Raw genomic sequence first — 64,768 nt, forward strand, 5'->3', positions numbered from 1 at the left:
ACATTCTTTTTTTTAATATTCTTTTCCATTATGGTTTATTACAGGATATTAAATATAGTTCCCTGTGCTATACAGTAGGACCTTGTTGTTTATCCATCATATATATAATAGTTTATGTCTGCTAATCGCACACTCCCAGTCCCTCCCTCTCCCAACCCCCTCCCCTTTGGCAACCACAGGTCTGTTCTCTATGTCTGTGATTCTGTTTCTGTTTTGTAGATAGGTTCATTTGTGCCATATTTTAGATTCCACATATAAGTGATATCATATGGTATTTGTCTTTCTCTTTCTGACTTACTTCACTTAGTATGATAATCTCTAGTTGCATCCATGTTGCTGCAAATGGCATTATTTCGTTCTTTATTACGGTTGAGTAGTATTCCATTGTATATATGTACCACAACTTCTTTAGCCATTCATCTGTCGATAGACATTTAGGTTGTTTTCATGTTTTTTCTATTGTGAATAGTCCTGCTATGAACATAGGGAAGCAAGTATCTTTTTGAATTATAGTTTTGTCCAGGTATATGCCCAGGAGTGGGATTGCTGGATCATATGATAATTCTATTTTTAGTTTTCTGAGGAAACTCCACACTGTTTTCCATAGTGGCTGTACCATCTTACATTCCCACCAACAGTGTAAGAGTGTTCCCTTTTTTCCACACCCTCTCCAGTGTTTGTTATTTGTAGACTTTTTAATGATGGCCGTTCTGACTGGTGTGATGTGGTACCTTATTGTAGTTTTGATTTGCATTTCTCTAATAATTAGTGATGTTGAGCATCTTTTCATGTGCCTACTGGCCATCTGTATGTCTTCTTTGGAAAAATGTCTATTAAAGACTTATGCCTATTTTTCGATTGGGTTGTTTGTTTTCTTTGTTGTTGAGTTGTATGAGCTGTTCGTGTATTTTGGAGATTAAGCTCTTGTCTCTCGCATCATTTGCAAATATTTTCTCCCATTACATAGGTTGTCTTTTTGTTTTTTGTTTTTTTATGGCTTTCTTTGCTGAGCAAAACTTGTAAGTTTGATTAGTCCCATTTACTTATTTTTGTTTTTGCTTCTATTGCCTTGGGAGACTGACCTAAGAAAACATAGGTATGATTTATGTCAGAGAATGTTTTGCCTATGCTCTCTTCTAGGAGTTTTATGGTGTCATGTCTTATATTTAAGTCTTTAAGCCATTTTGAGTTTATTGTTGTGCATGGTGTGAGGGTGTATTGTAACTTCAATGATTCACTTGCAGCTGTCCAACTTTCCCAGCACCACTTGCTGAAGAGACTGTCTTTTTCTCATTTTATATTCTTGCCTCCTTTGTCAAAGAGGACTTGACCATAGGTATGTGGGTTTATTTCTGGGTTTTCTACTCTGTTCCATTGACCCGTATGTCTGTTTTTGTACCAATACCACACTGTTTTGTTTACTGTAGCTTTGTAGTATTGTCTGAAGTCTGGGAGAGTTATGCCTCCTGCTTTGTTTTTTTCCCTCAGGATTGCTTTGGCAATTCTGGGTCTGTTATGGTTCCATATAAATTTTTGGATTATTTGTTCTAGTTCTGTGAAAAATGTCTCGGGTATTTTGATAGGGATTGCATTAAATCCGTGGATTGCTTTGGGTAGTATTGCCATGTTAACAGTATTAATTTTTCCAATCCAAGAGCATAGGCTAGCTTTCCATTTCTTTGAAGCCTCTTTAATTTCTTTTAATAATGCTTTGTAGTTTTCAGCATATAAGTCTTTCACCTCCTTGGTCAGGTTTATTCCTAGGTATTTTTTTTTCTAGTGCAATTTTAAAAGGTATTGTTTTTTTTTTACATTCCTTTTCTGATATTTCATTGTTAGTGTTAAGAAGTGCAACCAATTTTTGAATGCTAATCTTGTATCCTGCTACTTTGCTGAATTTATTTATTAGCTCTAGTGGTTTTTGTGTGGAATCCTTAGGGTTTTCTATATATAGTATCATGTCATCTGCATATAGTGACAATTTTTACTTCTTCCCTTCCAATTCATACATTTTATTTATTTTTCTTGACTGATTGCTGTGGCTAGGACTTCCAATACTATGTTGAATAGAAGTGGTGAGAGTGGGCATCCTCGTCTTGTTCCAGATTTTAGTGGGAAGGATTTTATCTTTTCACCATTGAGTATTACACTGGATGTGGGTTTGTCATAAATCTCTTTTATTATGTTGAGGAGATATGTTCCCTCTATTCCCACTTTGGTAAGAGTTTTTATCATGAATGGATGTTGAATTTTGTCAAATGCTTTTTCTGCATCTATTGAGATGATCATGTGGTTTTTTACTTTTCTTTTGCTAATGTGGTGTATTACATTGATTTGCAAATGTCAAACCATCCTTTTGAACTTGGGATGAATCCCACTTGGTTGTGGTTTATGATCTTTTTTATGCCTTGTTGGATTTGGTTTGCTAATATTTTGTTGAGAATTTTTGCATCTATATTCATCAAAGATATTAGCCTGTAATTTTCTTTTTTGTTGGTGTCTTTGGTTTTTGTATCAGGGTGATGATGGCTTCATAAAATGTTTTTGGGAGTGTTCCCTCCTCTTCAATCTTTTGCAAGAATTTGAGATGAATTGCTACAAGGTTTTCACTATAAGTTCTTCTTTGTAGGTTTGGTAGAATTCGCCTGTGAAGCCATCTGGTCCTGGACTTTTGTTTGTAGGGAGGTTTTTTGTTTGTTTGTTTGTTTTTATTACAGGTTCTATTTCACTTCTAGTTCTAGTGATTTGTCTGTTCAAATCATCTATTTCTTCTTGATTCAGTTTTGGTGGGCTGTATGTTTCTAGAAAGTTGTCTATTTCTTCTAGGTTGTCAAATTTGTTGGCATATAATTGTTCATAGTGTTCTCTTATCGTTTTATGTATTTCTGTGGTATCAGTTGAGATTTCTTCTTCTTCATTTCTTATTTTGTTTATTTCGGTTCTCTCTCTTTTCTTCTTGGTGAGCCTGGCTAGAGGTTTGTCGTTTTTCTTTACCCTTTCAAAGAAACAGCTCTGGGTTTTATTGACTTTTTTCTATTGTTTTTTTATCTCTATTTTATTTATTTCCTCCCTGATCTTTATTATTTCGTTCCTTCTGCTGACTTTAGGTTTTGTTTGTTCTTCTTTTTCCAATTCTTTTAAGTGGTAGGTTAGGTTGTTGACTTGAGATTTTTCTTGTTTTTTGATGAAGGGTTGTATCACTATGAACTTCCCTCTAAGAACTGCTTTTGTATGGTTGTGTTTTCATGGTCATTTGTCTCAAGGTATTTTTTAATTTCCCCTTTGATTTCCTTGTTGACCCATTGGTTTTTAGTAGCATGTCGTTTAGTCTCCATGTAGTCATTTTGTTCTCATTTCTTTTCCTCTGGTTGATTTCTAGTTTCATGCCATTGTGGTTGGTGAAGATGCTTGAAATAATTTCTATACTCTTAAATTTGTTGAGGTTAGTTTTGTGCCCCAGTATGTGGTCAATGCTAGAGAATGTTCTGTGTGCACTTGAAAAGAATATGTATTCGTTTTTTTTTTTTTTTGATGTAATGTCCTGAAAATATCAATTAAGTCTAGCTGTTGTATTGTATCATTTAGGATCTCTGTTGCTTTATTGATTCTCTGTCTGGAAGATCTGTCCATTGATGTGAGTTGGGTGTTAAATTCTCCTATTATTATTGTATTCCCATCGATTTCTCCCTTTATGTCTGTTAGTATTTGTTTTATGTATTTGGGTGCCCCTATATTAGGTGCAAATAAGTTGATGAGTGTAATATCCTCTTCTTGTATTGATCCTTTTATCATTGTATACTGTCCTTCTTTATCTTTCTTTATAGTCTTTAAAGTCTATTTTGTCTGATATGAGTATTGCAACTCCTGCTTTCTTGTCATTTCCGTTTGCCTGAAATATCTTTTTCCATCCCCTCACTTTCAATCTATGTGTGTCCTTTGCCCTAAGGTCAGTCTCTTTTAGGCAGCATATTGTAGGCTCTTGTTTTTTTAACCAATCTGCCATTCTATGTCTTTTTATTGGAGCATTCAGTCCATTGACATTTAAGGTAATTATTGATACATATGTATTTATTGCCATTTCAAACCTTGTTTTCCATTGATTCTTTGTTTCTTCTTTGTTCCTTTCTTTTTCTTTTTCTATTTCTTTTTTGTGGTTTGATGATTCTCTTTTATTTTATGCTTGTGTTCTCTTCTTTTTGGTTTTTGTGACTCTATTGTATGTTTTTGATTTGTTGTTACCCTGTTTTTCAAGTATGTTAACGCCTTCCTATATCTGCTTGCTTTAGACTGATAGTTATATAGGCTCCAAGACATTCTAAAAGAAAGAAAAGAAAAATAATGTGCATTGTCTTACTCTCCTTCCCCACATTTTATGATTCTGATGTCCCTTTTTACATCCTCATGTTTATCGTTTTGCTGTTCCTTGTGTTTACCATTGCTTTCACAAATAGTAGTTTTTTTTTTCTTTTTGATCTGTATACTGGCTAGTTTAAGTGATTTACTTATCAACTGTGATTTCCTCCTTCCTATATCTTCTTGCTTCTTTTCTATTTAGAGATGACCTTTCAATATTTCTTTTAGGATAGGTTTAGTATTGCTGTATTCTTTTAGTTTTTGCTTGTCTGAGAAATTATCTCTCCTCCTATTCTAAATGATAATCTTGCTGGGTAGAGCACTGTAGGTTGCAGATTTTTCTCTTTCAAGACTTTGAATATATTTTGCCACTCGCTTCTGACCTGCAGTGTTTCTGTACAGAAATCAGCTAATAGCTTCATGGGGGTTCCCTTGTAATTAACTCTTTGTTTTTCTCTTGGTGCCTTCAGAATCCTCTTTATCTTTAACTTTTGCCATTTTTATCATAGTATGTCTTGGTGTATGTCTGTTTGGGTTCATCTTGTTTAGGACCCTCTGTGCTTCCTGTATCTGGATATCTGTTTCCTTCTTTAGGTTTGGGAAGTTTTCAGCCATAGTTTCTTCAAATACATTTTCAATCCCCTTTTCTCTTTCTTCTCCTTCTGGAATCCCTATTATGCATACATTGGCCTGCTTTATATTATCCCATAGGTCTCTTATATTGCTTTCATTTTTTTTTTCATTTGGCTTTCTTCCTACTGTTTTTTATTGGGTAATTTCCATTATTATATCTTCCATGTCACTTATTCTCTCTTCTGCATTATTCATTCTGCTATTCATTGCCTTGAGCTCAGCTTTCATCTCAGCAAATGAAGTTTCTAATTTTTCTTGGCTCCTCCTTACAGTTTCTAGTTCCTTTTTACAGTAATCTGCATTTCTGTTGATAGCCTTTCTTAATTCCTTCAGTATTTTCATCACCTTCTTTTTGAACTTGGTGTCTATTAGACTGAAGAGATCTGTTTCATTGTTTGTTCCTTCAGGGGAATTCTCCTGGTCTTTTAACTGAGAGTCATTCCTCTGCTTCTTCATTTTGCTTATATTTCTCTTACTCTGTGAGTTTAGGAGAAACAAATATCTACTGTAGTCTTGGAGGGCTATTTATATATGGGAGCATCCCTGCATAGCTTGTGTGGGTTTAATATTTTTTTGGCCTGAGGGCTGTATTTGGTTTGGATGCTTGCTTTCTCTTTCCTCAGTGTGTGCTGGCCATTATCCCCTTGATAATGGGTGTGTGCAGGTGCATGGACCATGTACACACTCCTAGGAAGGTGAGGGCAGCAGTTGGCACTGAGTTGTGGGATCCTCGGTAGTGGCAGCAGGTCACGCATGCCCCCGGGTGGCAGGGGTAGTGGTTCACACTGGGTCATGGGATCCTCTGCAGTGGCAATGGGCCACGTGCACTCCCAGGGAAATCAGGGCAGTGGTTGGTGCTGTTGCAGGACCCTTGTTGGCAGGCCACACATGCTCCTGGAAAGGTGGGGTCAGCAACCTGCACTCACTCACAGGATCCACGGTATCGGCAGTGGTCTGTGCCCGCCTCTGGAGTCCAAGATGGCAGCAGTGGCTCATACCCATCCCTGCAGCTTATGTAGGTGGTGTTCTGCCACCTGAGAGGATGTGACACCTGAAAGAAGCTCGTATGGTAGGCCCGCCCCTCTCCTCACTCATCCCCCAACGATGGCATCTTGCCTCTCTGGTGGGCCCAGGCTTCTTCTCATACTCCCTTGGTTGTGGTGCACCACACCCTAGCCCCCTCAGGCTGTCTTCATGCAGCCAACCTCAGTCCTCTCCCCAGGGTTTGACCTTCAAAGCCCAAGCCACAGCACCCAGCCCCTACCCACCCCAACAGACCAGCATCTCAGGCTGGAGAGTGCCAGTCAGCACCAATCATCTGTGCAGGTTTCTCTCTGCTTTGGCCTCTGAAAACCTGTTGTTGCGCTCTCTTCTGAGGCTCTGAAGCTCCCCCTCTGTCCTGGCTGATGTCCCCAACAGTGAGGGGATTTCCCTGTATGTGGAAAACTTTCTTCTTTCAGAGCTCCCTCCCAGGGATGCAGGTCCCATCCCGATTCCTTTCTCTCTCTCTTATTTTTTCTTTTTTCTTTTGTACTACCCAGTTACGGGGAGATTTTCTTGCCCTTTTGGAGGTCTGAGGTCTTCTGCCAGTGTTCAGTAGATGTTCTGTGAGAGTCGTTCCACTTGTAGATGTATTTTTGATGTATGAGAAGGTGAGTTCCACATCCTACTGCTCCACCATCTTGATATCTGCTTTCCCATAAAGCCTCTTTAAATAGCAGTTTGACAGCATGTACTAAAATCCTTGCATGTGCCTTAGATCAAGCAGTTTTACTTCTGGGATTATATTTCACAGACAACCTTGTAAATGTACATGAAAATATGGTACAAATTATTACAGCGATATTTGTAATAGATTAAAAATTAAAAATAAGGGAAATGTCTAGCAATGGGGAAATTATTTACTAAATTATGGTACATCTAAGCTATGAGATATTATGCCATTTATTGAAATTTTTTCTATGAACTACTATGAGATTAAAAAAATCAAATCACAGAAAATACATATAGGATGACCCCATTCACGTGTATATATATTCATGTGTGTGCATGCACATGTGTGTACATGTGCACACTTGTGGGAGACACTAGCTGCCTTACAAGTATCCAGTTCCCCTAAGGTTCACATGTATTCTCTTTTGGTTTTTTAGGACAACTAATTTTTCAACAGATCTCCTTTATACCTGAACATTTTTTCGTAGATTTCTGTTCCTTACAGGTAAATAATCCCTAAGTCAAACTGAGAGTTTAGGTTGGAGGTAGAGTTTTGTATTGTTTTGTTAGGAAAAGAAGTATTGGGCACAATGTGGAGTAATGAAGAGAATTTAGCAGAGAGGATCCGATTAAAAGTAGGAGAAGGAGATAAACAACACAGGTGAGATCCTTGAAGGCACAGGAAGAAAGTTTAGCCTTGGAAAGATGGAGGGTTACATTTTTTTGGCCAGGAGACGAGGAATATAAATTTAGAACAAATGATCAAAATTGCTCCCTTGTTTGTGTACTACAACATAGTTAAAATACATTGAGAGTACTGGTGTGTCCATAAGTGTAACCATATTTGTTAAACGAGGGAAGGACTATTAACCCTTTAAACTTATTTGAAAAACTGCTGAATGACATGTGCATCTACTCCACTGATATTATAAAGAACTTCTAGATGCAGAAACTGAAACAAGTCCTGAACAATTTAATCACCTCCCTTCCCCTGTCCAATTTATCTTGTGTTCTTTATTGTTACTGTATGGAGAGTATCACTGTCCAACAACAAATGTTTTGATGGGACCAATGTTGGGTGTTGGTTTGGATGAAAATCTATCAGGCCGTAATTGGATGAAAAGTAACTTTGCTGGACCTGTTCTTATCCTGGCATTCCTGCAATGTATGGCTAATGAGAATAAGATTAGAGATTGAAGAGAAGATACATGTTTTAGCATATTGGTAATAATCTCGTAGACCATGTGTGTGGTAAAGAATTTACTAGCCTAAAAGAGATTAGTTTCTCCTTCTCTTGATAGACTCACTATTTTGTGTTTTGACCACACTACTGTCTCCTCTATGCTCTCTTCCCTGTGAAACCAAGTCTTATATTTCTATTAACAGGTTTAGTATTTTTGTGCTATCAAGCAAAGTGAGTTGTTATAGATATAAATCCACATTCTGCCCATCAAAGGCTTTCTTTTTTTTTGTTAGCCATAGGTCAAGGGAAACACGTGCAACAAGGGAAATGACCAAAGAGATCAGTGAGGGGTTCCTCTTCCTGAACTTATGTGAAGGAAGGAGACTAGGTGTCTGTTCCAAGTGGAGAGATGATCATGTACTTGTCCCTTCCATGTGGTCCAAGTGAGGGTAGTTCACTCTCATTTTGCATTTAAAGTATATGCACGCACATGCGCACACCCACCCACCCACCCACACACATATATATATATATGATCGAGAAAAATATATCATTCAGAGTCTCTTCTCTGATAGCTATTTTCTATGACCTCTTTCAAAGTCCTTGTCTTGATGAGTTGGAAATATTTCTTATCATTTGGTACAGGAAAGCTGGTAGTAAGGCTAGTCATTGGGAGACAGAGAGAAATAGACAGGGAAAGAAGACTTACTTGTTCTTCATCCTTGAATTGTTTCATGACAGCTCATTGAGAATCATAAAATAACTTCTACTATGGATGGATCAGATGGGAAAATAAAGTACCCTCTGTTATAAAGTTGCAAGGTAACATAGAATTCTGATAGTAAATAGCCCAAGAGCACCTATAGTTAAATTTAAGTCCATATTTTCTACTCAATGAAAACAAAATTATGGCTATCAAATGTCTCAGTAAAATTTTCTTTCTTTCCCTGGAAATAGTGAACTCAAGCCTACAAGACAGTATCTATTAAACTATAATTCTTTGTAATTTAGTCTGATTTTAGTTATCAGTTGCTTACTTAATTATTTATCTACAGTTATTTTGTAAATAGTTTTATAATAACTAAGAAGAGCTGGCTATGTTATTGTTCAATAGTTTAGCCCCTTGAGGCCGTTGCTGACCAAATGCCATGTATTTTAAAAAGAAAGTCTTAATTATGAAAGCACTGAAGTAAGAAATTCCTTTGTTTAAAATACGATGCAAACCATTTGGTGCATCATTTGCATGTTCATAGTTCCAAATTACTGAGGTTATGATGTGTGTTATAAATTAACTACCATGTACATAGTGAATTAGCCACCTACTGAGTTTTCTAAGTGGGTTTATTTCTTCTGTGACTTGAAATATAAGGTCCATTTTGAATTAATATTGTTATATACAAATTTATTCTCTTAATGCTATTTCATTGACGTCATCCTCATCACTGCCATCCCCTTCACCATCACCCAGTAATGTATATTGAGTTCCTGGGTGTATGTGACTTGTACCATAAAAAATACTAACCCTGAAATATTGACCAACAACCAAGCAACTTGATAATTAAAATGTAGTTTATCCGAAAATGATGCTAAAATAAATCAACTCAAATTTTGCTTTTTAAGCTCAAGAGCATGTAGTAATTTACCCTCTGGATTTGTGCAAGAAAGATAATCTCACTTTAATCCTCTCATTGATTCTCAAGTAATTATTGGTGGCTTGACTAGTTTGCCTTTCCACCACTTTTTCCATATAAAGGAAAGCATCGGAACCTGATTATATGAGTGACTGGAAACTTACAAGAGAACAAAACAAAACAAAACTAGTTCTCATCTTCTAGGATGGTTATGTTGTAGGGTTTAAACTCATGGGGAAGTGTTAACATAGTCCCCCCTCCCCATAATTGAAAGTTTGCCTAGATGAGAATATTGCTATCACCAAGTTAGAATTCTAAAAATATAATTCATTGAATAAATACTTAAATATAAATTGAGAAGACAGTTTTTAAAACTTAAAGTTATTCTAGACTTTTTAATTGTGCTACTGCTTTATTTGACATTATTAGAATATTCCTAAATTATTTTCTGTTATAAACAAAAATGTTATCTGTGAATATGCTTAACCTTGTTTATATATCTAAACAAAGATAATAGCAGTAAAAACATAGTTTCTCAAACTTAGTACTATTCACATTTGGGGCTGGATAATTCTTTGTTGTGAGGGGGCTGTAGTTTAGATTGTAGAATATTTAGTAGCATTCCTGGCCTCTACCTGCTGGTTGTCAGTGGCACGTCTTCCCCCCAACCCCACCCCGTCTCTGTGTCGTCCCCACCCCCGGCCATGTTGTAACAACCAAAATTATCTCCAGATATTGCCAAATATCCCCTGGGGGCAAATTTTCCCCTAGGTGTTAACCAAGGAAATAAAGAAATCTTTGGGTAATTAAGAACTAAAGGCAGTTGTTTTTCCAGTATAGTACAACTGTTAAGATTCTGGACTCTAGACCCAGACTCTTGGAGTTTAATATACTGGCTCCTGACCTTGGGCAACTTAAACTCTGCACCTCATCTTCTTTATCTGTAAAATGTGGATAATAATGTATTGTAGTGTTTAAGAGGGCAGATACTGGAGCCAGACTGCCCAGATTTGAATACTGGTTAGGCAACTCTTGTGAATTTGGGAAAATTATTTTAACTCTGTGAGCCTTAGTTTCCTTATCTTTAAATGGAATAACAATAGTATTTACCTGATAGAATTAGTGAAAATCAAATGCATTAGTTTATATAAAGTGCAAAGATCAGTGTCTGGTACACAGTAAGTTCTGTGTTTGTGTTAGCTAATATCATGTTATTATTAAAATATTTGAAAAATCAGAGCAACTATGAGTCATTTCATAATTTCACAGTCGCTGACACCTTCTGTATGTGTACCTGGCTATGTAAAGAACTAAGAAATAAGACACAGAAAAATTGTAAATTAAAAATTTTTGTCCAAAAGACTACTGAAACAATCAGACTGGTATTACTTATATCACAATACATTTTTAGGTACTTCTTTTGTACTTTATCTTATTTATTTGCAGTATATACACTTTTTATATTTGTATTGGCATGCACAGGCCATTGGTTTCGAGTCAGAAGACTGGTGTTTAGGATGTGCTCTGTTACAAACTTGATGATCCTAGACAAGTCACTGAAAGTTGTCACACTTTCCTCATCTAGCAAAGGGTAATAGTCACTCGACACAATTGATTTCACTGAGAAATTTTGAGGAACATGATAGTGAATGCTTTGGAAAAGTAATATGGGATGGGGGCTTCCCTAGTGGCGCAGTGGTTGAGAATCTGCCTGCCAATGCAGGGGACACGGGTTCGAGCCCTGGTCTGGGAAGATCCCACATGCCGCAGAGCGGCTGGGCCCGTGAGCCACAACTACTGAGCCTGCGCGTCTGGATCCTGTGCTCCACAACAAGAGAGGCCACGATGGTGAGAGGCCTGCACACCGTGATGAAGAGTGGCCCCCGCTTGCCACAACTGGAGAAAGCCCTCGCACAGAAACGAAGACCCAACACAGCCAAAAATAAAAAAATATAAATTAATTAATTAATTAAAAAAAAAAAGTAATATGAGATGATGATGATGATGATGATGCTGATGATGTAGTATCAGCACATGGTACCAAATCCTTAAACTCTAATGAACAAAACTGAATGGCATAATATTTAAAATTATTCTAATTTGATATAGTTCTGTCTATTAAAAATAAGAAAGACAATGTAAACAAATCATTAAATTAATTAGTATAAACCAGCTATTATAAAATTATATCTACTCTAACTCAGTTCATAGGGAAAGTATTTTAATATATATTCTTATATTTAGTCACATTTTACTTTTAATTATGCATTCTGAAAATAAGCATGATGCAGTATTCAGTAAAGTTTTATGCTACCAATTTCAAATGAGAAAACATATGCAAAAAGATTATAATTGTTTTTCAAATTAGGTAATTGTCTACTTACATTAAGCACATCTCTCCCTTTTAAATATTGTAAAAGAATGTAATTTAATAGTGTTCCATTGCACTGAACTTGGAGTCAAGTCCTAGATCTTAAAAAGATTGATGAGATGATTTCTAAAGTCCTTTCTGTCAAAATATGGTACTCAACTAGTGTCAAGATAAATCAGGTCCCAAAGGATTGAGGCCCAGTGCATAGGTAGATGCACTGGACTAAGGCAGGCCACCTGGAGAAGTCCTGTAATTAGTGTTTGGGAAGAATTCAAAACAGATATAAAGGAGGGACCTTCAAGATGGTGGAGGAGTAAGACATGGAGATCACCTTCCTCCCCACAAATACATCAAAAATACATCTACATGTGGAACAACCCCTACAGAACACCTATTGAGCTCTGGCAGAAGACCTCAGACTTCCCAAAAGGCAAGAAACTCCCCCATGTACCTGGGTAGGGCAAAAGAGAGAAGAAGAAAACAGAGACAAAAGAATAGGGATGGGACATGCACTTCTGGGAGGGAGCTGTGAAGGAGAAAAAGTTTCTACACACTAGTAAGCCCCCTCACTGGTGGAGACAGGGGGTGGGCAGGGGGGGGAAGATTTGGAGCCGTGGAGGAGAGTGCAACAACAGTGGTGCAGAGAGATACCCGAACATATGATCAGTGCCGACCAGCACTCACCAGCCTGAGAGGATTTTCTGCTCACCCGCCTGGGCAAGTGGGGGCTGGGAGCTGAGGCTCGGGCTTCGGAGATCAGATCCCAGGGAGAGGACTGGGGTTGGCTGTATGAAGACAGCCTGAAGGGGCTGGTGCACCACAGCTAATCAGGAGGGAGTCCAAGAAAAACTCTGGACCTGCCTAAGAGGCAAAAGACAATTGTTATGGGGCGCGCAAGGAGAGGGGATTCAGAGCACCACCTAAACAAGTTCCAGAGATGGGCGTGAGCCACAACTATCATTGTGGACACCAGACATGGGCATGAGATGCTAAGGCTACTACTGCAGCCACCAAGAAGCTTGTGTGGAAACACAAGTCACTATCCACACCACCCCTCCCAGGAGCCTGTGCAACCCACCACTGCCAGGGTCCCGTGATCCAGGAAAAAATTCCCAGGGAGAATACATGGTGTGCCTCAGGCTGTTGCATTGTCATGTCAGCCTCTGCCATGGCAGGCTTGCCCCGCATTCCGTACCCTTCTTTCCCCAGACCTGAGTGAGCCGGAGGCCCCTAATCAGCTGCTGCTTTAACCCCATCCTGTCTAGGCAGGGAACAGACGCCTTCAGGAAACCTACATTCAGCGGGGGTGGGGCAAATCCAAAGCTGAACCCCAGGAGCCATGTGAACAAAGAAGAGAAAGGGAAATTTCTCCCAGCAGCCTCAGGAGCAGCATATTAAATCTTCACAATCAGCTTGATGTACCCTGCATCTAAGGAATACCTGAATAGATAACAAATCATCCCAAAATTGAAGTGGTGGACTTTGGGAGCAACTTTAGACTTGGGGTTTGCTTTCTGCATCTAATATATTTCTGGTTTTATGTTTATCTTAGTTTAGAATTTAGAGCTTATTATCATTGGTAGATTTGATTATTCATTTGGTTGCTCTCTTCCTTTTATTTTGTTAATATTTTTTTTCCTTTTTCTCTTTTCGTCAGTGTGTATGTATATGCTTCTTTGTGTGATTTTTGTCCGTATAACTTTCTTTTTACATTTTGTCCTATGGTTCTGTCCGGTTTTTTTGTTTGTTTGTTTTTTTCATATACTTTTTAGTGCTTGTTATCATTGGAGGATTTGTTTTTTGATTTGGTTGCTGTCTTCTTTCTTTCTTTCTTTCTTTTAATTACTTCTTTACTTTTAATAATTTTTTTTATTTTAATAATATTTGTTTTATTTCACTTTTTTCTTTCTTTCTTTTTACTTCTCACTTTTCTTCTGAGCCATGTGGCTGATAGGGTCTTTGTGCTCCAGCCGGGTGTCAGGCCTGAGCCTCTGAGGTGAGAGAGCCAAGGTCAGGACATTAGTCCACCAGAGACCTCCCATCCCCACGTAATATCAAACAGAGAAAGCTCTCCCAGAGATCTCCATCTCAAGACTAAGACCCAGCTCCACTCAATGACCACCAAGCTACAGTGCTACACACCCTATGCCAAACAACTAGCAAGACAGGAACACAACACCACCCACTAGCAGAGAGGCTGCCTAAAATCATAATAAGTTCACAGACACGCCAAAAGACACCACCAGATGGGGTCCTACACACCAGAAAGAAATGATCCAGCCTCATGCACCAGAACACAGGCACCAGTCCCCTCCACCAGGAAGCCTACACAACCCACTGAACCAACCTTACGCATTGGGAGCAGACACCAAAAACAATGGGAATTACTAACCTGCAGCCTGCAAAAAGGAGACCCCAAACAAAGTAAGTTAAGCAAAATGAGAAGACAGAGAAATACACAGCAGATGAAGCAGCAAGGTAAAAACACACCAGACCTAACAAATGAAGACGAAATAGGTAGTCTACCTGAAAAGGAATTCAGCACAATGATAGTAGAGATGATCAAAAATCTCAGAAATAGAATGAAGAAAATACAAGAAACGTTTAACAAGGATCTAGAAGAACTAAAGAGCAAACAAACAATGATGAACAACATAATAAATGAAATTAAATATTCTTTAGGAGGAACCAAGGGCAGAATAACTGAGGCAGAAGAACGGATAGTGACCTGGAAGATAAAATGGTGGAAAACTACTGCAGAGCAGAATAAAGAAAAAAGAATGAAAAGAATTGAGGACGTCCTCAGAGACCTTGGGAACAACATTAAATGCACCAACAAATGAATCACAGGAGTCCCAGAAGAGGAAGAGAAAAAAAAAAAAAGGGTCTGAGAAAATATTTCAAGAGATTATACTTGAGAACTTCCCTAACAAGGGAAAGGAAATAATCAAGTCCAGGAAGCACAGAGAGTTCCATACAGGATAAATCCAAGGAGAAACATGCCAAGACACATATTAACCAAACTATAAAAATTAAATACATAGAAAAAATATTAAAAGCAGCAAGTGAAAAGCAACAAAACATACAAGGGACTCCCCAGAGGACTAACAGCTGACCTTTCAGCAGAAACTCTGCAAGCCAGAAGGGAGGGGCAGGACATATTTAAAGTGATGAAAGAGAAAAACCTAAAAGTAAGATTACACTACCTAGCAAGGATCTCACTTAGATTCAATATAAAAATTAAAATATTTAAAGACAAGCAAAAGTTAACAGAATTCAACAAAACCAAACCAGCTTTAAAACAAATGCTAAAGGAAATTCTCTAGTCAGGAAACACAGGAGAATGAAAGACCTACAATAACAAACCCCAAACAATTAAGAAAACAGTAATAGGAACCTACATATAAATAATGACCTTAAATGTAAATGGATTAAATCCTCCAAACAAAAGACATAGATTGGCTGAATGGGCACAAAAAAAAAAAATACCCGTATATATGCTATCTATGAGAGGCCCACTTCAGACCTAGGGACATATACAGACTGAAAGTGAGGGGATAGAAAAAGATATTCCATGCAAATGGAAATGAAGAAAAAAGAGGGAGTAGCAATTCTCATACCAGACAAAATAGACTTTAAAATAAAGACTATTACAAGACACAAAGAAGGACACTACAAAATGATCAAGGGATCAATCCAAGAAGAAGATATAACATTGTAAATATTTATGCACCCAACATAGGAGCACCTCAATACATAAGGCAAATGCTAACATCCATAAAATGGGAAATTGACAGTAACACAAAAATAGAGGGGGATTTTAACACCCTATTACACCAATGGACAGATCATCAAAAATGAAAATAAATAAGGAAACAGAAGCTTTAAATGACACATTAAACAAGATGAACTTAATTGATATTTATAGGACATTCCATTCAAAAACAACAGAATACACTCTCTTCTCAAGTGCTCATGGAACATTCTCCAGGATAGATCATACCTTGGGTCACAAATCAAGCCTTGGTAAGTTTAATAAAATTGAAATCGTATCAAGTATCTTTTCCAACCACAACGCTATGAGACTGGATATCAAATACAGGAAAAAATCTATAAAAAACACAGATACATGGAAGCTAAACAATATGCTATTAAATAACCAAGAGATCACTGAAGAAATCAAAGAGGAAATCAAAATATACCTTGAAACAAATGACAATGAAAACAAGACGACCCAAAACCTATGGGATGCAGCAAAAGGAATTCTCAGAGGGAAGTTTATAGCAGTACAATAATACCTCATGAAACAAGAAAATTCTCAAATAAACAAACTAAACTTACACCTAAAACAATTAGAGAAAGAAGAACAAAAAAAAAACCCCAAAGTTAGCAGAAGGAAAGAAATCATAAAGATCAGGTCAGGAATAAATGGAAAAAAAATGAAGGAAAAAAATAGCAAAGATCAATAAAACTAAAAGCTGGTTCTTTGAGAAGAAAAACAAAATTGATAAGCCGTTACCCAGACTCATCAAGAAAAAAAAGGGAAAAGACTCAAATCAACAGAATTAGAAATGAAAAAGGAGAAATAACAACTGACACTGCAGAAATACAAAGGATCATGAGATATTACTACAAGGAACTATATGCCAATAAAATCGACAACCTGGAAGAAATGGACATGTTCTTAGAAAAGCACTTCCTTCCAAGACTGAACCTGGAAGAAATAGAAAATATAAACAGACCAATCACAAGCAATGAAATTGAAACTGATTAAAAGTCTTCCAACAAACAAAAGCCCAGGACCAGATGGCTTCACAGGCAAATTCTATCAAACATTTAGAGAAGAGCTAACACCTATCCTTCTCAAACTCTTCCAAAATGTAGCAGAGGGAGGAACACTCCTAAACTCATTCTATGAGGCCACCATCACCCTGATAACAAAACCAGACAAAGATGTCACAAAGAAAGAAAACTACAGGCCACTATCACTGATTAACTTAGATGCAAAAATCCTCAACAAAATACTAGCAAACAGAATCCAACAGCACATTACAAGGATCATACACCATGATCAAGTGGGGTTTATCCCAGGAATGCAAGGATTCTTCAATATATGCAAATCAATCAATGTGATACACCATATTAACAAATAGAAGAATAAAAACTATATGATCATATCAATAGATTCAGAAAAAGCTTTCAAAGAAATTCAACACCGATTTATGATAAAAACCTTCCAGAAAGTAGGTATAGCGGGAACTTACTTCAACATAACAAAGGCAATATATGACAAACCCACAGCCAACAGCATTCTCAATGGTGAAAAACTGAAACCATTTCTTCTAAGATCAGGAACAAGACAAGGTTGCCCACTCTCACCACTATTATTCAACATAGTTTTGGAAGTTTTAGCCACAGCAAACAGAAAAGAAAAAGATATAAAATGAATCCAAATTGGAAAAGAGGAAGTAAAAACTGTCACTGTTTGTACATGCCATGACACTATACATAGAGAATTCTAAAGATACTACCAGAAAACTACTAGAGCTAATCAATGAATTGGGGAAAGTAGCAGGATACAAAATTTATGCACAGAAATCTCCTGTATTCCTATACGCTAATGATGAAAAATCTGAAAGGGAAATTAAGGAAACACTCCCATTTATCATTGCGACAAAAAGAATAAAATACCTAGGAATAAACCTACCTATGGGGACAAAAGACCTGTATGCAGAAAACTATAAGACACTGATGAAAGAAATTAAAGATGATACAAACCGATTCAGAGATATACCATGTTCTTGGATTGGAAGAATCAACATTGTGAAAATGACTATACTACCCAAAGCAATCTACAGATTCAATGCAATCCCTATCAAACTACCAATGGCATTTTTCACAGAACTAGAACAAAAAATTTCACAATTTGTACAGAAACAGAAAAGACCCTGAATAGCCAAAGCAATCTTGAGAAAGAAAAACGGAGCTGGAGGAATCAGGCTCCTGGATTTCACACTATACCACAAAGCTACAGTAATCAAGAGTGTATGGTACTGGCAGAAAAACAGAAATATAGATCAATGGAACAGGATAGAGAGCCCAGAGATAAACCCATGCACATATGGTCACCTTAATTTTGATAAAAGAGGCAAGAATATACAATGGAGAAAAGACAGCCTGCTCAATAACTGGTGCTGGGAAAACTGGACAGCTACATGTAAAAGAATGAAATTAGAACACTCCCTAACATCATACATGAAAATAAACTCAAAATGGATTAAAGACCTAAAAGTAAGGCCAGCACTATAAAACTCTTAGAGGAAAACATAGGAAAAACACTCTATAAGTCACAGCAGGATGCTTTTTGACCCACCTCCTAGAGAAATGGAAATAAAAACAAAAATAAACAAATGGGACCTAAGGAAACTTAAAAGCCTTTGCACAGCAAAGGAAACCATAAACAAGATGAAAAGACAACCCTCTAAATGGGAGAAAATATTTTCAAATGAATCAACTGACAAAAGATTAATCTCCCAAATTTACAAGCAGCTCATGCAGCTCAATATCAGAAAAACAAACAACCCAATCCAAAAATGGGGAGAAGACCTAAATAGAGAGTTCTCCAATCCATAAATGGGCAGAAGTCCTAAACAGAGAGTTCTCCAAAGAAGATATACAGATTGCCAACAAACACATGAAAGGATGCTCAACATCACTAATCGTTAGAGAAATGCAAATCAAAACTACAATGAGGTATCACCTCACACCATTCAGAATGGCCATCATCAGAAATCCACAAACAATAAAATGCTGGAGAGGGTGTGAAGAAAAGGGAACCCTCTTGCACCATTGGTGGGAATGTAAATTGATATAGTCACTATGGAGAATAGTATAGAGGTTCCTTAAAAAACTAAAAATAGAACTACCATATGACCCAGCAATCCCACTATTGGGCATATACCCTGAGAAAACCATAATTCAAAAAGAGTCATGTGACCACAATGTTCATTGCAGCTCTATTTACAATAGCCAGGACATAGAAGCAACTTAAGTGTCCATCGACATATGAATGGATAAAGAAAATGTGGCACATATATACAATGGAATATTACTCAGCCATAAAAAGAAATGAAATTAAGTTTTTTGTAGTGAGGTGGATGGACCTAGAATCTGTCATACAGAGTGAAGTAAGTCAGAAAGATGAAAACAAATACCATATGCTAACACATATGTATGGAATCTAAAAAGAATAAATAAAATTGTTCTGAAGAACCTAGGGGCAGGACAGGAATAAAGACGCAGATGTAGAGAATGGACTTGAGGACACGGGGAGGGAGAATGGTAAGCTGGGACAAAGTGCGACAGTGGCATGGACATATATACACTACCAAATGTAAAATAGATAGCTAGTGGAAAGCAGCCACATAGCACATGGAGATCATCTCGGTGCTTTGTGACCACCTAGAGTGGTGAGATAGGGAGGGTGGGAGGGAGGAGGTATGGTGATATATGTATATGTATAGCTTTTTCACTTTGTTATAAAGCAGAAAGTAAAACACCATTGTAAAGTAATTATACTCCAATAAAGATGTTAAAAAAAAAAAAACACCTTTCACATTACAACCCAGAAAAAAAAAAAAAAAAAGAAGGACTGTCAATAAGCTTTGAGGGCCCTGATGAAGTTGGAGGCCATGAATTTGGAGAGGTATCAGTCTTTAGGATTACGGAATTTTATTCACCACCTATAAGCTGTATGCATGCAGAAATGAAGCGTATTATTAAAAAACATTATATTTTCTTGTTAATCTACTGTTCTTTCAGAGTTTTAGGACAGAGCAGGGAGTAATACAAATATTATTTTTTCTTTTTGTTTATTTTTATTGAAATATAGTTGATGTACAATATTTTATAAGTTACAGGTGTACAATAGTGATTCATAATTTTTAAAGGTTATACTCCATTTATAGTTATTATCAAGTATCATTTTAAATGTAGCCCACAGACTGTACTTCAATGTTTATTTTGGACGGCAGAGTGCATATTTTTATGGGAAATCCCCAAATGCCTCCTGCCATTGCCCGTTTTCCTCCTCTTGCCCTGTAAACCAATGTAGAGAAACCTAATGGAAAAGGAAAATCTTCTGTATTGTTTCATTAGTCTTAGGACATATTTGAACCCACATTGAATGACAATGATGTCATTGAGGCAGCTGATGTGCTTTTACAATATGTCAGGATAATATCTGTGTTATTCTCACAGTTTGGAATTTATTTATACTTTTTCAGTAGAAATGTTTATTTTTAATTTCTGACTCTCAGTCTCCACTCTCTCTGTGGGTAAAATTATTTCAAATTGAAATTTGGAATATACTCGGCTCAGCAAGAGTTTTTAAAAGTGGAAATTATCACTTTTCTTTTGAAAATTGAATTTCTAATGAAAGAGTTAGAGATAGGATTTTTTTGGATGGAGGCATTTTTGATAGGTAATGTACTGAAATATCCAGTCTGAGTGTTGGAGCCTAATCTTAGCTTTTAATTTGGATTTAATTTGTATTAAAATAGCCAGTAGATGAGAAAATCATATTAATAAAAATGGACTAATTTTATCCAAGATAATTTGATAATGTTCCTTACATTTCTTCAGCTTTGTGATATCACACATATAAACCTTGACAAAGGCCTTTTAAAAATAATTTTGGTGCTCTCATTTCACTAGATGAATACATTTATAATTCTCAGTGCAATGTTTATTTCAACAGTTTTAGGAGATTTTTTTTAAACCATTTAAAAATTTTTTCATAGTGTAATTTTTTAATGACAAAAGTACTAAATATTCACTGACCCAGATTGTACAGTGTGATCTTGTGCATATTAACCTCTCTGATCTCATCTCCTACTACTCTGCTCCTGATTCAGTTTGTTCCAGCCACACTGGCCTTCTGACTATTCATTAACCACGTTAGATATACATCCATCTCAAGGGCTTTGTACTTGCTTTTCTCTCTGCCTGGAATGCTCTTGCCCAAGAAATCTTCATGGCTCTTTCTCTCATTTCCTTCAGGTGATTTTCAATTATTGCCTTCTCAAGGAGATCTTTGTCCACCTCATTTAAAATAGCAAAATCACTGATCTCCTCCCAGCAATTTCTCTTCCCATTCATGGATATTTTTCTCCATAATATTTATCATCATATGAAGTAGCATGCATTGTAATCATATGTTTAAGTAAATATGGGCCACAAATTATCTGTTTATGTTATTGTTATATTTCCAGCATCTAAAACAGTGTCTAAAATACAAAAGCTGCTCAAGATATACTAGTTTGATAAATGAATAATTGTAGAAAATATGAAAAAATGCAGAAGAACAAAGAGAAGAAAAGAAGACATTCATACTCTCACAACCTGGAAATAATCATAGCTGTCATTTGTGTGCATGCTTATGTGCACCTCCACAAACATACATACACATATGCCTATAATACTAGATATAGTAGTAGTGGTAAATTTAATAGTAAGAGACGTAGTAAGAAAAAAGTGGCATTCAGGCAGGTAACCAGGCATTTGACTCTATAGCTACAGTTTCTGTGAGTAAGGCATTCAGGAATAGCTTAGGTGAATGAGTGATGGCTCAATGTCTCTACTGAGCCTGCAATCAAGATGCCAACCAGCCTGCAGTCATCTGAAGTCTTGACCAAGACTTGAGGTCCCACTTCCAAGATGGCTCACTCACATCTTGGCAAGTTAATGCTGGCTGTTGGCAGGAGGCCTCAGTTCCTTGCCATGTTGACCTCTCCATGAAGCTGGTTCAGTGTTCTTTAAAAAATATCAGTTATTCTTTCCCGGAGTGAGTCACTCAGGAGAGAGAGAAAGGAGGAAGTAACAGTGACTTTTGTTACCTGGTCTCAGAAGTTACACACCATCACTTCTACTTAATTCCATTTATTACAAGTGAGTAACAAAGTACAGCTCACAGTCAAGGGAAGGGAAATTAGGCTCTACCTTTTGAAGGAAAGTGTATCAAATTTGTGGACATCTTTTTAAGCCACCACACTGACCAAAATAAGTTATAAATAAAAGGAACATAGTTAACAGTGAGATTAGGGATCATTCCCAACTCAATAACAAATTGCAAGCAATACTTGCCAAATGTAATACAGATTAAACCAAATTATACTAACCTTCTGGGAATTTAAAAACAGTTGTCATTCCCAAAATAGAGGAGAACTTTTGTGGAAAGTATGTGGAAGGAATTCTGAAGGAAAAAAAAAACATTAACATCATTCTATTTAGAGGAAATTTTGGAATTCTGGATAGATCACAGGGACAATGAAGAATTCCCCCTATAGAGTCCTTGTTCCAACCAGAAGCCTTGTTCATCCAAGGCTATGGAAGTAGTGCTATAGGGAAACTGTAAACATGTCTTTCCTTTCTCTGGTGTTTTATGACAAGTATTCCTAAAAGGATTATAGATTTGCTTTGATATACGTGATAATCCCTAAAGTGAAAGGACAAAGGGGTATAAGAGAAATAAAATAGTTTCATCAGAGATCTTTTCATGGTGAAGGTAAATGGCAGCAAAACAAAGGCAAGTTTTTATGAGGGAAATATGTAGCCATATCAAAAAATGCCCACAAATCAAGGTAAATATATGTAATCCAACTTTTTAAAATGTTGGCCAGCTCATCTAAAAGGGAGGATTCAAAATTAATAACAAAGGATAACTCCAGTGGGGAAAATATCTATTCCTCAAAGTGATAATGCTGGCCCCAGATGCCAGAGTTTCCATAAGCTTGGAAAGAATGCATAAGAGAGTTCCCTGATTACAGACATCCAAAAGACTCAGATCTTGTCAGCTACTACTCCCTTCTACTCCAGACAATTGAATGGCTAAACAGATTATGTAAGCCATCAACTCAGCTCTGCAGTTTAAATATTTAAATGGTCTGTAGATAAACAGGAAGGAGATCAAATAGAAATCAGCAAAACTCATTGGGGGCAAAGGCAGGTAGAAATGTTCCACTCAAAGATGAGTGAAAAAATAGGATCAATAAAAATTTCTGCAACAAAAAAGAAGGAAAGGTATACAACATGCAAACTTGGATGAAGAGCAAACTTTGGAAGAAAATTTGCATGAGGAACTAGAGGCAAATTTAGATAATAATTGAACTGTCAAAGTAAAGAAACATGGATTTCAAATACATAAACAATGAAAGAAGAAAATAAAAATGGATTAAAATAATGGAGTGGTGGGGCTTCTCTGGTGGTGCAGTGGTTAAGAATCCACCTGCTAAGGCAGGGGACATGAGTTCGATCCCTGATCCGGGAAGATCCCACATGCCACAGAGCAACTAAGCCCATGCGCCACAACTACTGAGCCAGCATTCTAGAGCCCACGAGCCACAACTACTGAAGCCTGTGTGCCTAGAGCCCGTGCTCCACGACAAAGAGAAGCCACCACAATGAGAAGCCCGCACACCACAGCAAAGAGTAGCCCCCGCTTGCCGCAACTAGAGAAAGCCCGTGCACAGCAATGAAGACCCAATGCAGCCAAAAATAAATTAATTAATTAATTAATTAAAAAAATAAAATAAAATAATGGAGTGGTCCTAGCTGAGGGACCAAAAAAAAAAAATTAATGAGAAAAAAAATGGCACAGTAAAATTTGAATTTACTTTGAGGAAGCAAGCAAAGAAACATAACTATAGAAAACAGAAGCAAGGACACAGCACATAAACATAAATTGATCATCTAGGATTCAGGAGGGCATAAAAAAGAAAAAAATTCAGTTTTTATTGAATAAACCATCTAAAATTCTCATTTCTTCATCCTGGTGCTGTTTTTGTGCCGTTTTTAATTATTTGGTAATATCCCCAGATTGTATAAAATAAAAAAGAATTAGAAATGAAAAAAAAGAAAAATTAAGGTGGTAAGAAGGAAGGCAACAGAGATGAAAGATAGAAATGACCACTTTAACATATGGTTGATCAGTGTTCTTGTGTGTAAAAGAATAGGATAATGACAGAGAAAAGTTCTAAAAATAAGATATGCTATTGGTTTGAATAACCATCTGATTCTTCAAATAAAGGGTATCATTATATATTTATCATGTATCAGATAAAAATAATAAAAAATAGTTTTACATGTTTGCATGAAATTATTTAAATACAGGATTCAGTTTTAAATGTAAAATTTCACAAAGAAAAATTTGAATATAAAAGGCCAAATCAAAATTAGGAGTTTTGGGATTAACAGATACATACCACTATACATAAAATAGATAAACAACAAGGATTTACTCTGTAGCACAAGGAACTTTATTCAGTATCTTGTAATTACCTCTGATGAAAAAGAATCTGAAATTTTATATATATATATATATATTTAAAACCGAATCACAAAAAATGAAAAGTGGTAGAATAAGGATGTGTGGAGAATAAATAAATAAATAAATAAATAGCCAAAAGAAAATTGAATAAATTCCACAAGAGTAAAATACAATAAAAGTAAAAATCAACAACAAATACACAGACCCATCTCCAATTACCTACTTAGAAATTGAAAAAAATTAATATTCTTTCATTTATTCCATAAATATTTACTGAACACCTAACATATACCAAGCAGTCTTCTAGGCATTAGGAAAACAGCAGTAAACAAAACAGGCAAAAAGGTGAACCTTCAATGAGCTTATATTCAGTTGAAGCAAGGGAGACAATACAAATTTAAATAAGTAAAATATATACTATGTTAAATAATTATGTTTTATAGAGAAAGGTAAAGCAGGGAAGAGCAGGAGGTAACAGCAGTGGGTGTGTGGGGGGAGAAATGAGTATACAATTATAAATAGAGTGGGGAGAGAAGGCCTCCCAGAGATAACTTGAAGGTAAGGGAGAGGGCCATGTGGCTATCTGGGAAAAAAGAACATTTCAAGAAGAAGGAAAAGCTAGAGCAAATGCCCTGAAGTAGGAATGTGCTGGCTTTGCTCAAAAAAAATGGAGGAGGCCAGAAAGGCTGGAACAGAGTGATTCTGACAGAGAGTAGTGGATGAGGTCAGAGAGGTAGTAGGGAGACGGCATCAGATTCATGTAGGGAAGAAATTTTTAGATTTTAAGGACTTTGAATTTTATTCTACATGAGATAAGTCATTGGAAGGATTTGAATAGATGAGTAACATGATTTGACTTACCTTTTTGAAGGATTATTTTGACTGTTGTATTGAGACTGTGATATTCTGCAAGTGAGAAGTAGGGAGAGCTGTTATAAGGGTATTAGAATGATCCAGGCAAGAGGTGATGATGACTTAGACCAGGGTGTGCAATGGAAGTGATGAGAACTGATGAGATTGTGGATATATTTTTAAAGCAGAACCATTTCTCGATTGATTGGTGGAGCAGTGTGAGAAAAAAAGAGAGGAATCAAGATTGATTCCGTTTTTATCAGGAAGAATTTACAGGGATGAACTTGAGATTCACTGAAATGATGAAGATTTTAGCAGGAGCCTTGACTCAGTGAATTTGGAGAATACCAGAAGTTGTTTTGGGTCATGTTAAAGTTTGAGATTTCATTAGACATCCAAGTGAAAATATCAAGAAGTGATTCTTAGAGCTGGACATAGAGCCTTGAATTCAGGAGTAAGGGCCAGATTGGAGGTACCTATTTGAGACCTGTCAATGCATAGATGGCATTTTAAGCCATGCAACTGAATAGGAGTATAGATAGAAAATAGATATTTACAGGTCTTGGAGATGAGGAGGAACCAATAAAAGAGTCAAGGAAGGAATGGCCAGTGAGGTAGAACAACTGGGAGATGGGATTTTAGACACTAATCTAAGTAATGCTTGGATCAAAAATTTATAATTGAGATTATACACTATCTGGAAATGATAAGTATTAAGAACACTCCATATTAAAATTTGAAGAAATGGGTTATAGTAAGAGCTAGAGTAAAATTCAGGCTCTAAGGTTCCCTAATTAGAAAACAGTAAAGAATAAAAATGAATAAACTATATAACTCAGGAATCTATAAAAAAATCCCTTAATAATATAAAATACATGATTAAGAGCTAATGAAATGAAGCAGGACCCACTGGGGTCCTCCTGGGTATAAAGTCTTTCCATGTCCCCAGTTTCTTATTTGTAGGAAAGAGACTTCATTCAGCTTACTTGACCTTCCCTGAGTTCCAAAGAGCAGATTAAGTCAAAGAACAGTAGCTATAAAGATCAGATCAGAAATAAATGAAAAAGAAATGAAGGAAATGATAGCAAATATCAATAAAACTAAAAGCTGGTTCTTTGAGAAGATAAACAAAATTGATAAACCATTAGCCAGACTCATCAAGAAAAAAAGGGAAAGACTCAAATCAATAGAATCAGAAATGAAAAAGGAGAAGTAACCACTGACACTGCAGAAATACAAACGATCATGAGAGATTACTGCAAGCAACTCTATGCCAATAAAATGGACAACCTGGAAGAAATGGACAAATTCTTAGAAATGCACGACCTTCCGAGACTGAACCAGGAAGAAATAGAAAATATGAACAGACCAATCACAAGCACTGAAATTGAAACTGTGATTAAAAATCTTCCAACAAACAAAAGCCCAGGACCAGATGGCTTCACAGGCGAATTCTATCAAACATTTAGAGAAGAGCTAACACATATCCTTCTCAAACTATTCCCAAATATAGCAGAGGGAGGAACACTCCCCAACTCATTCTACAAGGCCACCATCACCCTGATACCAAAACCAGACAAAGATGTCACAAAGAAAGAAAACTACAGGCCACTATCACTGATTAACTTAGATGCAAAAATCCTCAACAAAATACTAGCAAACAGAATCCAACAGCACATTAAAAGGATCATACACCATGATCAAGTGGGGTTTATCCCAGGAATGCAAGGATTCTTCAATATACGTAAATCAATCAATGTGATACACCATATTAACAAATTGAAGGAGAAAAACCATATGATCATCTCAATAGATGCAGAGAAAGCTTTTGACAAAATTCAACACCCATTTATGATAAAAGCCCTGCAGAAAGTAGGCATAGAGGGAACTTTCCTCAACATAATAAAGGCCATATATTACAAACCCACAGCCAACATTGTCCTCAATGGTGAAAAATTGAAACCATTTCCACTAAGATCAGGAACAAGACAAGGTTGCCCACTCTCACCACTATTATTCAACATAGTTTTGGAAGTGTTAGCCACAGCAATCAGAGAAGAAAAAGAAATAAAAGGAATCCAAATTGGAAAAGAAGAAGTAAAGCTGTCACTGTTTGCAGATGACATGATACTATACATAGAGAATCCTAAAGATGCTACCAGAAAACTACTAGAGCTAATCAACGAATTTGGTAAAGTAGCAGGATACAAAATTAATGCACAGAAATCTCTTGCATTCCGAGACACTAATGATGAAAAATCTGAAAGTGAAATTAAGAAAACACTCCCATTTACCATTGCAACAAAAAGAATAAAACATCTAGGAATAAACCTACCTAAGGAGACAAAAGACCTGTATGCAGAAAATTATAAGACACTGATGAAAGAAATTAAAGATGATACAAATGGATGGAGAGATATACCATGTTCTTGGATTGGAAGAATCAACATTGTAAAAAATGACTCTACTACCCAAAGCAATCTACAGATTCAATGCAATCCCTGTCAAACTACCAATGGCATTTTTCACAGAACTAGAACAAAAAATTTCACAATTTGTATGGAAACACAAAAGATCCCGAATAGCCAAAGCAATCTTGAGAACGAAAAATGGAGCTGGAGGAATCAGGCTCCCTGACTTAAAACTATGTTACAAAGCTACAGTAATCAAGACAGTATGGTACTGGCACAAAAACAGAAATATAGATCAAGGGAACTGGATAGAAAGCCCAGAGATAAATCCACACACATATGGTCACCTTATCTTTGATAAAGGAGGCAAGAATATACAGTGGAGAAAAGACAGCCTCTTGAATAAGTGGTCCTGGGAAAACTGGACAGGTACAAGTAAAAGTATAAAATTAGAACACTCCTTAACACCATACACAAAAATAAAGTCAAAATGGATTAAAGACCTAAATGTAAGGCCAGACACTATCAAACTCTTAGAGAAAAACATAGGCGGAACACTCTATGACATAAATCACAGCAAGATCCTTTTTGACTCAGCTCCTAGATTAATGGAAATAAAAACAAAAATAAACAAATGGGACCTAATGAAACTTAAAAGCTTTTGCAAAGCAAAGGAAACCGTAAACAAGACAAAAAGACAACCGTCAGAATGGGAGAAAATATTTGCAAATGAAGCAACTGACATAGGATTAATCTCCAAAATTAACAAGCAGGTCATGCAGCTCAATAAGAAAAAAACAAACAACCCAATCCAAAAATGGGCAGAAGACCTAAATAGACATTTCTCCAAAGAAGATATACAGATTGCCAAGAAACACATGAAAGAATGCTCAACGTCATTAATCATTAGAGAAATGCAAATCAAAACTACAATGAGATATGATCTCACACCGGTCAGAATGGCCATCATCAAAAAATCTAGAAACAATAAATGCTGGAGAGGGTGTGGAGAAAAGGGAACACTCTTGCACTGTTGGTGGGAATGTAAATTGATACAGCCACTATGGAGAACAGTATGGAGGTTCCTTAAAAAACTTAAAATAGAACTACCATACGACCCAGCAATCCCACTACTGGGCATATACCCTGATAAAACCATAATTCAAAAAGAGTCATGTACCAAAATGTTCATTGCAGCTCTATTTACAATAGCCAGGACATGGAAGCAACCTAAGTGTCCATCATCAGATGAATGGATAAAGAAGATGTGGCACATATGTACAATGGAATATTATTCAGCCATAAAAAGAAACGAAATTGAGTTATTTGTAGTGAGGTGGATGGAGTTAGAGTCTGTCATACAGAGTGAAGTAAGTCAGAAAGAGAAAAACAAATACAGTATGTTAACACATATATATGGATTCTAAGGAAAAAAAAAAGGTCATGAAGAACCTAGTGGCAAGACGGGAATAAAGACACAGGCCTACTAGAGAATGGACTTGAGGATATGGGGAGGGGGAAGGGTAAGATGTGACAAAGTGAGAGAGTGGCATGGACATATATACACTACCAAACATAAAATAGATAGCTAGTGGGAAGCAGCTGCATAGCACAGGGAGATCAGCTCGGTGCTTTGTGACCACCTAGAGGGGTGGGATAGGGAGGGTGGGAGGGAGGGAGATGTAAGGGGGAAGAGATATGGGAACATATGTATATGTATAACTGATTCACTTTGTTATAAAGCAGAAACTAACACACCATTGTAAAGCAATTATACTCCAATAAAGATGTTAGAAAAAAAAAGAGAAGCTGCTAATCAGGGAAGGGAGGGGATGCAGAAATAAGGGAGGAGCAGTCAAGAAACAATAGTGCAGCTATTGGTCATGTTCCTTCATCTGGGACATAGTCCTCTGCCTTTTCATTTTGTCTGTCTTTCTGTGACTGTGGTTTTCGTTCCATGGGCTGCAGGATTGTAGTTCTCGCTTCTGCTGTCTGCCCTCTGGTGGATGAGGCTATCTAAGAGGCTTGTGCAAGCTTCCTGATGGGAGGGAGTGGTGGTGGGTAGAGCTCAGTGAAACTTTAATCCAGTTGTCTGCTGATGGGTGGGGCTGTGTTCCCTCCTTGTTGGTTGTTTGGCCTGAGGCGACCCAGCACTGGAGCCTACAGGCTCTTTGGTGGGGCTAATGGTGGACTCTGGGAGGGCTTATGCCAATGAGTACTTCCCATAACTTCTGCTGCTAGTGTCCTTATCCCCGCAGTGTGCCACAGCCACCCCCAGCTCTGCAGGAGACCCTCGGACACTAGCAGGTAGGACTGGTTCAGTTTCCTATGGGGTCACTACTCCTTCCCCCTGAGTCCTGTTGCACACACTACTTTGTGTGTGCCCTCCAAGCGTGGAGTCTCTGTTTCCCCCAGTCCTGGTGAAGTCCTACAATCAATTCCCGCTGGCCTTCAAAGTCCGGTTCTCTGGGGATTTCTCCTCCCGTTGCTGGACCCCCAGGTTGGGAAGCCTGATGTGGGGCTCAGAATCTTCACTGCAGTGGGCAGGCTTCTTTTTTAAAAAAATAATTTTATTTATTTATTTATTTTTGCCTGTGTTGGGTCTTTGTTGCTGCACGCGGGCTTTCTCTAATTGCGGCGAGCAGGGACTACTCTTCGTTGCAGTGCACGGGTTTCTCATCGTGGTAGTTTCTCTTGTTGCGGAGCACAGGCTCTAGGTGCACGGGCTTCAGTAGTTGTGGCTTGCAGGCCCTAGAGTGCAGGCTCAGTAGTTGTGGCGCACAGGCTCAGCTGCTCCACAGCATGTGGGATCTTCGCGGACCAGGGCTCGAACCCGTGTCCCCTGCATTGGCAGGCAGATTCTTAACCACTGTGCCACCAGGGAAGCCCTGCAGTGGGCAGACTTCTGTGGTATAATTGTTCTCCAGTTTGTGAGTCGCCCACCCAGCAGTTATGTGATTTGATTTTATCATGATTGCGCCCCTCCTACTGTCTCATTGTGGCTCCTCCTTTGTCTTTGGATGTGGGATATCTTTTTTGGTGAGTTCCAGTGTCTTTTTGTCGATGATTGTTCAGCAGTTAGTTGTGATTCCGGTGTTCTCACAGGAGGGAGGAGCGCACATCCTTCTACTCCGCTGTCTTGAACCAATCTCCTCCATTGACATTTAAAGTGGTTTTTTGTAGGTATGTACTTATTGCTATTTTGTTATTTGTTTTCTGGTTGTTTTTGTAGTTCTTCTCCATTGCTTTCTTCTTTTAGTGTCTCTCTTGTGGTTTGATGATTTTCTTCAGTGTTATGTTTGTGTTCCTTTCTCTCTAGTTTTGGTATATCTATAGTAGGTCTTTGATTTGTGGTTACCATGGAGTTCATTTATGTTGACCTATATCAATTTGATTTAAACCGATAGTCATTTAAGTTCAAACACATTCTGAAAGCTCTACATTTTTTACTCACCTCCCAACATTTTGTGTTTCTGATGTCATATTTCACATCTTCATGTCCATCATTTAACTGTTTATTGTAGTTAGAGTTGATTTTACGATTTTTGTCTTTTAACCTTTGTACTAGCTTATTTAGCTGGTAAATACCCAGCCTTTATGATGTAGTTGCTTCACCAGTACATTTTCCCCATCCTTTAATTTCGTATTTCCTGTTGTAGCATAGTTTTTTTTTTTTTTTTACTTCAAGAGGACCTTTTAACACTTCTTGTAAAGTTGGTTTAGTATTGATGAACTCTTTTAATTTTTGCTTGTCTGAGAAGCCTTTATCTCTCCTTCCATTCTGAATGATAACCTTGCTGGGTAAAGTATCCTAGGTCTTAGGGTTTTCCCTCTCAGCACTTTAAACCTTATCATGCCACTCCCTTCTGACCTGCAAAGTTTATGCAGAAAAATTAGCTGATAGGCTTCTGAGAGTTCCCTTGTATGTGACTCTTGTTTTTCTCTTGCTAACTTTAGAATTCTCTCTTTAACTTTTGCCCTTTTAATTATACATCTTGATGTGGGTGTGTATGGGTTCATTTTGTTTGGGACTCTCCGTGCTTCCTCTGTGTCTCTTTCTTCAGATTAGGGAAGTTTCAGCCATAATTTCATCAAATACATTTTCAACCCCTTTCTCTCTCTCTTCTCCTCTGGGGCCCCTATAATGCAAATGTGAGTATGCTTGATGTTGTCCCACAGGTCCCTTAAACTATTCTCATTTAAAAAAAAATTTTTTTGCTCTTATGATTGAGTGATTTCCATTATTCTACTTTCCAGACTGCTTATGTGTCCTTCTCTGTCACCTAATCTGCTGTTAATTCCCTCTAGTGTATTTGTAATTTCAGTTATTATATTCGGCTCTGACTGGTCCTTTTTATATTTGCTAGTTCTTTGTTAAAAATTCTCACTGTGTTCATCTATTCTTTTCCCCAGTTCAGTTAGCATTCATATTACTACTGCTTTGAAGTCTTCCTCAGTTAAATTATTTATCAGTTTCCTTAGGGTTTTTTTCAGCATTTTTTCTTGTCTTTAATTTGAAACATGTTCCCCTGTCTACTCATTTTTTAAAAACTTTCTCTGTCTCTATGAAATTAGGTGAGACAGTTATGTATCCCAGTCTTGAGGGTGTGTTCTTGGGTGGGACCATCCCTGTTCAGTCTGCATGTGCCCAGTGGCTCTGGAGGGAGAGCTAGATATGAAGTGAGCATGGGCTGCATCTTCCCCTAGGGTGTGGTGGCAGTCACTGCCTGGGTGGGAAACAGGTCTGGAGTTGAAGGGGCTAGAGCCAGAACAATGTGTGAGCTTGGCCTTCTTCCATGCTCAATGGCCATCACTGCCCTTTCAGGTGTGGGGTTGGGTCCTGAGGGGCTAGAGTAAGAGCCCTGACGAAGTTGGGTTTCTCCCGGCTGTGATGGCAGTCTCCACATTGGTCTGGGATATAGCCGGGTCCTGAGGGCTTGGGGCAGTATTTCTGTGCTGCTTTCACCTTCTCCCCAGTGTGCACACTGTGGTTAGAGGCTGGAGGGAATGGGCTCTGAGCCAGAGGGGTTCAGGCCGGAGGGGTTGGTGCCATACCACTGAGCTGGTCCCACAACCTCCATACTGTGCACTGGGAAGCGAGTTCCTGTGATGGCGGTCTCTTCACTCTCCCCAGAGTGTCTGCAGGGACACATGACCTGGAATGACTGTCTCTACTGGGCAGAGGCAGGTCCAAGGTCTGAGCTAGCTCTGTTTCCTCAAAGTGCACACACACTCATTGGTAATGGCCTCAGTTCAGTGGGGAGCAGTGCCAGAGCAAGAGGGCCTAGATCATAAGCCTGGTACAGGCTGGGGTGGGGGGAACTGGGTACATCCTAGGAATCCAGCCAGAGGCCTGGGCAGCAATCAAGCCCACCTTCTCCAGGGAGGGGTTTGAGTGGAAGGATTCAGTCCCACGAACATTCTTTTCTGACACTGAGGTCTGTGACTGTCCCATCCCACATGTGGTCTATCCAACTGAGCTCATGCCATGAACTCTGGAAGCGAGTCAGGGTGAGAATATGGGGGAAGGGTGGACCCAAGTGCTCCCCATTGTCCAGGTACAGTCACTCCTTACTTCCCATCCTCACTGCGCCCATCCCGCCCCTGTCCCGGGTAGCTCATGTTGGGTGGTCTCATATATGGGTCCCCTGATTCTAAGATGAGCTACTCTGAGGAGCCACCCTTCCCAATCTCATTCCATCCACACCCACAGTAGTCGTCAGACATCACAGGATCACAGAGTAGGATCGAGAGCCTCCTCCAGCGAATCCAAAACTTTGAGCATCCCAACACACTGTCGTGGGGTTTGGTGACTTCTGCATCATCCCCCTCCTATGTTTTGGGAATTTAACGACAACCCTTGAACAAAACAGATCCGACCCTTGATTTTGCTCATTCAATGCCTCACAGAACCTGGACCAGCCTCTACTCCCTTTACTCCCTGAATCACGTCTTTCTCCCTCAAGGGAGATTATCCCTGATTACTTTTATTCACACACAGGGACACACACTCACCAACCTGGAATGTCCTATTTACCATCATACCCCCTTTTGTGTAGTAAAACACCGGTCTTTCGGGAAGGCGGTCAGGCAGAACCACCCTCGCCTCACTCAAACACAAATCTGTCCCTCTGAGTCTCAGGCTGGTACAGCCCTGGGTCCTGGCTGAGGGAAGGAAGTGCTCCCCAACCTCCCCTGAGGGTGAAATCGAACATGGAGTTCGGACTCCATCTCGTGTGTCCTAAAGAGGCAGTCTGGGAGATTGAGCTGGGACATGGAAATATCATTTCCAGGAAAATCTGTGTCATGGGGCTTGTGGAAGAGTATTTGACGGGGACCATGCAAGAACACAGACCTACTAACCACACTTGCCATAGAACCTGACGGGCCAATTTCCACTCAAGGGTATAGAGACGACCAGGCTGGAGGAGGGTGGTCAGCTGGCTAGGGCAGGGAGGATGTGAAAGCTTCCAGATTGGAGCTCTGGAAGGGGGTCATGAGTTCCTGCTGATGGGGAGGGGGAATGGCAGAGATGAATGGGAACCGCCAGACCCCAAAGGAGGAGGGGGGTTTGGAGAGAACTAGAAGAGGGCCTTCGGGGGAAAGGGAGGACGTGCCAATGTGGCCAGGCAGAGCCCACACAGGACCCAGACCTGGGGCACTCCGCTGGCTTGACTGCAGGGATGGTAGCAGAGGCTGGCCCAGAGTCCCCACCACAGGATGCCAGAGATACTGTTCTGGAAAAGGCTCTGACGTGGAGCAGCGCCCCGCCCCGGCCCCCTACCCCTACCCCTACCCCTACCCCTCCAGAGAGAAGGCAGAACACAGAATATGAGAGGCACTTTAATTAGAAAATGCTGTGAAACTGGGGTGGGGTGGGGGCAAAACAAGGGGTAGAGGAAGCCCCAGCTGAGGCAGAACAGGAGGGAACGAGCTTGGCCACAGCTCCCGGGCCCCAAAGGTACCAGCTGCTCCTCTTGCAGGAAGACGCTGGGCTCAACCTGTGAAACAGCGGAGTCACGGAAGAGCCTCAAGCCAGGGCCAGCCCCCAGCCCTGCTCAACAGCCAGGACTGTGGGAAGGGGTACGGTGTGCGTAACACTCACTTCAAAGGGTCTGGAACTTGTCAGCCAGGTACTGCATGGCGGCTGCAACAGGGACAGGCATTAGCAGGCGCTCCAGACAGAGGGATATAGAAGCCCGTCCCCCTATCCCCGTGAGGAACCGCCTAGCCCTGCAACCTGAAACCCCCTCCAGACCCGATGCAAAGAGCTCTGGGCCTGACCACTCCCCACCACCCGAATTGAATGTGGAACTGGTTCCTAAAGGGAAACAAAATGTGCCAGCAGTTCTCAGGCTGTGGCACAACCAGTCAGAACTCGTCACACACACAAACAAACAATCCAACAAGAACGTTAGAAGCCACACCAAGCAGCAGTTCAAGGGAAAAATCAACGAGGCGTCTCTAAAAGTCCTATCAGAAGGAGGTTCCGTAGGACTGGTCTGGTTGGCAAAGTGTGCATGCAGTCCAGACAGTACTTTGCTACTTGTACACACGCCCAGCTGGACATGCACAGCCGGCTCCAGGGCCAGGTCTGGTAGCTTCTCCTCCCCACAGGGATGTTGGTCCCTGCGAGGCCGAATGCACCTGCAGTCCACCCCCACCCCAGCTGCCCACCCGGGTTCTGCACTAAGACACCGCTCTCCGTCCCCGGTTCCTCATACCAAGTTTCTCCTTAAGGTCGTCTATTTCTCTCTGTAGCACGAGACACTAGGCCAGCAGACACAGGAGGAAGAGAAATGATTAGTATACTCTGGCCTCCTCTCTCCTCCACCTTCTCCTCTCCCCCAGGCCCTCCATCCCAGAGCCGGGTGGCTAGACTGGCAAGGGCTCCTCAGTGGAAAGGAGGTGGGCTCCCTCCGTGGAGTACGTCATGGGGGCAGGGGAGGGGGGGCCCCACACATGTCAGTTGAACTTGGACCCAGATCCCACCCTCGAGTTTGGGCCTGCATTTCCAGGAGGCAGAGGAAGCATTACCAGAGGACAGCCCGGTGTTCCCAGTGGCTGCTGCTGTCTTTCTGGTCTTGGGGGATGGTCAAGTGGCTTCCGGTCACCTGAGAGGGAAAGGACACACAATCCAGCTTCCCAGGCTCCCAGTGAGGTGGAAAGGGCCAAGCGGGGTCTAACGTGAGGTGAGGCAGCACCACCCTCCGCTGGCAACAAGCCGCCCCTGCTCTGCCCAGCAGCCCGAACCTTCTCCCTGGGCCTGCCTCCCCTGTTCCCCAGGGGCAGCCATTTCGCCACTGTGGTCCCCAAAGACTGTGGCTCTGGATTCGACCCTCCCAGAGCTGCAGCCACAGCCAGCACGTGGGAGAGCAATGTGGGCGAAAAGGACTTAACAGAAAAGGCTGTTCCCCTGCAAGTCTACACCCGGAGGAGCTGTTTGGGGCACTGCCACCGATCACCCCGGCCGCACAAACCCCACACAGAGGATGATGTGGCTCAAGGCCAGCCCTGCCAGCACCCCGTCTCCTGTGGGAGAAGCTGCCTGGGAGCAAGGCTGTGCCCCCAGCAGAGACAGAGCCAGAGGTTTCTGTCCTCAACCCCTCTCCCCTCCCCTCATATCAAACCCACGACACTCACCTGAGGGGACAGGCCCCCTGGGCATGACTTCTCCCTGGTTCAGGGCCAAGGGCTCTGAGTTTCCTGGATCTTGGGGGCCTCTGGTGTTGAGGTCGTCACTGCAGGCTTTTCCACCATGCATGCGTGGAAAAGATGTGCCTGGCCTGTGAGTTGGCAGCTGAAACAAGAATTTCTCACCGATTAGGACTAAGGATGTGTGTGTGTGTATGTGTTTGTGTATGTGTGTGTGAGAGAGAGAGAGAGAGAGGGAGAGAGAGTTGTGTGATTCGGGGCCGGGGTGAGGCAGGGAATTGGGAAGGGAATTGAAAGGCTGATCTCATTAGCACTTTCTCCCTCAGTCAGCCCCAGGCCAGCAGGCAGAGCTGATCTAGGGACAACACTGGGGCACTGAGAAAGCCCAGGCCCCCTGCAAGGAAGGTCTGGGGAACAGCTAGGAAGTAGGATTCAGGAAGCTGGTGAGTTTAAATACTGAGGCTTTTCGGGGAAACTTTTAAGGGATCCGCGGACTCAATTCAGCTACCAGCCCTCCCTTCCATCCCAGCCCCAGTCTCGCAGAGGAGGGTGGAAACAGGCCAAGGGTGGAGAACTGGGCCCAGCACACCTGAAGTGTTACCTTAATGTTTGTCCCTAGTAAAAGGAGCCCGATCTGGCATCCTAATGACCCAGTGACCGAGGGGCACCCAATGACGACCCCTGAGGGATGGACGGAGGCAGCATGGGTGAAGACGTGTGTCCTGGGGGCGGTTGGAGCAGGGAGGGGGAGAAGAGTGGGGAGAGAGGAGGAGCATGGCCTACTCACTTGGCCCTTTGCGGCTGGGTCTCTATTTGGGTCCTTATCTTCTCCCGCCACCGCCTCAGACTCCCTTGCCCGCCTGGCCACGGATTTCTTCCCAGCGCCGGTGTGCTTGGACTGTTCGGTTCCCGAAGGGACCAAGCCATACCTCTTGGATCTCCCAAGCAGCGGAATACCAGAGATTGGGGGCAAGGTGGCCGGTTCCAGGGGAGTTGCCGAGATTCGCTCTCCCCCGGAAGGGAAGGTTCTCCCCAGGGCAAGTTTGGAGGCTCCCCCGAGGGATTTCTTCTCCTGGGCCCCCTTCTCCCTAGGAGTGACCCGCGGCAGGCCACCTGCAGCAGCAGCAGCAGCTCCCGGGTAGCTGGACCTGCTGCCCCCCTTCCCCCAGAGCACGCTCCGCATTTTCCTAGGGGAAGAGATGCCCTGCTCTCCCACGTCCTGCGTTTCCACAACCGAAGTGAGTCCTTGCGGAGCCGAGGACAGGGAAGAGCCTGGCACGTGAAGGAAATTCTCCCTGACTTGGAAATTCGAGTGTCTGGGAGTGTCCCCGGGATCCTCGGGTCTGCTGGGCTCGGCCTGGCCTCCTCCTCTGGGGTAAGTGCTCACCGTCATCAGCTGTGTCTCACTGAACTCATCTGAGGACTCGGGGTCGGACAGCAGCCAGGCCAGGCCTTCCTCGGGGAGCCGCTGGCGATCCGCAGCCACGTTCAACCTACGCTTAGGGCCTCTCTCAGGGTTCCCCCAGGCCCGGCCCGCTTCGGGCCCACCGAGGTGGAGAGGGCGGGCCGGAGCTGGCGGCGCTTCCCCACAGCTCTGGGCGGGCGCTCCTCGACCGCCGGGACCCGCCTCGAGGCCGGCCCACACGGCGGACACTTCGAAGGCGGCGCAGCTCTCCGGGGACGGCTGTCTGCGGACGCCCAGCACGTCCCGGGCGGCCAGCTGCCGCAGGATGCCCGCCGCAGACTCCTCGGCCAGTTCCATGAGGTCCCTCGTGACGTCAGCCGGGGAGTCAGGTCGGCCTTCGCGGCCCCACAGCACCGGCCCTCCCGCTTCCAGCATCTCCCGCTCCGACTGGAAGCCCTCGGGGTCCGGGAAGCCGCCCCCGCCCCCGCCGCTCCGCGGCTCCCCGGGCTCGGGGCCTGGGTCGGGACCCCGCGGGACTGCGGGGCCGCCTGGGCCGACGCCGGCCCGCTCCCCGCCCTCTGGGCCGAAAACCGTTCCCCACACAGATAGCTTATCGGGGGAGCTCATGTCGCTACCCTGGCGGCGCCGGAACCGGGGCGACGGTCGATGGCCCGAGTCGCGGTCGCGATCACGGCGGGCGAGGCGGGCGGCGCTCAGAGGGCAGCGGCAGCCACCTCAGGCGCCGCACGAGCTCGCCTCAAACGAGACGACGCGCGGCTTCCAGCGCACCTCCCACGCCCGCGCCGCGGCCTCCTCATTGGTCCGGGCCCCGCCAACCAGCGGGCGCCTTGTTCGCCTGCCGCCTCGAGGCCTCACCAATGGGGTCGAGGGCCTCTGGTTTGCCCCCAAGCCTGTGGGCGGTCCGGGCAGTGGGCTGGCGAAGGGGATGGTGGGAGTGCCTCCCTCTGTCAAGCCTCTCGGCCCGCCTCCTCCTGTCCCGCCTCCCCTTTCCGGTTAGAGTCACAGCTGCTCTGAGCCTTCGTCTCCCATCTACACAGGGGGTCGGGGAGTTAGGGCGCTGGGCTCCACGGGTGGTGAGGATGAAACGTCAAGATGGAGGCGCTGGACGCCTAGCACGCGCCGAAAGCATTTGCCAGCCTCCCTTCCACCGCAAGCCTTACGACCCAACAGGAGAATGGGCACAGGAGTCCCGCAGTCAGTGATCAGGGGTCGGCCAGAGAGCAAAGGGATCGTATTTTCGTTCTGTAAGGTCTCTGTCTCAACTGCTCCATCAAATGTGGCTCAGCAAACGTTATTGGCAGGCGGGTTTGGCGCACAGACTGGGGTTGGCGGACAGACTGGGGTTGGCCTCGCTCCATCAGCCCTTCGCCCGCTCTCAGGCAAATTCAAAGAAGAGGAAATCGCAGTGGCCAGTTACACCCCAAAAGATGCTCCCCACCGCTGATCCTGGAGATGTGAACTAAAACCACGAATTGGGTTTCACACACTAGGTTGACAACCTTCAAAGAGCTTAACCATTCCGAGGGTGGGAGAGGTCAGGAGCAAAGCCCTGTGGCGGTGGTGCAAGAGATCCATTTGGGAGGTAATCTGGCAGAATCCATTGAAAGCAGCTTAGTGCCAGCACGGACTCTGTGCCTGGCACTCTTCTAAGCGCTGGGCATAAATAGTAATGCATCCGCGTGACACACCTATAACTATAGTACCAACTATTACTGGCCTCTTACCGGTGAGGAAACAGGCACTGAGAGGTTCAGCCACTGGCCCAAGGTCATTCGGCTCGTGGGGATCAGCGGCAGGATTGAAACCAATCAATCTGACTCCAGAGTCCTTGCTTTGAGCCCAAGATCTTAAAACTGGAAGGAAAAATAAAAGCTATTTCCTCTATGTTCCAGCAAGTCCGCTGCCTGGTACTTCTTCCGGAGACACGCTGGTACCTGTAGTGTACAAGAACACAGGCACAAGGGTGTTGGTGATGGGAGAAACTGGGAACACTCCAAATTCCCATCAGTAAGGAAATGGATGAATGCAACGTGGCTTAGCATCCAGTAGCATAAAGCGTGGCAGTCCAAAGGAATGCATCAGGCCATTCTCACAGCCTTCGAAAGCATCCGCCTGACTTCAAACTGTAAGTTGCAGAACGATGGCTTTGGATTCACATTTGTAAATTAAAGCACTTGCGTGCGTGGGCACACACACACACACACCAGTCAATCCTATGTAATATATGAGAATTCATTCAAGTATATGTACAAGTATGTTTTAAAGTTTTGAAGGACGCACAACCAAGGCCTACCAGTTGTGATGGCCGTGGGTGTGGATAGCCAGGTGTCTCTCAATTTTTCTTGGAACTGTCAGTTCTCAGCTTCCCTGAGCTGAGCAGTACTGATGTCTGGGGAGTGGTCCCTCTCTTGGTTTCTATATGGCCCATGGATGTTAGAATTTCCCTTGTCTGCCAGCCAACTCCTACTCTGACACCCCTCCATTCCTCCCATACCTTCCTTCTGCTCTTTCCCTTTCATGCTCCTCTGCCTTCAGTCACCTCTCTCTCCTGCATCCTGCTCTGGCTGACCTCCTGGAGAGTCCTGGGATGTCTGAACCCCTCTTGTCTGTGGAACTCAAAGGCCCAGTTTTCTGGGTCTGCACCTGAGAAGCTGGCCATGCTGGAGAAGTTACAGAGCAGGGGAGATTGGGTGCGCTGTAAATCTGCAATCCTCCTCCTCGAGCCTGCCCCCGATGGTGCCTGCCTGTTTGTGGATACCGCCCTCTTCCACTTCTCCCAGTGACTTTTTAAGTCATGGTGTGCTATTTCAAATATGTTAAAATGAATAAGGAAGGATATAGCAAAATCTCCTGCATCCACCAGCATCCTATGAAACGTTACCGGTGGATCCAGTGGAAGCCTCCGTCTTCCCTCTCACCATTTCCACTCCCTTCCTCCCTCCCCCATAGAGAGACTCCCAGAACTTCTTCTCACCTTCTCCACTCTCTTCGTCCCTGTGGCTCTCCTACCTGCTCTTCCCCTGCATCCCATACGTCTCCAATGATGTCACTAATCTCTGCTTTACCCCCCTACACTCACCAGGATCCAGTACTGGTTTTGACTTACTCTCTTGGCCTGGGATGGGAGCCAGTGTCAGAGGTTCCTCTTGGCCTTCCCAAGGTGATAGCTCTTACTCCACAGACCAATGACCCAATGTGCAGGTCATTGCTCCAACTGCCAAGTGTATCACTTAGAATTATCAGCTTGGGGACTGGAGAAATGACCACTATGTTGGTCCAGGGACCCAGTCAGCTCACCGTGAACTGATATCTATCCCCAGCTCCTTTTACTGCCAGAACCTCATAAGCCCCACTCTAACAGGGCCCCATCATGACACTTTGGGCTTCCGGGATCAATGTCAGCTCAGAACCTGTGGCCAGTAGTCCTAGACATGTCTGTGTCCAGTGCCAGTGTGCAGTCACCCAAGCGTCTAAGAAAACTGCTATAAACATTTGCATACAGATTTTTTGCGAATGTAAGTTTTCATTTCTCTTGGGTAAATATCTAGGAGTTAACTTGCTGGATTGAATCGTTAGTGTATTTTTAACTGTTTCCAGAGCGTCTGTACCATTTTTTGCATTCTCACCAACAATGCAGGGGAGTTCTAGCTGTTCCTCAGTCTCTCTAGCACTTGGTATTGTCTGTATTTTGTTTTTATTTCAGCCATGCTTATAGCTATGTTGTGGTATCTCATTGTGGCTTTAGTTATTTCCCTAATGACTAATGAGGTCAAACATCTTCTCAATAGCTTACTGGCCATCCAGTAAGCACAATGTCAGTTCGATTTTTTTTTTTTTTTTTGCTCATTATTTATTGGGTTGTTTGATTTCTTATTACTGAATATCGAATGTTCTTTATCTCTTTCGGATACAAGTTCTTTACCATGTGTGCTTTGCAAATATTGTTTCCCAGTCTGTGGCTTATGCTTTCAAAAACAAAGAAACAGACAACACAATTTAAAAATGGGCAAAGGAATTGATTAGATATTTCTCCAAAGAAGACACATAAACGGCCTACAGGTATATGAAAAATGCTCAACATCACTAGTCATCAGAGAAATGCAATTCAAAACCACAATGAGTTATCACCTCAAAACTGTTAAGATGGCCAGTATTAAAAAAAAAAAAAACAAAACAAAACTTAAAATAGCAAGTGTTGGCAAGGAAGTGAAGAAAATGAATCCCTTGTGCATTGCTGGGGGGAGTGTAAAATGGTGCACCCACCATGGAAAACAGTATGGAAGTTCCTAAAAAAATAAAAATAGAACTCCCATATGATCCAGCATTCCCACTTCCGTATATTTACAGTTACATTACAAACTAATTGAAATCAGGATCTTGCATAGATTATTGCACTCCCATGTTCATTGCACCATTATTCACAATAGCCAAGAGATGAAAACAACCTAAATATCTATCAAGAGGTGAATGGATAAAAGGTAGTATATATAATGTATACATATAACAGAATATTTTTCAGCCTTTAAAAAGAAGGAAATCTTGCTATATGCTGTAGTATGGATGAACTTTGAGGATATTATACTAAGTGAAGTAAGCCACTCACAAAGGACAAATACTGCATGTTTCCACTTATATGCGGTATCTAAAGTAGTCAAACTCTTAGAAGCAGGAAGTAGAATCCTGGTTGCCAAGGGCTTGGGGGAGGGGGAAATGGGGAGTTGTTGTTCAATGAGTATAGATTTGCAGTCATGCAAGATGAAGAATTCTGGAGATCTGATTACAACAATGTTCATATAGTTAACAACATTGTACACTAAAAAATTTGTTAATAAGGTCGGTTTCATATTATGTGTTTTGGCAATAAAAATAAATTAAAAAATAAAATGCCTTATTCAGTGGCTTTTCATATATTCCCAGTTGTGCATCTATCACAATCAATTTTAGGATATTTTTGTTAGCCCAAGAAGATGCCCTGTATCCCTTAGCCATCACCCCCTACCCCCCAACCCACCCCAGCCCTATAGGCAAGTAATAAACTACTTTCTGTCTCTATGATTTGCCTAGTTAGGAAATTTTGTATAAATGGAATCACACAATATATAGTACGTTTTGTCTGGCTTCTTTCACTTAATATAATGTTTTTGAGGTTCACTCATGTTGTAGCATGTATCAGTACTTCAGTTATTTTTATTGCCAAATAATATTCCATGGTATGGCCATACCACATTTTATTTATACATTCTTCAGTTTATGGGCATTTGGGTTATGTTTAGTTTGGGAATATTATGGATAATATTCCCAAACTAAATGCTGTTACGAATATTCATATACATTTTGAGTTCATGAGTTTTTTTGTGAACATATGTTTTCAGTTCTCTTAGGTAGATCCCTAGGAATGGACATTCTGGATCATATGGTAACTCTATGTTTAACTTTTTAAGAAAATACCAGAATATTTTCCAAAGAGATTCAACTATTTTACATTATCACCAGAAGTGTATGAGGATTCAAATTTCTCCAAATCCAAATATTTGTTATTATCTGTGTTTTGGATTATAGCCATCCTATTGTTTTTGCAACATGGTATCTCATTATGGTTTTGATTTATATTTCCCTACTGACTAGTGGTTCTGAACATCCTTTCATATGCTTATTAACCACTTCTATACCTTCTTTGGTGAAATGTCTATACAAATCTTTTACCCAATTTTTTAATGGGGTCATTTTCTTATTTATTTATTATTCTTATTCTTTATTCTGGATACAAGTTCTTTGTTAGATCTGTGACTTTCAAATATTTTCTCCCAGTCTGTACCTTGTCTTTTCATTTTCTGAATAGTGCCTTCTGAAGCATAAATGTTTTAAATTTTGATGAAGTCCAATTTATCAAGTTTTTCTTTTATGGATCATGCTTTTGGTGTTATATCTAAGAAATCATTGCCTAACTCATGTTTACAAAGATTTTTCTCCTAGGGTTTCTTTTAACAGATTTATAGTTGTAGGTTTTACTTTTAAGTCTCTGATCCATTTTGCATTAAGTTTTGTGTGTGCTGTGAAGTAAGGTTCTAAGTTTGTATTTTTGCATGATATCCAGTTGTACCAGCACCACGTGTTGAAAAGACTATCCTTTCCCCATTGAATTGAGAATCATTGACCATAAATATAAGGAGAGTTCGTTATTTCTGAACTCTCAATTCTGTTCCATTGATCTATCTCTATGTCAGTACTACACTAACTTGATTATCTGTATTTTTATAGTAAATAGTTTACTATTATAGTAAACTATTACTATAATACTACTAATACTATAGTAGTATAGTATACTATAGTAGTATTATAGTAATAGTTTATAGCTTTGAAATCAGAAAGTGGACGTCTTCCAGGTTTGTTCTTTTTCAAAGTAGTTTTGGATATTCTGTTTTGTTTTGTTTTGTTTTGTTTTTCATTTCCATATGAATTTTTGGATCAGCCTGTGAATTTTTACAAAGAAAGCCTGCTGAAATTTCGATAGAGATTGAATTGAATCTATATATCAATTTGGGGAGAATTACCATATAAATATTGAGTCTTACAACCATGAACATGCGATGCCTTTCCATTTATTTAGATCATCTTTAATTTCTCTCAACAAACATCAATTTGTGTTTCTCAGTGCATAAGTATTACATTTGGTTTGTTAAATATATGCCTAAGCATTTTATTCTTTTTGATGCTATTGTAACTAGAAGTAAGTGTTCCTTAATTTCATTTTTGGATTATTTGCTACATGTATATAGCAATAAAATTTGTTTTATGTATTAATCTTGTATTCTGTGATCTGTTGAACTTCCGTATTAGTTCTACCATTAGAACCATTTTTGTGGATTCCTTAGGATTTTCTGCATATGAAATCATGTCATCTGAGAATAAAAAAATTTCCTTTTTTATTTCCTATCTGGATGACTTTTAGTTCTTCTTCTTCCCTGTTTGAACTGGCTCAAACTTCCAGTGCAATAATGAATAAAAGTAGTGAGCATGTCTTTGTTGCTGACTTTAGGGGAAAAGTATGCAGTCTTTCACTACTAAATATGATGTTAGCTGTAGGTTTTTCATAGATATTCTTTATCATGCTGAAGAAATTTCTTTCTATTCCTAGTTTTTTATTGTTTTTATCATGAAAGGTGGTCGAATTTTGTCACATGCTCTTTCTGTGTCAGTTAATATGATAATGTTTCAGTGCTTTCTTCTTTTAAAATAGTGTATTACATAAATTGATTTTTAGATGTTAAACCAACCTTGTATTTCTAGAATAAATCCCACTTGGTTATGGTATATAATCCTTTTTATATGTTTCTGAATTCAGTTTGTTAATATTTTCTTGAGGGTTATTTCATCTATATTCATGAGAAAGATTGGTATGCAATTTTCTTTGTTTTGGATGTCTTTGTGTGTTTTGGGCATCAGGGTAATTGTGCTGGCCTCAGCCAATCGATAGTGATACTGTCAGCTAGAAATACCTGGAGGCACTCACCTGGACTCCAAGGCGAGCCCCCACAGATATTTCCCCTTTCAGAACCAATGTTGTGGTTGAACTAGCCCTTGTGGTTCTTATTATAATTGCAAGATGCACCTCAGCAGTAACCTTTAGGAAACTTTGAAAGGAGGAAGTTTATTACTCACAAGTCCTGGAGGGTACATGGCATGCCTTGGACCACACAGAAAGGTTGTGGGTGGAGAAAGAGAGCTGGGACCTGGGGTTATGTTTTTATCGGGGTCAAGAGTGAGGGGCCTAGGGTTTCTCAGATTCACTCTTTATTGATGAATTTAAAACAGAATGGGAATTAAAGTACAAGAAGGGAAAAACAAGCAGCCAAAGGGTCAGTTATCTAAGTCAATCAGAGATCTCTAAAACAAAGGAAACTTCAGGGGTGTGGTGGCCTGGCTCTTTACCTAGTCGTGTAGCTGGCAATTTGTTCTTTTTGATATAGCTGTCTTTGAAGTGGTGCCTCAGCAATCAGAAGCTTAATGTCAGGCACTTGCATTACAATTAAAAAAAAAAACTGTCAGAGGCTCACACTACAGTAATATTGGCCTACTAGAGCTATTTTGAAAGTGTTCATTCCTCTTCTATTTTCTGGAAGAATTTCTGGAGTGTTGCTATTATTTCCATCTGAAATGTTTGATAGCATTCAGCAGTGATGCCATCTGGACAAGATTTTTAATTATTAATTTAATTGACTGTCTATTATTGAGTCTGTTTTGAAGTTTGTGTCTCTCTACAAATTTTTTCATTGCATATATGTGTCTAATTTGTTGGTATAAATTTTTTCATACTATTTTCTTATAATTTTTAAAATTCAATAGGCTCAATGGTGATGTCTCCTTTTTCAGTCCTGATTTTAGTGATTCCTTAGGAATCTCTTTTTTTCTTCTTGGTCAGTCTGCCTAAGGTTTGTGATTTGTTATCTTTTGGTTTCATTGTGTTGTCCAAAAAAATTAATCAATAGTCAATCTAAGAAAAATGGAAATTTTTATTTGAGCCAACCTGAGGACTATAACATAGGAGACAATCTTCAGAAAACTCTGAGGACTGTTCCACCCATTGGAGGTAAAACCGTTATATAAGTGTTTGAGACAAAGTAGCATATTAATAGTTTACATAGTCCAACAAGGCGAGTAGTGGGTATTAATGACCCATTACAGGATTGAGAAAGGAAAGTTACTCTTAAGGAGTTACCTTGCTGGTTCCAGGAGGAAATTTCTTTTCTTTCTTTCTTTTTTTTTTTTTTTTTTTCTTTTTTTTTTGGCGTGTGGGCATTCCTGTATCTTTTAAGGGGATCTAGTTAATGTATAATGTGATGCACAAATCACACTAAAGGGGAGGGGGTAGTGGCTCAAATGGGCAGAGAGAATTTTATGTTTAAAATTTTTCTTGTCCTGCCTGAAAATAATTTTATTTCACTAATTCCACTTTTGATCATTAATCTTTCAATAGAAAGCATTAGGTGATCAAGTATTTGGTCCCTAAATGTTAGGGTGATTCTTTACCTGCCTTGGGTCCATCATGTCCCTTGATGCTGGGTCCTAATAGCCCGGTTCTTTCTTTCCTTTTAGGGGGTGGTACTAGTAAGATGTCTGGCAAGGAATAACGGTCAATTCCAAGTTGTCCAATAGGACTTGCACCAATTTTACCTTGCATGTGCATTGTGCATGTCCATTATTTTATAGAGAACTATAGATGTGATCAATAGTTCCCAGTTGTTTAGATATCATTATCTTAGTAGGAGCAGGTGATACACAGTGCAAAAAACAAGAAACTAAAACTTTATAAGTTACACAAACTGTAATCAAAGTTGGCAATAGGAGGAACAATATCATTAGTAAAGATTTAAGCCAATATCCTCTTGAACCAAACCATTTTCCTAGCATTTCCCTTAAACTGGGAAGAGGATCATTCAGAGTGGAAATCTGATTTTTCAGACGCACCATAAGGGGGGGTTGCATTACAAGACTCATCAGGTATAAAAACACAACATTCACTATGTATTATAGCATAAGCTCCCCCTTGAGAGGTGTTAGAATATTGAGGGCCATGCAATTCTGTAGGACTGCTTTTCTCATCATGGAAATTTCTGAACTGAGCAAACAAATGGCTTGGTTACTATCATTTAAGGATTGCTGGGTGAATTTTGTTAAAGCCTCTATATGAGTAATGATATCTTCTATTCCAAGTGAAGGAATAAATATTGCAGCCAAATAATCATACCATTGGAAAACTGATTGAACCCAACATGCCAACATTGAAAGCAGAATGACAGCAGCTGTTTTCAAGGCTGCCTGTAGGTGACATTGAGCCTAAAGGAAACCAATTGTACACCATCCTAACCAATCTGGGGAGATCCAAGGCCATAAATTTGTTCCATAAACCTATTGGGTCCTGTTAGGAGCTATCCCACCATTTTAACATCTAGTGAAAACCGTCTTTCAGACCTTGAAACATACACCCAAAGGTTATCAAACATTAGATAGGATTAATTTGGGATTTAAAAACATTGACTAATGTGGATCTGATGCCGTCGTTCTGCAACTTGCAGCTTGAAGTCAGGCGGATGCTTTCGAAGGCTGTGAGAATGGCCTGATGCATTCCTTTGGACTGCCACGCTTTATGCTACTGGATGCTAAGCCACGTTGCATTCATCCATTTCCTTACTGATGGGAATTTGGAGTGTTCCCAGTTTTTCCCATCACCAACACCCTTGTGCCTGTGTTCTTGTACACTACAGGTACCAGCGTGTCTCCGGAAGAAGTACCAGGCAGCGGACTTGCCGGAACATAGAGGAAATAGCTTTTATTTTTCCTTCCAGTTTTAAGATCTTGGGCTCAACGCAAGGACTCTGGAGTCCCAGAGCAGGGATTAGGATTTGGACATCTTTGGGCATCATTACTCTGCCCACCACACCCAGCTCCCTCTCCAGAGCTCACCTACACCTACCTTCTTTGTTTGTATCAGTTCCCCCCAAGAGTCAGAGAGAGCAGTTGGCCTGTGGTTGGGCTGGTGCTGGTGCGGAGCGGGTGGGGTGGGGAGGGGGCATCTTCCCAGTAATTGGGCAGGGAGCAGAAGCAGGCAGGATGGGGTCTAGGGCTCTCCAGGCCAGCCGCCACTGTCTCCCAGGCTGGAGAAGGGGCTTGAGGGGAAAGGCAAATGGGGTGAACTGAATGAGGGTGGGGTTCTGACCTCCTCCTACGCACGGGGGCCAGATGTATGACCTGCCACTATTTCCCTCTGGAACTGGAAAGCTCAGGGCCAAGCCACAGCCTGTGATATACATGTTTCCAGCAACATTTTTCTGTGGTAGTTGGTCAGAACACGGAACAGAGAGAGTGTGTGCTCAGTGGAGGGAAGGGAGGCAGGGAAAATGCATCACCAAGGGTTGAGGTCACGCCCTCCCATGTCACCTCCCTTTCAACAAGCTTCTCTATTTCCTCACACTGGTGACCACAGCCCCGAGACCCCCTCTGCCGACAGGCGGTGCTGGTGCTGGTGCTGGACTTCTCCCCGGGCACAAGTTGCCTGCACGTCTCGGTGAGCAGAAACCTCAGCTGGAAGGTCTCTGCCAAACTTAGTTACGCAGACAGCAGCGAGATGTGCTACACCGCCAAGCAGTAACCAGTGGATCAGGTTCAGGGTCAAAGCTGTAAACTAAGCAGTCAAGCCCACCTTCTCCAGGGAGGGGTTTGAGTGGAAGGATTAAGTCCCACGAACGTTCTTTTCTGACCCTGAGGTCTGTGACTGTCCCATCCCACATGTGGTCTGTCCACCTGAGCTCATGCCATGAACTCTGGAAGCGAGTCAGGGTGAGAATATGGGGGAAGGGTGGACCCAAGTGCTTCCCATTGTCCAGGTGCAGTCACTCCTTACTTCCCATCCTCACTGCGCCCATCCTGCCCCTGTCCCAGGTAGCTCATGTTGGGTGGTCTCATATATGGGTCCCCTGATTCGAAGATGAGCTACTCTGAGGAGCCACCCTTCCCAATCTCATTCCATCCACACCCACAGCAGTTGTCAGACATCATAGGATCACAGAGTAGGATCGAGAGCCTCCTCCAGCGAATCCAACATTTTGAGCATCCCGACACCCTGTCGTGGGGTTTGGTGACTTCTGCATCATCCCCCTCCTATGTTTTGGGAATTTAACAACAACCCTTGAACAGAACAGATCCGACCCTTGCTTTTGCTCATTCAATGCCTTACAGAACCTGGACCAGCCTCTACTCCCTTTACTCCCTGAATCACATCTTTCTCCCTCAAGGGAGATTATCCCTGATTACTTTTATTCACACACAGGGACACACAGTCACCAACCTGGAATGTCCTATCTACCAACATACCCCCTTTTGTGTAGTAAAACACCGGTCTTTCGGGAAGGGTGTCAGGCAGAACCACCCTCGCCTCACTCAAACACAAATCTGTCCCTCTGAGTCTCAGGCTGGCACAGCCCTGGGTCCCGGCTGAGGGAAGGAAGTGCTCCCCAACCTCCAGTGAGGGGGAAATCGAACATGGAGTTCAGACTCAATCTCGTGTGTCCTAAAGAGGCAGTCTGGGAGATTGAGCTGGGACACGGAAATATCATTTCCAGGAAAATCTGTGTCATGGGGCGGGTGGAAGAGTATTTGACGGGGACCATGCAAGAACACAGACCTACTAACCACACTTGCCATAGAACCTGACGGGCCAATTTCCACTCAAGGGTATAGAGACGACCAGGCTGGAGGAGGGTGGTCAGCTGGCTAGGGCAGGGAGGATGTGAAAGCTTCCAGATTGGAGCTCTGGAAGGGGGTCATGAGTTCCTGCTGATGGGGAGGGGGAATGGCAGAGATGAATGGGAACCGCCAGACCCCAAAGGAGGAGCGGGGTTTGGAGAGAACTAGAAGAGGGCCTTCGGGGGAAAGGGAGGACGTGCCAATGTGGCCTGGCAGAGCACACACAGGACCCAGACCTGGGACACTCCGCTGGCTTGACTGCAGGGATGGTAGCAGAGGCTGGCCCAGAGTCCCCACCACAGGATGCCAGAGATACTGTTCTGGAAAAGGCTCTGACGTGGAGCAGCGCCCCGCCCCGGCCCCCTACCCCTACCCCTCCAGAGAGAAGGCAGAACACAGAACACAGAATATGAGAGGTACTTTAATTGGAAACTGCTGTGAAACTGGGGCGGGGCGGGGGCAAAACAAGGGGGAGAGGAAGCCCTAGCTTGAGGCAGAACAGGAGGGAACGAGCTTGGCCACAGCTCCCGGGCCCCAAAGGTACCAGCTGCTCCTCTTGCAGGAAGACGCTGGGCTCAACCTGTGAAACAGCGGAGTCAGGGAAGAGCCTCAAGCCAGGGCCAGCCCCCAGCCCTGCTCAACAGCCAGGACTGTGGGAAGGGGTACGGTGTGTGTAACACTCACTTCAAAGGGTCTGGAACTTGTCAGCCAGGTACTGCATGGCGGCTGCAACAGGGACAGGCATTAGCAGGCGCTCCAGACAGAGGGATATAGAAGCCCGTCCCCCTATCCCCGTGAGGAACCGCCTAGCCCTGCAACCTGAAACCCCCTCCAGACCCGATGCAAAGAGCTCTGGGCCTGATCACTCCCCACCACCCAAATTGAATGTGGAACCGGTTCCTAAAGGGAAACAAAATGTGCCAGCAGCTCTCATGCTGTGGGCCGTGCCACAACCAGTCAGAACTCGTCACACAAACAAACAAACAATCCAACAAGAACCTTAGAAGCCACACCAAGCAGCAGTTCAAGGAAAAAATCAACGAGGCATCTCTAAAAGTCCTATCAGAAGGAGATTCCCTAGGACTGGTCTGGTTGGCAAAGTGTGCATGCAGTCCAGACAGTACTTTGCTACTTGTACACACGCCCAGCTGTACATGCACAGCCGGCTCCAGGGCCAGGCCTGCTAGGTTCTCCTCCCCACAGGGATGTTGGTCCCTGCGAGGCCGACTGCACCTGCAGCCCACCCCCACCCCAGGTGCCCACCTGGGTTCTGCACTAAGACACCGCTCTCCGTCCCCGGTTCCTCATACCAAGTTGCTCCTTAAGGTCGTCTATTTCTCTCTGTAGCACGAGACACTAGGCCAGCAGACACAGGAGGAAGAGAAATGATTAGTATACTCTGGCCTCCTCTCTCCTCCACCTTCTCCTCTCTCCAGGGCCCTCCATCCCAAAGCCGGGTGGCTAGACTGGCAAGGGCTCCTCAGTGGAAAGGAGGTGGGCTCCCTCCGTGGGGTACGCGATGGGGGCAGGGGAGGGGGGGCCCCCACACATGTCAGTTGAACTTGGACCCAGATCCCGCCCTCGAGTTTGGGCCTGCATTTCCAGGAGCCAGAGGAAGCATTACCAAGGACAGCCCGGCGTTCCCAGTGGCTGCTGCTGCCTTTCCGGTCTTGGGGGATGGTCAAGTGGCTTCCGGTCACCTGAGAGGGAAAGGACACACAATCCAGCTTCCCAGGCTCCCAGTGAGGTGGAAAGGGCCAAGCGGGGTCTAACGTGAGGTGAGGCAGCACCACCCTCCGCTGGCAACAAGCCGCCCCTGCTCTGCCCAGCAGCCCGAACCTTCTCTCTGGGCCTGCCTCCCCTGTTCCCCGGGGGCAGCCATTTCGCCACCGCGGTCCCCAAAGACTGTGGCTCTGGATTCGACCCTCCCAGAGCTGCAGCCACAGCCAGCACGTGGGAGAGCAATGTGGGCGAACAGGACTTAACAGAAAAGGCTGTTCCCCTGCAAGTCTACACCCGGAGGAGCTGTTTGGGGCACTGCCACCGATCACCCCGGCCGCACAAACCCCAGAGGATGATGTGGCTCAAGGCCAGCCCTGCCAGCACCCCGTCTCCTGTGGGAGAAGCTGCCTGGGAGCAAGGCTGTGCCCCCAGCAGAGACAGAGCCAGAGGTTTCTGTCCTCAACCCCTCTCCCCTCCCCTCATATCAAACCCACGACACTCACCTGAGGGGACAGGCCCCCTGGGCATGACTTCTCCCTGGTTCAGGGCCAAGGGCTCTGAGTTTCCTGGATCTTGGGGGCCTCTGGTGTTGAGGTCGCCACTGCAGGCTTTTCCACCATGCATGCGTGGAAAAGATGTGCCTGGCCTGTAAGTTGGCAGCTGAAACAAGAATTTCTCACCGATTTGGACTAAGGATGTGTGTGTGTGTGTGTGTGTGTGTGTGTGGGTGTGTGTGTGTGTGTGAGAGAGAGAGAGAGAGGGAGAGAGAGAGAGTGAGTTGTGTGATTTGGGGCCGGAGTGAGGCAGGGAATTGGGAAGGGAATTGAAAGGCTGATCTCATTAGCACTTTCTCCCTCAGTCAGCCCCAGGCCAGCAGGCAGAGCTGATCTAGGGACAACAGTGGGGCACTGAGAAAGCCCAGGTCCCCTGCAAGGAAGGTCTGGGGAACAGCTAGGAAGTAGGAATCAGGAAGCTGGTGAGTCTAAATACTGAGGCTTTTCGGGGAAACTTTTAAGGGATCCGCGGACTCAATTCAGCTACCAGCCCTCCCTTCCATCCCAGCCCCAGTCTCGCAGAGGAGGCTGGAAACAGGCCAAGGGTGGAGAACCGGGCCCAGCACACCCGAAGTGCTACCTTAATGTTTGTCCCTAGTAAAAGGAGCCCGATCTGGCATCCTAATGACCCAGTGACCGAGGGGCACCCAATGACGACCCCTGAGGGATGGACAGAGGCAGCATGGGTGAAGACGTGTGTCCTGGGGGCGGTTGGAGTGGGGGTGGGGGAAGAGTGGGGAGAGAGGAGGAGCATGGCCTACTCACTAGGCCCTTTGCGGCTGGGTCTCTATTTGGGTCCTTATCTTCTCCCGCCACCGCCTCAGACTCCCTTGCCCGCCTGGCCACGGATTTCTTCCCAGCGCCGGTGTGCTTGGACTGTTCGGTTCCCGAAAGGGACCAAGGTATACCTCTTGGATCTCCCAAGCAGCGGAATACCAGAGATTGGGGGCAAGGTGGCCGGTTCCAGGGGAGTTGCCGAGATTCGCTCTCCCCCGGAAGGGAAGGTTCTCCCCAGGGCAAGTTTGGAGGCTCCCCTGAGGGATTTCTTCTCCTGGGCCCCCTTCTCCCTAGGAGTGACCCGCGGCAGGCCACCTGCAGCAGCAGCAGCAGCTCCCGGGTAGCTGGACCTGCTGCCCCCCTTCCCCCAGAGCACGCTCCGCATTTTCCTAGGGGAAGAGATGCCCTGCTCTCCCACGCCCTGCGTTTCCACAACCGAAGTGAGTCCTCGCGGAGCCAAGGACAGGGAAGAGCCTGGCACGTGAAGGAAATTCTCTCTGACTTGGAAATTCGAGTGTCTGGGAGTGTCCCCGGGAGCCTCGGGTCTGCTGGGCTCGGCCTGGCCTCCTCCTCTGGGGTAAGTGCTCACCGTCATCAGCTCTGTCTCACTGAGCTCATCTGAGGACTCGGGGTCGGACAGCAGCCAGGCCAGGCCTTCCTCGGGGAGCCGCTGGCGATCCGCAGCCACCTTCAACCTACGCTTAGGGCCTCTCTTAGGGTTCCCCCAGGCCCGGCCCGCTTCGGGCCCACCGAGGTGGAGAGGGCCGGCCGGAGCCGGCGGCGCTTCCCCACAGCTCTGGGCGGGCGCTCCTCGACCGCCGGGACCCGCCTCGAGGCCGGCCCACACGGTGGACACTTCGAAGGCGGCGCAGCTCTCCGGGGACGGGTGTCTGCGGACGCCCAGCACGTCCCAGTCGGCCAGCTGCCGCAGGATGCCCGCCGCAGACTCCTCGGCCAGTTCCATGAGGTCCCTCGTGACGTCAGCCGGGGAGTCAGGTCGGCCTTCGCGGCCCCACAGCACCGGCCCTCCCGCTTCCAGCATCTCCCGCTCCGACTGGAAGCCCTCGGGGTCCGGGAAGCCGCCCCCGCCCCCGCCGCTCCGCGGCTCCCCGGGCTCGGGGCCTGGGTCGGGACCCCGCGGGACTGCGGGGCCGCCTGGGCCGACGCCGGCCCGCTCCCCGCCCTCTGGGCCGAAAACCGTTCCCCACACAGATAGCTTATCGGGGGAGCTCATGTCGCTACCCTGGCGGCGCCGGAACCGGGGCGACGGTCGATGGCCCGAGTCGCGGTCGCGGTCACGGCGGGCGAGGGGGGCGGCGCTCAGAGGGCAGCGGCAGCCACCTCAGGCGCCGCACGAGCTCGCCTCAAACCAAACGACGCGAGGCTTTCAGCGCGCCTCACACGCCCGCGCTGCGGCCTCCTCATTGGTCCGGGCCCCGCCAACCAGCGGGCGCCTTTTTCGCCCGCCCCCTCGAGGCCTAACCAATGGGGTCGAGCGCCTCTGGTTTGCCCCCAAGCCTGTGGGTGATCCGGGCAGTGGGCTGGCGAAGGGGATGGTGGGAGTGCCTCCCTCTGTCAAGCCTCTCGGCCCGCCTCCTCCTGTCCCGCCTCCCCTTTCCGGTTAGAGTCACAGCTCTGAGCCTCCGTTTCCCATCTACACAGGGGGTCGGGGAGTGAGGGCGCCGGGCTCCAGGGGTGGTGAGGATGAAACGTCAAGATTGAGGCGGCTGACTCCTAGCACGCGCCGAAAGCATTTGCCAGCCTCCCTTCCACCGCAAGCCTTACGACCCAACAGGAGAATGGGCACAGGAGTCCCGCAGTCAGTGATCAGGGGTCAGCCAGAGAGCAAAGGGATCGTATTTTCGTTCTGTAAGGTCTCTGTCTCAACTGCTCCATCAAATGTGGCTCAGCAAACGTTATTGGCAGGCGGGTTTGGCGCACAGACTGGGGTTGGCGGACAGACTGGGGTTGGCCTCGCTCCATCAGCCCTTCGCCCGCTCTCAGGCAAATTCAAAGAAGAGGAAATCGCAGTGGCCAGTTACACCCCAAAAGATGCTCCCCACCGCTGATCCTGGAGATGTGAACTAAAACCACGAATTGGGTTTCACACACTAGGTTGACAACCTTCAAAGAGCTTAACCATTCCGAGGGTGGGAGAGGTCAGGAGCAAAGCCCTGTGGCGGTGGTGCAAGAGATCCATTTGGGAGGTAATCTGGCAGAATCCATTGAAAGCAACTTAGTGCCGGCACGGACTCTGTGCCTGGCACTCTTCTAAGCGCTGGGCATAAATAGTAATGCATCCACGTGACACACCTATAACTATAGTACCAACTATTACTGGCCTCTTACCGGTGAGGAAACAGGCACTGAGAGGTTCGGCCACTGGCCCAAGGTCATTCGGCTCGTGGGGATCAGCGGCAGGATTGAAACCAATCAATCTGCCTCCAGAGTCCTTGCTTTGAGCCCAAGATCTTAAAACTGGAAGGAAAAATTAAAGCTATTTCCTCTATGTTCCGGCAAGTCCGCTGCCTGGTACTTCTTCCAGAGACACGCTGGTACCTGTAGTGTACAAGAACACATGCACAAGGGTGTTGGTGATGGGAAAAACTGGGAACACTCCAAATTCCCGTCAGTAAGGAAATGGATGAATGCAACGTGGCTTAGCATCCAGTAGCATAAAGCGTGGCAGTCCAAAGGAATGCATCAGGCCATTCTCACAGCTTTCAAAAGCATCCGCCTGACTTCAAACTGCAAGTTGCAGAACGATCGCTTTGGATTGACATACGTAAATTAAAGCACTTGCGTGCGTGGGCACACACACACACCAGTCAATCCTATGTAATATATGAGAATTCATTTAAGTATATGTACAAGTATGTTTTAAAGTTTTGAAGGACGCACAAGCAAGGCCTACCAGTTGTGATGGCGGTGGGTGTGGATAGCCAGGTGTCTCTCAATTTTTCTTGGAACTCTCAGTTCTCAGCTTCCCTGAGCTGAGCAGTACTGTTGTCTGGGAAGTGGTCCCTCTCTTGGTTTCTATATGGCCCATGGGTGTTAGAATTTCCCTTGTCTGCCACCCAACTCCTACTCTGACACCCCTCCATTCCTCCCATACCTTCCTTCTGCTCTTTCCCGTTCGTACTCCTCTGTCTTCAGTCACCTCTCTCTCCTGCCTCCTGCTCTGGCTGACCTCCTGGAGAGTCCTGGGGTGTCTGAACCCCTCTTGTCTGTGGAACTCAAAGGCCCAGTCTTCTGGGTCTGCACCTGAGAAGCTGGCCATGCTGGAGAAGTTACAGAGCAGGGGAGATTGGGTGCACTGTAAATCTGCAATCCTCCTCCTCGAGCCTGCCCCCGATGGTGCCTGCCTGTTTGTGGATACCGCCCCCTTCCACTTCTCCCAGTGACTTTTTAAGGCATGGTGTGGTATTTCAAATATGTTAAAATGGATAAGGAAAGATATAGCAAAATCTCCTGCATCCACCAGCATCCTATGAAACATTACCAGTGGATCCAGTGGAAGCCTCCGTCTTCCCTCTCACCATTTCCATTCCCTTCCTCCCTCCCCCATAGAGAGACTCCCAGAACTTCTTCTCACCTTCTCCACTCTCTTCGTCCCTGTGGCTCTCCTACCTGCTCTTCCCCTGCATCCCATACGTCTCCAATGATGTCACTAATCTCTGCTTTACCCCCCTACGCTCACCAGGATCCAATACTGGTTTTGACTTACTCTCTTGGCCTGGAGTGGGAGTCAGTGTCAGAGGTTCCTCTTGGCCTTCCCAAGGTGATAGCTCTTACTCCACAGATTAATGACCCAATGTGCAGGTCATTGCTCCAACTGCCAAGTGTATCACTTAGAATTATCAGCTTGGGGACTGGAGAAATGACCAGTATGTTGGTCCAGGGACCCAGTCAGCTCACCGTGGCCTGATATCTATCCCCAACTCCTTTTACTGCCAGAACCTCATAAGCCCCACTCTAACAGGGCCCCATCATGACACTTTGGGCTTCCGGGATCAATGTCAGCTCAGAACCTGTGGCCAGTAGTCCTAGACATGTCTGTGTCCAGTGCCAGTGTGCAGTCACTCAAGCATCTAAGAAAACTGCTATGAACATTTGCATACACATCTTTTGCGAATGTAAGTTTTCATTTCTCTTGGGTAAATATCTAGGAGTTAACTTGCTGGATTGAATCGTTAGTGTATTTTTAACTGTTTCCAGAGCATCTATACCATTTTTTGCCTTCTCACCAACAATGCAGGAGAGTTCTATCTGTTCCTCAGTCTCTCTAGCACTTGGTATTGTCTGTATTTTGTTTTTCTTTCAGCCATGCTTATAGCTATGTTGTGGTATTTCATTGTGGCTTTAGTTATTTCCCTAATGACTAATGAGGTGAAACATCTTCTCAATAGCTTCCTGGCCATCCAGTAAGCACAATGACAGTTCTATTTTATTTTTTGCTCATTATTTATTGCGTTGTTTGATTTCTCATTACTGAATATCGAATGTTCTTTATCTCTTTCGGATACAAGTCCTTTACCATGTGTGCTTTGCAAATACTGTTTCCCAGTCTGTGGCTTATGCTTTCAAAAACAAAGAAACAGACAAAACCCAAATAACACAATTTAAAAATGGGCAAAGGAATTGATTAGATATTTCTCCAAAGAAGACACAGAAATGGCCTACAGGTATATGGAAAATGCTCAACATCACAAGTCATCAGGGAAATGCAATTCAAAACCACAATGAGTTATCACCTCACAACTGTTAAGGTGGCCAGTATTAAAAAAAAAAAACTTAAAATAGCAAGTGTTGGCAAGGAAGTGAAGAAAATGAATCCCTTGTGCATTGCTGGTGGGAGTGTAAAATGGTGCACCCACCATGGAAAACAGTATGGAAGTTCCTAAAAAAATAAAAATAGAACTCCCATATGATCCAGCATTCCCACTTCTGTATATTTACGTTTACATTACAAAATAATTGAAATCAGGATCTTGCATAGATTATTGCACTCCCATGTTCATTGCACCATTATTCACAATAGCCAAGAGATGAAATCAACCTAAATATCTATCAACAGGTGAATGGATAAAAGGTAGTATATATAATGTATACATATAACAGAATATTATTCAGCCTTTAAAAAGAAGGAAATCTTGCTATATGCTGTAGTATGGATGAACTTTGCAGATATTATACTAAGTGAAGTAAGCCACTCACAAAGGACAAATACTGCATGTTTCCACTTACATGGGGTATCTAAAGTAGTCAAACTCCTGGAAGCAGAAAGTAGAATCCTGGTTGCCAAGGGCTTGGGGGAGGGGGAAAAGGGGAGTTGTTGTTCAATGAGTATAGATTTGCAGTCATGCAAGATGAAGAATTCCGGAGGTCGGATTACAACAATGCTCATATAGTTAACAACACTGTACACTAAAAAATTTGTTAATAAGGTAGGTTTCATATTATGTGTTTTTGCAATAAAAATAAATTAAAAAATAAAATACCTTATTCAATGGCTTTTCATATATTCACAGTTGTGCATCTATCACAATCAATTTTAGGATATTTTTGTTAGCCCAAGAAGATGCCCTGTATCCCTTAGCCATCACCCCCAACCCCACAACCCACCCCCAGCCCTATAGGCAAGTAATAAACTACTTTCTGTCTCTATGGTTTGCCTATTTAGGAAATTTTGTATAAATGGAATCACACAATATATAGTACTTTTTGTCTGGCTTCTTTCACTTAATATAATGTTTTTGGGGTTCACCCATGCTGTAGCATGTATCAGTACTTCAGTTATTTTTATTGCCAAATAATATTCCATGGTATGGCTATACCACATTTTATTTATACATTCATCAGTTTATGGGCATTTGGGTTATGTTTAGTTTGGGAATATTATGGATAATATTCCCAAACTAAATGCTGTTAAGAATATTCCTATACATTCTGAGTTCATGAGTTTTTGTGTGAACATATGTTTTCAGTTCTCTTAGGTAGATCCCTAGGAATGGACATTCTGGATCATATGGTAACTCTATGTTTAACTTTTTAAGAAAATACCAGAATATTTTCCAAAGAGATTCAACTATTTTACATTATCACCAGAAGTGTATGAGGATTCAAATTTCTCCAGATCCAAATATTTGTTATTATCTGTAGTTTGGATTATAGCCATCCTATTGTTTTTGCAACATGGTATCTCATTATGGTTTTGATTTATATTTCCCTACTGACTAGTGGTTCTGAATATCCTTTCATATGCTCATTAACCATCTCTATACCTTCTTTGGTGAAATGTCTATACAAATCTTTTACCCAATTTTTTAATGGGGTCATTTTCTTATTTATTTATTATTCTTATTCTTTAATCTGGATACAAGTTCTATGTTAGATCTGTGGCTTTCAAATATTTTCTCCCAGTCTGTACCTTGTCTTTTCATTTTCTGAATAGTGCCTTCTGAAGCATAAATGTTTTAAATTTTGATGAAGTCCAATTTATCAAGTTTTTCTTTTATGGATCATGCTTTTGGTGTTGTACCTAAGAAATCATTGCCTAACTCATGTTTACAAAGATTTTTCTCCTCGGGTTTCTTTTAACAGATTTATAGTTGTAGGTTTTACTTTTAAGTCTCTGATCCATTTTGCATTAAGTTTTGTGTGTGCTGTGAAGTAAGGTTCTAACTTTGTATTTTTGCATGATATCCAGTTGTACCAGCACCACGTGTTGAAAAGACTATCCTTTCCCCATTGAATTGAAAATCATTGACCATAAATATAAGGAGAGTTCGTTATTTCTGAACTCTCAATTCTGTTCCATTGATCTATCTCTATGTCAGTACTACACTAACTTGATTATCTGTATTTTTATAGTAAGTTTTGAAATCAGAAAGTGGAAGTCTTCCAGGTTTGTTCTTTTTCAAAGTAGTTTTGGATATTCTGTTTTGTTTTGTTTTGTTTTGTTTTTCATTTCCATACGAATTTTTGGATCAGCCTGTGAATTTTTACAAAGAAAGCCTGCTGAAATTTCGATAGAGATTGAATTGAATCTATATATCAATTTGGGGAGAATTACCATATAAATATTGAGTCTTACAACCATGAACATGCAATGCCTTTCCATTTATTTAGATCATCTTTAATTCCTCTCAACAAACATCAATTTGTGTTTCTCAGTGCATAAGTATTACATTTGGTTTGTTAAATATATGCCTAAGCATTTTATTCTTTTTGATGCTATTGTAACTAGAATTAAGTGTTCCTTAGTTTCATTTTTGGATTATTTGCTACATGTATATAGCAATAAAATTTGTTTTATGTATTAATCTTGTATTCTGTGATCTGTTGAACTTCTTTATTAGTTCTACCATTAGATCCATTTTTGTGGATTCCTCAGGATTTTCTGCATATGAAATCACGTCATCTGAGAATTAAAAATTTTCCTTTTTTATTTCCTATCTGGATGACTTTTCGTTCTTCTTCTTCCCTGTTTGAACTGGCTCAAACTTCCAGTGCAATAATGAATAAAAGTAGTGAGCATGTCTTTGTTGCTGACTTTAGGGGAGAAGTATGCAGTCTTTCACTACTAAATATGATGTTAGCTGTAGGTTTTTCATAGATATCCTTTATCATGCTGAAGAAATTTCTTTCTATTCCTAGTTTTTTATTGTTTTTATCATGAAAGGTGGTCGAATTTTGTCACATGCTCTTTCTGTGTCAGTTAATATGATAATGTTTCAGTGCTTTCTTCTTTTAAAATAGTGTATTACATAAATTGATTTTTAGATGTTAAACCAACCTTGTATTTCTAGAATAAATTCCACTTGGTTATGGTATATAACCCTTTTTATATGTTTCTGAATTCAGTTTGTTAATATTTTCTTGAGGGTTATTTCATCTGTATTCATGAGAAAGATTGGTATGCAGTTTTCTTTATTTTGGATGTCTTTGTGTGTTTTGGGCATCAGGGTAATTGTGCTGGTCTCAGCCAATCGATAGTGATACTGTCAGCTAGAAATACCTGGAGGCACTCACCTGGACTCCAAGGCGAGCCCCCACAGATATTTCCCCTTTCAGAACCAATGTTGTGGTTGAACTAGCCCTTGTGGTTCTTATTATAATTGCAAGATGCACCTCAGCAATAACCTTCAGGAACCTTTGAAAGGACGAAGTTTATTACTCACAAGTCCTGGAGGGTACATGGCATGCCTTGGACCACACAGAAAGGTTGTGGGTGGAGAAAGACAGCTGGGACCTGGGGTTATGTTTTAATCGGGGTCAAGAGTGAGGGGCCTAGGGTTTCTCAGATTCACTCTTTATTGATGAATTTAAAACAGAATGGGAATTAAAGCACAAGAAGGGAAAAACAAGCAGCCAAAGGGTCAGTTATCTAAGTCAATCAGAGATCTCCAAAACAAAGGAAACTTCAGGGGTGTGGTGGCCTGGCTCTTTACCTAGTCGTGTAGCTGGCAATTTGTTCTTTTTGATATAGCTGTCTTTGAAGTGGTGCCTCAGCAATCAGAAGCTTAATGTCAGGCACTTGCATTACAATTAAAAAAAAAACTGTCAGAGGCTCACACTACAGTAATATTGGCCTGCTAGAGCTAATTTGAAAGTGTTCATTCCTCTTCTTTTTTCTGGAAGAATTTCTGGAGTGTTGCTATTATTTCCATCTGAAATGTTTGATAGCATTCAGCAGTGATGCCATCTGGACAGGAGCATCATTGTGGGAAGATTTTTAATTATTAATTTAATTGACTGTCTATTATTGAGTCTGTTTTGAAGTTTGTGTCTCTCTACAAATTTTTTCATTGCATATATGTGTCTAATTTGTTGGTATAAATTTTTTCATACTATTTTCTTATAATTTTTTTTAAAAAATTATTTATTTATTTGCTTATGGCTGTGTTGGGACTTCGTTTCCGTGCGAGGGCTTTCTCTAGCTGTGGCAAGTGGGGGCCACTCTTCATCGCGGTGCACGGGCCTCTCACTATCACGGCCTCTCTTGTTGCGGAGCACAGGCTCCAGACGCGCAGGCTCAGCAATTGTGGCTCACGGGCTTAGTTGCTCCGCAGCATGTGGGATCCTCCCAGACCAGGGCTCGAACCTGTGTCCCCTGCATTGGCAGGCAGATTCTCAACCACTGCGCCACCAGGGAAGCCCAATTTTCTTATAATTTTTAAAATTCAATAGGCTCAATGGTGATGTCTCCCTTTTCAGTCTTGATTTTAGTGATTCCTTAGGAATCTCTTTTTTTTTTCTTGGTCAGTCTGCCTAAGGTTTGTGATTTGTTATCTTTTTAAAAAAACCATCTTTTGGTTTCATTGTGTTGTCCAAAAAGATTAATCAATAGTCAATCTAAGAAAAATGGAAATTTTTATTTGAGCCAACCTGAGGACTATAACATGGGAGACAATCTTCAGAAAACTCTGAGGACTGTTCCACCCATTGGAGATAAAACCGTTATATAAGTTTTTGAGACAAAGTAGCATATTAATAGTTTACATAATCCAACAAGGCGAGTAGTGGGTATTAATGACCCATTACAGGATTGAGAAAGGAAAGTTATCTCTTAAGGAGTTACCTTGCTGGTTCCAGAAGGAAATTTCTTTTCTTTCCTTCTTTCTTTCTTCTTTTTTTTTTTTCTTGGCATGTGGGCATTCCTGTATCTTTTAAGGGGATCTAGTTAATGTATAATGTGATACACAAATCACACTAAAGGGGAGGGGCTAGTGGCTCAAATGGGCAGAGAGAGAATTTTATGTTTACAATTTTTCTTGCCCTGCCTGAAAATAATTTTATTTCATTAATTCCACTTTTGATCATTAATCTTTCAATAGAAAGCATTAGGTGATCAAGTATTTGGTACCTAAATGCTAGGGTGGTTCTTTACTTGCCTTGGGTCCATCATGTCCCTCGATGCTGGGTCCTAATAGCCCGGTTCTTTCTTTCCTTTTAGGGGGTGGTACTAGTAAGATGTCTGGCAAGGAATAACGGTCAATTCCAAGTTGTCCAATAGGACTTGCACCAATTTTACCTTGCATGTGCATTGTGCATGTCCATTATTTTATAGAGAACTATAGATGTGATCAGTAGTTTCCAGTTGTTTAGATATCATTATCTTAGTAGGAGCAGGTGATACACAGTGCAAAAAACAAGAAACTAAAACTTTATAAGTTACACAAACTGTAATCAAAGTTGGCAATAGGAGGAACAATATCATTAGTAAAGATTTAAGCCAATATCCTCTTGAACCAAACCATTTTCCTAGCATTTCCCTTAAACTGGGAAGAGGATCATTCAGAGTGGAAATCTGATTTTTCAGATGCACCATAAGGGGGGGGGGGTTGCATTAGAAGACTCATCAGGTATAAAAACACAACATTCACTATGCATTATAGCATAAGCTCCCCCTTGGGAAGCTTTTAGAATATTGAGGGCTATGCAATTCTGTAGGACTGCTTTTCTCATCATGGAAATTTCTGAACTGAGCAAACAAATGGCTTGGTTACTATCATTTAAGGCTTGCTGGGTGAATTTTGTTAAAGCCTCTATATGAGTAATGATATCTTCTATTCCAAGTGAAGGAATAAATATTGCAGCCAAATAATCATACCATTGGAAAACTGATTGAACCCAACATGCCCAAATTGAAAGCAGAATGACAGCAGATGTTTTCAAGGCTACCTGTAGGTGACATTGAGTCTAAAGGAAACCAACTGTACACCTCCCTAACCAATCTGGGGAGATCCAAGGCCACAAATTTGTTCCATAAACCTATTGGGTCCTGTTAGGAGCTATTCCACCATTTTAACATCTAGTGAAAACCGTCTTTCAGACCTTGAAACATACACCCAAAGGTTACCAAACATTAGATAGGATTCATTTGGGATTTCAAAACATTGACTAATGTGGATCTGATGCCATCATTCTGCAACTTGCAGTTTGAAGTCAGGAGGATGCTTTCGAAAGCTGTGAGAATGGCCTGATGCATTCCTTTGGACTGCCACGCTTTATGCTACTGGATGCTAAGCCACGTTGCATTCATCCATTTCCTTACTGATGGGAATTTGGAGTGTTCCCAGTTTTTCCCATCACCAACACCCTTGTGCATGTGTTCTTGTACACTACAGGTACCAGCGTGTCTCCGGAAGAAGTACCAGGCAGCGGACTTGCCGGAACATAGAGGAAATAGCTTTAATTTTTCCTTCCAGTTTTAAGATCTTGGGCTCAAAGCAAGGACTCTGGAGGCAGATTGATTGGTTTCAATCCTGCCGCTGATCCCCACGAGCCGAATGACCTTGGGCCAGTGGCCGAACCTCTCAGTGCCTGTTTCCTCACCGGTAAGAGGCCAGTAATACTTGGTACTATAGTTATAGGTGTGTCACGTGGATGCATTACTATTTATGCCCAGCGCTTAGAAGAGTGCCAGGCACAGAGTCCGTGCCGGCACTAAGTTGCTTTCAATGGATTCTGCCAGATTACCTCCCAAATGGATCTCTTGCACCACCGCCACAGGGCTTTGCTCCTGACCTCTCCCACCCTCGGAATGGTTAAGCTCTTTGAAGGTTGTCAACCTAGTGTGTGAAACCCGATTCGTGGTTTTAGTTCACATCTCCAGGATCAGCGGTGGGGAGCATCTTTTGGGGTGTAACTGGCCACTGCGATTTCCTCTTCTTTGAATTTGCCTGAGAGCGGGCGAAGGGCTGATGGAGCGAGGCCAACCCCAGTCTGTCCGCCAACCCCAGTCTGTCCGCCAAACCCACCTGCCCATAACGTTTGCTGAGCCACATTTGATGGAGCAGTTGAGACAGAGACCTTACAGAAGGAAAATACGATCCCTTTGCTCTCTGGCTGACCCCTGATTACTGACTGCGGGACTCTTGTGCCCATTCTCCTGTTGGGACTTAAGGCTTGCGGTGG

General features: G+C 42.7%; 1 protein-coding gene and 1 pseudogene across 1 annotated transcript; both read right to left on the minus strand.

Moving 5' to 3' along the window:
* Window positions 1-34,578: 34,578 nt before the first annotated feature.
* Window positions 34,579-38,159, minus strand: LOC118888319 (uncharacterized protein CXorf49 homolog). Its single transcript, XM_036839298.1, has 5 exons — window positions 36,915-38,159; window positions 36,116-36,272; window positions 35,510-35,586; window positions 35,197-35,242; window positions 34,579-34,619 (listed from the first exon to the last, which is right to left on the minus strand). Exons 1-5 carry the CDS (start codon window positions 38,157-38,159, stop codon window positions 34,579-34,581), a joined length of 1,566 nt encoding a protein of 521 aa, XP_036695193.1.
* Window positions 38,160-50,328: 12,169 nt separating this feature from the next.
* LOC118888320 lies at window positions 50,329-54,080 on the minus strand (annotated as a pseudogene).
* Window positions 54,081-64,768: the final 10,688 nt, after the last annotated feature.

This window comes from Balaenoptera musculus, chromosome X (assembly GCF_009873245.2).
Source record: "Balaenoptera musculus isolate JJ_BM4_2016_0621 chromosome X, mBalMus1.pri.v3, whole genome shotgun sequence".
Lineage (NCBI taxonomy): Eukaryota > Metazoa > Chordata > Mammalia > Artiodactyla > Balaenopteridae > Balaenoptera > Balaenoptera musculus.

Excerpts from the sequence above, each read along its gene's own strand:
- LOC118888319 (XM_036839298.1), bottom strand. The coding sequence starts at position 38,159 with ATGAGCTCCCCCGATAAGCTATCTGTGTGGGGAACGGTTTTCGGCCCA. Across the intron at positions 36,273-36,914 it reads ACCCAGCCGCAAAGGGCCAA|CTGCCAACTCACAGGCCAGG; the intron begins GTGAGTAGGCCA and ends TTCTTGTTTCAG. Across the intron at positions 35,243-35,509 it reads GAACACCGGGCTGTCCTCTG|TGTCTCGTGCTACAGAGAGA; the intron begins GTAATGCTTCCT and ends CTGCTGGCCTAG.